This window comes from Papaver somniferum, unplaced genomic scaffold (genome assembly GCF_003573695.1).
Source record: "Papaver somniferum cultivar HN1 unplaced genomic scaffold, ASM357369v1 unplaced-scaffold_132, whole genome shotgun sequence".
Classification (NCBI taxonomy): Eukaryota; Viridiplantae; Streptophyta; class Magnoliopsida; order Ranunculales; family Papaveraceae; genus Papaver; species Papaver somniferum.
In genome coordinates, this window is record NW_020622381.1 from 16,566,381 (window position 1) to 16,638,469 (window position 72,089).

Below are 72,089 nucleotides of genomic sequence, written 5' to 3' on the forward strand. Positions count from 1 at the left end.
TTTATAGCCACGGTTTGTAAACTTGCATTCCTTAGTTAATATAAATATAAGTTCACGAATAATCGTTTTTAGAATATAACCAACCTAAGTATGCGGACCAGGTATGCGGACTTAAGTACCCAGAATGAGTTTGTAAATAGTTCACAAACTCCAGCAGATTTTCTCGGGAAGAGAACCTCCGATAGTACGCGGACTGGGTTCGCGGACTCTGTTCCGGTTTCCTGAGCAGCAAAGTATACAGACTTTAGTTCAAGGAATAAGGACTTATACATGTATGTGTTACCACACAATGCTTATATCCAACATTGGTTATATAATCTAAACTCTCATTTCAAATATTGAAACATTCTTAGAGGACGTTATATAATTGTTATTCACAAACTATTTTTCGTCAAAGCCATTTTCAAATGATTGAAACATAACATGACTTTCGTCACTAGGTAAAGATGAACTTGGCCAAAGCGAAAGCTTACCAACACATATTTCGAGAAATAGATAAGCGAGATAAACTCCGCTCGAAATAGCAAATGTGTATAATCAAAGTCTATATAGCAAAACGACTTTTGTCTCAAGATAGGAGATAGATTAAATCGACTTTTGAGTGATAGATAAGTTCAAGTCTCCACATACCTTTTAGTCGATGAAGTTCCACCAGTTTGTTGAGTAGTTCTTCGTCTTGTATGATGATCGCCATGGAGTTCTTGAGCTCAACTACACTTTCTATCCTAGTCCGAGACTTAGCTATAATAGACTAGAAATCAAGACTAATAGTTTTGATCACTAAAATCGACAAACATGCTTGAGATAGCAACGCATGCGAGTTCGACCGAACAATGCTCTAACAGTTCTTATATACCTTTAACTAAAAAAGCAAGTGTGGGACTAATACTTAGAAATTTTGCAGGTACGTGCCTAGGAGCAAAAGGTTTATGCTGTAATGCGGAGGTGGATGAAGAATATGCGGCTGAGTATTTTGAATGCAAAGCATTAGAGGTAGTTGTTGGATGGATGGAGGATCTTGGAATAACAAAGGAAATCTTTGAGATGGACTGTGAAGCTGTAGTCAAATCAATAACTGGAATTGAATTGCAGGTTCATTGGTTAAATCAAAACTTAGTTCAATCTGTTAAAAGCAAATTCAGTAGTAGTACTTTTTGGTTCTGTAAGTCTATAAATAGACTTTGGTAATAATGTAGCTCATGTGCTAGCCCAAAAAGCTAGATTACAAGAAGCAAACTTTCAATTTCTAGACAACTTTCCAGATGACATAATAAATCTGGTAAAGCATGACTATTGTAAGAATTAAAATTTATTAATGAATTTCTATTAGTATCAAAAAAAAGAAAATCACCAGCCATATTGAACTATCTCAATCTTTACTAAACCACTTATATTAGAATAACATGGGCAGTGGTTTGGTTATTTGAATTTTAGGTTTTCTTGTGAAGGTGTAATTTATGGCTTATCAATTACTGAACCTTTTTGTTGTTTGTTAATGGAGTAAATCCAAGCTGTTATAAGCTTTGGTTGAATGCTTGATTGGTAATACTATAAATATTAATTAAAATTTTCAGTTTCTTGGTGTTATCTTGATTTTGTTACAATCACGTGATCATTGTCATATTTTTCCAATGTTCGTTTTTCTTAGGTGGTTACTTAATAGATTTGATGGGATTAATATCTGAGAATCATAATGTTGTTTCAAAGAAAACGTCATAAACTACGGACCCATTTGCCAAATAAATGTATGTGTCTAACATTCCATGGCATCCAATAATTGAATGCACACTGATAGGTTATTTAATTTTGACCATTTTTTTCTGTTAACCAAACTGAGTACAACAAATACTGTATTTTAACATGGAAACGGTGTAATGCAGAAACCCACGTATCATCCAAGCACTCCCTTACAAAAGTACAATTCTATCAAATAATTAAAAGAAAATACAAAAAGGAAAGTATTTGGCCAAAAACATAAAACTTAATCTACTTGAGGGTAATATGGTCATTTTCACTGTTTGTGTGATATTTATTGCACTTATTTCTAGTAAGGGTAATATGGTCATTTTTATTATCTGTAATATTTATTTCACTTATTTCCGATAAGGGTAATATGGTCATTTTCACTATCTCCATGATATTTATTGCACTAATTTCTAGTAAGGGTAATATGGTCATTTTCACTGTTTGTACTATTTACTTTACTTATTTCCGATAAGGGTAATATGGTCATTTTCTTAATATGTAATATTTACTTTACTTATTTCCGATAAGGGTAATCTGGTCATTTTCACTCAAGTAATCTTTGAACCTGTGATGTTCAATTCTGATGTTACAGGTTACTAGAGTTTGAAACTCAGGTTTAACTCTAGTAACTGATGTTCATCCGAATCATAAAACTCAGTTCTAACTCTGGTAATCTTTGAACTCGGGATGTTCAAATATGATAAATTTCATCTTCAGTTCACCCTAATGAGAAACTCAAGTCCAACTCTAGTAATCTCTGAACCTGTGATGTTCGAATCTGATATAGTTGGTCTTCAGTTCATCCGAACGAGAAACTCAGGTCTAACTCTAGCAATCTTTGAACCTATGATGTTCGAATCTGATATATTTCGTCTTCAGTTCATCCGAACGAGAAACTCAGGTCTAACTCTAGTAATCTTTGAACCTGTGATGTTGGAATATGATATATTTCGTCTCCAGTTCATCTGAACGAGGAAGTCAGGTATAACTCTGGTAATCTTCGAACCTGGGATGTTGGAATATGATATATTTCGTCTCTAATTCATCTGAACGAGGAAGTTGAGTGTAACTCTGGTAATTTTCGAACCTGAGATGTTGGAATATGATATATTTCGTCTCCAGTTCATCAAGATGAGAAACTTAGGTCTAACTCTAGTAATCTTTGAACCTGTGATGTTCAAATCTTATATACTTCATATTCAGTTCATCTGAACGAGAAACTCAGGTCTAACTCTAGTAATCTGATATATTTCGTCTTCAGTTCATCCGAACAAGAAACTCAGGTCTAACTCTGGTAATCTTCGAACCTGTGATGTTGGAATATGATATATTTCGTCTCCAGTTCATCCGAACGAGGAAGTCAGGTATAACTCTGGTAATCTTCGAACCTGGGATGTTGGAATATGATAGATTTCGTCTCTAATTCATCTGAACGAGGAAGTTGAGTGTAACTCTGGTAATCTTCGAACCTGAGATGTTGGAATATGATATATTTCGTCTCCAGTTCATCCAGATGAGAAGCTTAGGTCTAACTCTAGTAATCTTTGAACCTGGGATGTTCAAATCTTATATATTTCATATTCAGTTCATCCGAACGAGAAACTCAGGTCTAACTCTAGTAATCTGATATATTTCGTCTTCAGTTCATCCAAACGAGAAACTCAGGTCTAACTCTGGTAATCTTCGAACCTGGGATGTTGGAATATGATATATTTCGTCTCCAGTTCATCCGAACGAGGAAGTCAGGTATAACTCTGGTAATCTTCGAACCTGGGATGTTGGAATATGATATATTTTGTCTCTAGTTCATCCGAACGAGGAAGCCAGGTGTAACTCTGGTAATCTTCGAACCTGAGATGTTGGAATATGATATATTTCGTCTCCAGTTCATCCGAATGAGAAACTCAGGTCTAACTCTAGTAATCTTTGAATCTGAGATGTTCAAATCTTATATATTTCATATTCAGTTCATCCGAATGAGAAACTCAGGTATATCTCTAATAATCCCTGACTCGAGATGTTAAAATCGAGATTACAATTCCTCATTCTTCTGATTCGTTTTCATCATTCAGATTCATATTCATTCTTATATATTATTTGGATTTGGTGTGATATACGCATCAAAATAAACGTAAACTACTAGATATTTCTTCTCAAAATTATGGACCCCTCTTACGATATCACATGGTTCCGTAAGTGTCAATGAATTTACAAAAAAAAAAAAAAAAAATTACAACAAGAAGAGCCGTCCAATGAAGTTGTTTGTGACACGTGGCAAGAAGTTAAGCATTTGATATTCTGAAACCAATCAAACGGGCGTCCAAGACATTAATCGTCCAGCTCTACTACACTATAACAAGTTTAAAAAAAACCTAAACCTAAACCTAAATTTCTCTCCTTCTCCGCCTCTCCCTCACACCATCTTCTTCCCTTTCTACTGAAACCCTATCACCCTCACCCTATCTTCTTTTCGATTGAAACCCTAAATCGACTAAATCGAAGTAGAGTTATCAGTCTCGATCTGCTTTTCTTCAAATCTCTTTATAATTTCATGGAATAATTTCATGAAATTGTTTGAAGATGAAAACCCATCAAAATCAAAGTGGAAGCCCGAACTTCAGAATCAACAGCAAATCAACAAAACCCATCAACCCACATATTCAGATAAGTGAATCTAATAACTTAGATTTATGTTTCAGTGTCTTTTTTAAATCGATTATGAGTTGTTTTTTGAGAGAATAATTATAATTTTCTTTTTTGTTTAATTTCGTCAGGTCATTTTGAGAAGAATGGGAAGAGGAAAACCCTGAATTCATCAGCAAGAACAGATGCTAAAAGAAAAAACGAGTTTTTACTTTATTTTTCTTGTTTCCATTCTTGCCAAGTGGGTTTGTTCATAATCTATAAATCGATTCAGTTTGTTCAACTTTGTCTGTTAAATTCTGGTATTCTTTTTAAGGTTTGCATTTTGTTTTACAATACCCAAATCTAAGTCTTTTAGTAGCAGCAGCAGATAAAAAATGGATGTGGGTCAGATGCAAAAAAGATTAATTGATTAAGCTGCTACTATATTTCAAGAAGTTAGTTCTTAAAGATGGGTTTGTATATTCTTCGTTTTTGTTTTTTAATTTTGTGTTTTAGGGTTTTAATGATGGGGCTGGTGTTGTTGTTTTAGGATTTCTGGATGATCAGTTTAGTCAGCTGCAACAGCTACAAGATGTGAGTAACCCATGAAAAGATGGATCTTTTGTTGATTAATAAGAGTCTTCTGGCTGGAAAGTGATGCATCGTTGTAAATTGAGTTGGTCTGTTTTAATTAGATTGAAAATGGACTTTATTCTGCTACAGATTTTGTTGGAAAGCTCGCCTCTGATATTGTTACTCCCTGGAATCTCATTTGTTTGGGATGTGGTATTCACTGCCGAAAAATATAACTTGTAGAATGTATTCCAGCTGAATTTTTTCCAAACTCGAGAGAAATCTTCCAAATTTACTTATTTGCTAAGACGATAATAGTCTTGCTGTTATTGGTTGGTACTTAACATATTTAGATAGATGTTCAAATATAAAAAAACATTATGTACTTATATGTGCAGTATCTAGCTTGACATTTACCTTGTTCATGAATCTTGCTTAGATTTATGTTCATACCAACTATTATTTTCGGAAGAGAGCTTTTTGATTTTATCTGTATTAGTTAAAGAAAAGTTTGTTTTATCTATGAAGGTCATTTTCTTCTGTGCAATATGTTTGTTGATGCTTTGATGATCTTTACAGAAAGAGGGCACATACACTGGAAAGAAGTTCAATGCCATCTGCCACTTCTTCGGTTATCAGGTTCGAGGATCTTTGCCATCAAAATTCGATTGTGACTACGCATATGTATGTTTTCAAATGTTACTCATTTCAGTGTAGAGCGTTTAGTTGTGATAGTTCATGTGTGGACAGTAGGTATTAACGATGTCATGTCCCTGCAGGTTCTTGGACACATCTGCTATCACATCTTAGCAGCTGGCTTGAATGGTTACATGGCAACCGTTACCAACCTGAAAAGCCCGTCAAACAAGTGGCATTGTGGTGCTGCTCCAATCTCGGTATGGGCTTTTTCCTTATCATACATATATTTTTCTTGGTTGTTTTGATCTTGCTAGTAAAGAGGCATCTCTTTCTGCATACTGTAGCTGGAACTCTATGTGGTGTGGACTGTAAAATTTTCTCTGAACTTTTTTAGGCAATGATGACTGTAAAGAGTTGGGCACGTGGTCCCGGACCCTCAAATATTGGAAAACCTGCTGTTCATCCTGCTACTGTCGATCTGAAAGGCAAAGCTTATGGGTATGTATCTTTATCTATTGACATGATTATGACCAACTTTAATCGCGTACTTGTTGAATTGTGAGGAGAAAAGATGTTTTTTGTAAAAGAAAAACCTAAAGGACTGTCGAAAGTTAACGTCTTGCCTATTTAGTTAATTTTATGGATATCGCTGATATCCATATTTTAAATGTAAAGGAATCCATATTTTACCATCAATTTGGGCGTTCTAAAACAAATTTCATGTTGAATTGGTTGCTTGACTATTTTCTAAATACATTATAAAAAAGATAGACCCTAACATTTTACTGTTTGCATGCCCATGATTTCAGGTTGCTGAGAGAAAATGCATCAGCATTTTTGCTGGACGACATGTACAGAAACCCTGGCCCACTACAATATGATGGTCCTGGTGCTGATAGTAAGACAAGGTAATCAACTACTCTATGTGTAGAAGACCAAGACTACATGGGTAGGATCAAGGAGTTGCAGGAATATCTTGACAAGGTAATCAACTGCTCCCACCTTTTCACTTATAAATATCTTATTGCTCTGCATACGAGCAAAGAAACTATTTGCTTCTGTTTTTGCTTCAGAAACACAAAAAATGTCAGCTCTAAGTCACTATTTTCCGTAGTACGTTTTTTAACTCCCAATTTTTTTCTTTGGTTTCCTTGTATATTTGGTTTGGTATGGTAGCTGGAATTAGTTACTACTCCAAATAGAAGTGACTTTCAGACTTTATTATCCGAGTAGTTCGTTATGTACGTATTGTTTTCAAATTCTTATTCTTTTGCCCATTATAACTTTTTTTCTTTCTCTTCTTAGGTGAGGAACATGGTGAAACCAGGATGCTCCCAGGATGTTCTGAAAGCAGCTTTGTGTTCCATGTCATCAGTGACTGATGTTCTCTCCGTCAAGGATACTTACATTTTGTATTAAAATGATAAAAAGGAAATGTCATTGTCCATGGTTTAATATTATTAGTAATATTACTTTCACGTAAGAAGGATACTTCATGTTGTAATTATTCTGTAACACAACTCACAAAGAATTTATTTTGCATTGAGTAGAAGTGGCTTATATGAGTGAAGTATGGCATGTTATGTTCCTGATATTCCTTTTTTATAAGTGGCTTATATGTGCTTCACATCAAGTAGTAGTGAAGTAGCATCTAAGATGCACTTCTGTCTGTTTTTTGTGTCATTCACTAATATTTATGCTCAATTTTTATTGTTGTACAGGTCAGGCGTATTAGATGCCAATGCTGAAACTGGTGCAGCTAAAGAAAAAACTAGGTGCTTCTGTTCTTGATCTTGGTTGTGCTCTTCAGGTATATCTAGTAACCGACCTTCCCCCTTCTTAATTTGACTTCCTTAAATTTCTTGTCAGATCTCATGTGTTTGAGCTTTGGAGTTGAGCATCCAGCTGCTTAAGTTGATGGACACATTTGCCATACCTGCAACCTTCATTCTTGTACCAACAAAGTAGCTGGAGAGGATCTTTTTTATCCGAGAGTACTTGAATAAGATTGAATTGTTCTTGGGTAGATTTCATAATGAATAAAAGTATTCCTTTGTATGTGTGTTTCTGTAATGAATGTATGGCTGGTAAAATATGGATAGTTGCAGGTTTATTTGTGCTTCAGACCTGTAAACTGAAAGTGCAGGTTCATGATTACAGGGCTGTAAACAAACTGGAAGCCCAGGTCCATGAAAATGGTTTGGGCTATCCATTTTTTTTAAATTGTAATTTAAAAAATTGTCACTGTTTAAACTGTGACAACAAATGTAAAAAAAAACCACGTGTCATCGTTTAAGAGTTTAAGAGTAAGCACTTAAAAGGATGACACGTGTTCTCAAACAAATTGTTGCAAAATAATAGGCAACACCTAAAAGTGTTACTGTAATCGTGACAAAAGCAACACGTGTCGGGCACTCAATCGTGGTAAATATAGACTACAGATAAAACTGTTAAGATAAATGTGACAAAAGAGCCACGTGTCGCAACCATAAAATTAGATCGACTGTGGCTATTAAATATTGTAACGCTTTTCATATGTGACTGTATCCGGATATTGTCACAAATAAAACCGTTACAAAACACCATCACAATTATTAACGGCCTGTTTAGCACAGTTATAACTGTGACAAACTCAATCAGCCTGTGACAAAATCCTGGAAATGGTGTAGTATATTGCAAGCGCACTAGACGATGTGTTCATATGTTGTAGCAAAACCGTTACATGATTCATATATATAGCATTTACGATGATTGGGTTATGTTCAACTGAGGACAGTGCCTTGAACAGGTTCATTGTGAATATGGTCATTTATTTGAGCTAGCTTCTCTTGTATAGCTTCTCGTTCGGATGAAATCTTCGCTTTCCCATTCCTTATCCTAGATAAAGGACGAATTTTTTGTCCCATTATTCGTCACGTGAGCAGGTAGAAACCAAGGCCAGAGTCCCAGACACCCTGCATTCAGGGTGAAATGGACAGAAATACACGGTCGTGGAAGAAATTTCGCTCCCGCACTGCTGGATCAACTATGATCTAGCAGAACCGTGTCCACTCATTTTGGGGTTTGTGACGTCACCAAACCAAGGAAATAACCATGATTAGTTTCCGATTTTGTAGTAGCTTTTTAACCCGACTTTTTTAGCATCTGTATCATAAAGAAAATCCGATATGTTCTATGTTCACATTAGGATTGGATCAGTATTATAATTTTGGCGCGAATATATGTTTTTCCAGACAGAATAATTAGAGAACTCTCTATATTCGTCAAATTCTTAAGATTGATCATACTGTTAGTGTATTATGTTTGATCTTAGATCCGAAAAATTCTTCTCTTACTTGTGAAACATCCAAGATACTAGAGTGATTGCAAACTCTATATTCGATATCCAACTGAAATTAATCGGAGAAAACATAAAGCTTCACATAAGCCACGACCCTGACAAGGTAATTTTCTCATAATGATATCTGATTTGATAAAACTTTTTCATACTGTTAATTATTTGGTGATGGCCTGTATACATATGTCATACCGAAAATAATTTTCTTGTAAAATTTCTATTGTATTCTCGAACCAGGTTATGGTGATTTTTGAAGAACATGATAACTTGTCTGCAAGAAATGATTTTCAATGAATGAAGGCCAGATACACAATATTAACAAAGAACTGCCAGAAATTGGTATGAAATTGGATGCGGAAGAATTGGCATATGATTACTATTATCGTTATGTTACTCACTGCACCAAGGAACCAAAAAATGTTTCCATCAACCTCAAGTTAGCAGAGCTCAGACCTGAAAAAAAAGAAAGAACAGAACGGCCAATAAACAATTAACTTGTGTGCTTCCCCTATTTCATTATTTCCCCAATGTTCCTTCAGTATCAAGCTTACTATATATCTCGTCAAAAACATAGACCAAGCACTGTAACTCCTGATAAGCAGAATACACCAGTCATTTTACAAGACGATGAAACACACAAGTCTGTAGAATTCAGCTAGCTAGTAGAAGCTATCTTTGTTCTATCGATAACAGCGTGTTGAACGTTTCAATTGTTGCACAAAAAAACGGTTTCTAAAAGGAGAAAATATCGGATTTTTAGAAAATAACATTAGCTAAAAAACGGTCGTGGCAAAAGTCACTACTAAATTAGGGTGAAGTTAGCTGTGGTTGGGTGACGTAGCAAGCCCAAAAATTAGTGGATACAGTTCTGCTAGATCAACTATGATCCAGCAGTGCGGGAGCCAAATTTCTTCCGTCAAAATAATAGTTTTGCTAGGTACCACCACAAAAAGAAAAAAAAAGTGAATGTGAGCTAATTTAATTACGGCAGTGTAGTAATAGAGACACACTAACAAAGCATGAGAGGTCAGTTGATATAAACCGAAAAGCATGAATGTGATTACTGATTAATAATAACTCGGAGTAGTTGTTAGAGATTTCTATGAATTTCCTCCTAGGATCAGGCTTTATATGATCATAAATTCCTCCATTGGTTCCTGTATTTTCATATCCACAAAGCAATTATAATCTATTCAACACTTTCCAATCTTTTTTCAGGCACATCATCATAACACGAAACACATTTATCATCAGTAAGTTTGTGGTGAAACAACCAGTTTCAGTATCAAACTATCATGAACAGCTTTAGAAAGGGTAACTTTGTGGTGAAACAACCAGTTTCAGTATCAAACTATCATGAACAACTTTTAGAAAGGATTTTATAAAAAGTCTTTGACAATTTTGAAATCTAGAGGGAGAGAGAGACGACAGTTTAGCTGAACTGCTCTGAAAGAGAGGCAGCAGCTATGGAGAGCACTAGTGTCACCACTTTGATTTGTTGTTAGTGATGAGACTTGAGAGGGTGGGAACTGGGAATATTCTCAAACAAAAATAATTCAAAAAAAAAAAAAAAAGCATGGCTCATATGATGGTTAAAGGAGCTGGGAAGGACTGGCAGAAAAATAATTCAGAACACACAAACGAAACCAGAAACACCTATAGATTGAGGCATCTAGTCGTATAGACTGGCCTTTACTTAGACAAGAATGAATAAAAAGGCAACGTAGTTCCAAAGCATGCAACTGCATTCATGACCATTCAGCCATACATCCATGTAAGAAACTAAGTCTCTAAAAAATTGACAACCAAAACAACTATAAAATACCATTAAAAGCTCAGAAAAAGGCAGCAACTTGATCCTCCTACAACCGACCTACATACTTCTTCACCTTTGACATTGCTCGACTCAAAAAAGCATCCCTCAGCAATCAACAACGAAGCTCATCAAACAAATATAATCAAGCGCAAAAAAAGAGTAATACTAAGCTTTACATGATAGCGAACAAGATAATGCCAAAGTTGTTTATGATCCCATATAATAAGCATAAGAGACAGTGAGAAACTCAAGATTGCTATATCATGCATACACGAAGCCATATAATAAGACAGCATTTCTATCAGCAAGTACGTATATGCTACAAAAGATTGCAGAGAACCTAGACGATCGAAGAAACTCAAAATTTCAACACTATACTAAAGAGTCAAGTCATTCGGTGTTGCAATAACAAGCATAAGAGACGGTGAGAAACTCGAGATAATGTCAAATTTGTTTACAAATTAACAGGTGTGTCCAGGGGCCTCACCTTGCTTGCAGCTTGTCGTCGAGTGACAGCATCGGTCTTGCATTTTTTTCTCCTATATCTTCCAGTGTTAGTAAGGAGTTCATATGTGGGATAACACTTCTTAAACCAAAGACTGTCGCAAGCTCTGTGCAGACCGTTGAGCCAGTTGTACCATCCATGAGACAGGCTAGAGCACTTCGATCATACATGAGGACAGCCCAACGACTGATACATAAAGCATTCCCACTCTGAGTAATGGCAAACAGCTTAGATTCCCAGAGACGTAATTTAACAGTCCAATTCAATGTAACATTTCCACCCTGGGCATCAAGATAGTTTTCATTGCCTATTACACATATCTGATATATGGAGCTATGTATTTTTTTCTCGGAGAGCATAGTGTATGTTCCCATTGGAAACCCCTATTGAGTGATCGTTTAGTGGAACCCCTTCTGGAAAATCAGGTAGCTCAAGACCAAAAATAAGTGTCTCCTTGGTCAAATCAAAGATTATGATACCTCCATCTACAGTGTTCCTCCAATGGAGAGCACCCCTAGCAAAAACAGGCGGAACTTGTTCGAAACCCCAAGGAGGATCCTCTAAAGCATACGTCCCATTACTTGTCCACCCCAAGCCACTGCCAAGAGTGTAGACAAGAGTTTCTATAGAACCACCATTAACATGTGCCTGATATAATGAAACGATCTTGTACTGTTTTGTCGACGAAATGTAACCAAATCCGCACGACAGATGGGTATAGGTCATGTACTTGTCTCGAATTCGTGGTAGGAATTTGCATTCTCTTAGGAATGGATTGAGATTTGAGAATACAAGTGGTATCATTCTGCCAGCAATGAATACATACAATCCCATTAAATGAACCAAGTATATTTGTATGCTTGTAGGATAAGTGATCTAAAGAAGAAAAACCTTCGATTTCTCTAAGATTGATAGTTCTCTCGCTATCTCTATAATCAAAATAATGAAAGTTTAGCTCAATATTGAAGACGAGAAAGCTTAACTTACGGGATTGAAGCTTGATAAGATGAGGTAAATTCACTTTACCGAAGGTTGGTTCAGAAATCGTGTTCCTCCATTCTTTGCAAACCAGCCGACACTCCTTTAATGTCTCTAATGGCAACCTACTTAAAATGCTTCTAATCTCGTCTAATGGAAGCTTGCTGAAGTTCCCCCTCACTGAAGAAAACAGGTTCCCCCTCACTGAAGAAAACAGGTTCCCCCTCACTGGAGAAATCAGGTTCCCCATCGAAGAAGAAAGAAATACGCAGTAGAAGTTAGGGTTGTAGGTGGTGGAGACAAAGAGAGTAAAGTTAGGAAGAGGGAAACGAAACACTAATGAGTGAGGGAACACGGGACCTAAAAGAAAGAGAGAACACCGATCCTTGCCCTATAACTAATCAGAGGCATACACGCGTCACTGAAACACCTCCTCTCTGCTAATGCTTGCTGAGTTTGTTCAGTGTTTTTTAAAATAATAAAAAAAACGACCAACTTGATTAAGAAACTCGCAACTACATTTCTTAGTTGATCATCTGCAATGACTTGCAACTACAGTCTGAACGCTTCAGCTGCTTGAGTTCGTCACGGTGAATTAGTCCGAAGGTAAATTTAAGAACTAATTGATAGAAACAAACCAACGTTTTTTGTTACAAGCACTATGAAAGTAGTGGACTTATGACATGTGATGATCCATTTATTTCTTACTCTACATTCTCATTTAAGATATGTAAAACTGAATCACTACGGCAGACTTGCAACTCTACTTCTTATCGTGTTGCAGCAAGGCATAACTTAAAGATCAAGAGGCCTCTGCTTGCTTGTAGGCTGCTGGAGGTAGATTTCTCTTCATTGCAGTATGCCAGATTAGGGACGGAATCAACTGTTGCGGGGAGGATGACGGCTGGTTGCACTCGACCTACATTTGCTTCTATACTTGCCTATTCGGAGAACAAATCCATGAATCTTTCATTTAGTAACCGCTTTAACTTTTTATAGCGGGAAGTATATCTTCACTTAAAGAGTCTGTGCTTCCTCATTCCCTATAATAAGAAACCCAAATACAAGAATCTTTCAAATCAAAGAGATGGAAAAAAAATTGTTTTACTAAAACTGAATACTTTTGTCAGGAAAGCTGATATCTGAAATATATAGCAATGGGCGATGCGTAAAATGGTCTTACAAGAATGGTTGGATCTCATGCTGGGTTCTTGGGATCCGTTGACTCGGCCATCCCTATTGCTGGAGTCCCTATAACAAAATAAAAGGTGCAAAATCGAAATTGATGAATGAGCGGCCTTTATCTTGTCACAAACTTTATGTTAAGATAGGAGGCACTGATGGTATCCATTAGGAGACTTCAAAGCCAGCGAATATGCAATTTGAGTCTCCAAACGGGCACGCACGCGTTTGCACCCGCATCATCAGTAACCCCACAGCCAAATGTTAGCAAATCAGATACAAACACAGTAAAAAAGCATTAAAAAAAACAAAAAACAATTCAATGGTTACAAGTAGAAAATGCAGTAACGACATATGCCTGCTCCAACTTGGCTTTCGGGCTAAAAACTTCCCGACCTCAACTTGAAACACAGCCAATTCACCACTTCGAATTGAACCTAGATTCCAGGAGCTTGCAAAATTTGAAGCTAGGAAGGAATCATCAGCAATCCTCAACCAGCACATCAAAGCTCATATCGAAAAGAAATGCATGGCGTGTTGCCAGAACAACAAGACCGGGGCCAGATTTTGATAGTCTTACAGTTGTAACTTTTAACTGTGACTAAAGATAAAATTGTTTGAAAGACAATAAGCTTCTAATGTCGATGCCAGCTAAAATTTCACTAGACAAATATAACCATAAGGAAAAAATTAACGAATTGAGCTGACAGTAAAATCATTACTTGTACCTGAATCTTAAGAACCGGAACTAATCAGAGAAGTGAGTGAGTTATTTAGAAGACAGGTCCTATTGAATAGATCCCATATGTACAATGATCCTTTCATCATGACATGGAGTAACTTCCAGCACTCGTCAGAGTCTAAAAAAATTGCTGCTGATCCCATCATCATGGTTGGCATGGCTTGCTTTCCACACCTTGTATAAACCTTATCAAGGACAAAATAGAGTACTTAAAAAATGCTTCCACGCAAGATCATTGTAGGAATAAATTTTTTTAAAAAAACTGCAATTGCTGTACAATTTTGAAACATTACCTGTAAACAGCCATCTTCGCATCCAACAGCCCAAAAATTGACATTTCCGTCCAAAGCAGTGACTCTCCAAGATATACCAGACCAAAGAGTCTCTTCCCCTTTTCTGCACGTAACTTCTGTTTCTTTCCAGACAAATATATTTCCTACCCCCAACAACCACCCCACTCACAGTCTGATCTACATGGCGAGCTTCTAAGCTGACAGGAGTGCTATCTTCCCCTATTTTGTTACTAAAAACTCTAATTGAAAGAATAGAACTTGCTGACGACCGCAAACCAGCAGCAGTCACAGCCCTGTCTGTACTTGCAGAAGCAAGAACCTTATCAATAACCAGGCTGTCACTAATGGCTGCTCCTTATCCCCGCCATGGCCTAATCCTCCAGCTTGATCATTGGCCTTGTAATTTCCAGTAAAATGCCTTTTCATAGAACCTTCTCTAACACCATCATCACCAAGTACCACCCGATCATCGTCCTTTTGGTTATTCAGACAAGCAAAATCAAATGCTTGAGCCTGGGCCCCATCTGTTACACTTTCTTGACCACCAGAGACACCAAATGCTTCAGGAATAATCCTCTTTCTACCTGGTCGTCTATATTCCTTTTGCTTAACAAGACTAGTAACCCGAACAAAACTTACCCGATTACCCCTTTATTTGTCCCCTCATTTTCTTCTGGAAACCTTAGGAAGTGATTGACCTACATTAGACAAGCCCGATTCTTCAGAAGATTATCGAAGTACCTGTTTCTCCTGAACAACTGAGGACACATTTTTGCTTGAGGATTGCTTCGCTGGTGACAATAGTGCTCGGCTTTCTGCCTCCTTCCTCTTCCATCACCATAACGACTTCTCTTCAACTCGTCCAACTCAGTAAGCCTCAAAATGAAACATCGCTACCGTTCCATCCAAAGAACAAGCAAAAAGAGTGTGTCCATCAGGACTCCTGTTTCAGGTACATGTAAGAAGTCAATTCAAATTAGTTGTTAGTATGAGCTAATGTGGCGGATACAGGAGTCCTTACCAAGATAGATCATCTACACTTCGAGAGAAAAAATGTTTGGCCACCAACAGAGAACGAGTGCTTGCAGCTGTTGATGCAGTTATAGTTCGATCCTGACTTCCAACGGCAATTACATTGTACGTCTGCGAGTCTTTCGCTGTATTCTTGGAGGAGCCGTTGGCCCATCCAACAGGCACAGCTTTTACATCCTGGCGGTTTGAGAAATTTTTCCTGAACATCAAAAGGTTGAAGTTTACCACAATAATGGGGGCATTTTGTCCTAATTCAAAAGTAGCAGTCCATTCCCCTCTTTCTAATACAGGTGCAGAGGGGCCAGGCTTCTGAAAACCATGATGACCAATGACCACAGGCGACCAACTAAGCCACCTAAAGAAGGTCGATCCCAGATGAAAAAATAGGCACTCATTAGTAAATACACAGGGAAAAGAAGATAGAAATCCAAATACACACACACAGAAAACAAGACAGAAGTCCAAATACACACACAGAGAGCAAAGGAGTTCAAGCATACTGATTTTGGCCAGTAGCCATCTGTTTTGTGGGGTAGACTCCAGTCACTTGTTCTCCAAACAATAACAGTCATGTCATCTGACTGACTTGCTATGAATGACCCTGTGGGATCCCAAGCAACCCCTTTAACCAGGCTAGAGTGGCCTCTCAGGACAGCAGTACAGATAGCATTACTCATACTCCAAATGTGGATTAGTCTTGTCCAATCTACCACTGGCTAATATTGTGTATAAAACATTAATTACCACATTGGCAGTGTGTCCTCTCAAAGTCATTATAACATTCTAATTCTAATTATATCTGGGGGCTTTCCACTAACCAAACTCCATTGTACCCGACCCAGGATTTCTTTCATGAACAAGAATTGCCTGATCATCATACACAGGTGCATCAAACCACCATCTAACGCAATTAACTGATATAAAATGATCACGAAGTATGGTCAACATTTTCTGCATGGACTGAATATTTTCTGAATCCTTGCTCACACATTTCATGTTTCATATCCTAACCTACACAGAAAAAAGAAAAAAGGCATCATAGATTTTCAAGTACATGAAAAGAATGTGTATTCAGTTTGCCACCTAAATATAATGTGGTGGACTAATGGTGTCATCTCATTACAATCATCAACATGAAACACCAAAATTATTCGCAGCAACACAAGGAAACAGCATTATACATCCCACTCATAATTCAGACGAAATATAAATCAGACAGTATTGAGCAAAATAAGCTAAAATCAAGATGAAAACGCCCAAGTTAAACTAAAACAAATAGTACCCAAATGAAAAAGATGATGATACCTTGTGATCTCTCTCCACCACAAGTAACAAACGTAAGACCACCTAGTTGTATATCGACTGAGAAAATTTGCATTCCTTCACGTTTAGTCCGATTAGGTTTTTCTGGAATCATGTTTTTACTCTTTTTAACTGCACTTTCTCACATATCTCTCACATACCTAAGCTTTACCATGTCTGCAATAATTCGGAGGTTTTACCTATTTCCTATCCTCCGTTTACCTAATTCCCATCCCAACCGTACAATGAAGATTTTCTAAAACTCTTTTTAAAGGAGGTAAACAGAATTCACTCTAATATTATAATGACTAATTGAACTGTTACCACCACGGCCATCACCTTGATTAGGTTAGAAACTTACTCTTTGGCCTATTCCTATGTACATGTAAAAAAAAATGCTATTTAGCATACCAGGTGGCACGGTAAACCAGTTGTGCTACTATGGGAAAACCACGGAGTAACCGAGTTTCTAGCAAGCGTTATTAATAATATCGCCAGTGATAAAGCTATCGCCAACGTTCGACTTTCTAACGCCTATAAATACCGCACTTTGTTCTCTTTTGTTCTCAACTCTTCTCAAATCTTTTGCTCAAACCTTTTGTTCTTAAACTTAACCAATCATCTTTCGCTTTACTTCTTAAACACATATGGAGAGAAGAAAAAGAAATAGAAAAGCCAAAGGATGTACTAGTATCCCAGCCAGTGGAATAAGTTTTGTTGTGGATACAAATTATGAGTTTAATAATGTCAGACAAGTAGCCGGTGAAGGTATGTTCTCTAATCACCTATCTGACCATGAGGAGCGAGTTAATTCGGTAAATCTAAGAGGTGGATAGTCTGAGTTACATACGATTTTTCAATTACTTCCCCTGTTGTTCAAGGGAGAGTTAGAAGATATCCTTGGCGGCATCTATATCATATACAACCTAGAAACCACGTGATTCAAGGAGTTCAAGTTATATTAGAACGATGGGGAAGACTATAAACACGTTCTTTTTCAAGGAGTTTGAATCCGGTAAGTCAGTTTTTTCTAGTAATTTAATTTTTAGATTATGTGTTTTGTTTTATAAAAATCAACAAATTCTAATTATGAATAATTATTGTTAATAGAAGTTACACCGATAGATTTGTACATGTTAACGGGAATTCCGTGTGCTGGAAAATTACTTCCGTTTAACAAACTAAATTGGTTATCAAAAGATAAATGGAAACAAAGTCTTCTCTTATATTCAAGTCATGTAGAAGGAAATGTTTCATATAGACAATTAAAAGCGCATGGGTTAAAAGTGGCTGGGTTGAAAGCATTTTTCATACGTTATGCTAGGAAAATGAATGAAATCAGGGTAGCTGGTAATGAATATTTGTTCCCCGACCATTATGAGGAGCTCGAACGTCTGTTTGTATTGTGGACACTAAGCCAATGAATATTTCCAAATGTTATCTCAGTGGTGTTAATTGGGTTTCTCGAAGCATTAGAAGATTTATAGCAAGCACCAACATATGATTGAGGGTCTCCGATTTTATCATAGATTTACATGGCCCTCGGTGATTTCTCGACGTGTGTCAAAGGTAGTTTTAATGCAGATTGGGGAGTTCTGGAGGTAAGAACCAATATTTTTCACAATATTTGTTTGTTATTTTCACTTGGAAAATTTAATAACCAATAACGTTATTCAGTATTGGTGGTATACATGGTTCCGCGTTTCAGAACCTTCTCTTAAGAATCATACCAATGTATTTCTGATCATATGGAAGTACGATTCCAAGAATTGGGAACCTATACAGATTGAAGATGGTCAACATACTGTTATTGTTCATAAGATTCAACAGTTGTGTAGAACAAGCCTTAACCTTATCTCCCAGCCGTATGAAGCAATACCTGAGTTCGAAGAAGAACAAGCTCAGAGAATGGTACAACTAAGCCTTACAAGGATGGTGTTATACAACCTTATTTCTGAAAAGGGTGTTTGGTATTATGGTGAAAGACAACTTCTTCAGTTGCAAAGAAGATCGGTGATAACCGTCAACCCTTATCCAAGTTCAGAGGTTTCAGAAGAAGATTACTTCAAATTGATAAGGGAAGGTCATCATTGGCAAGAAGCTGATCAATTGATCCAGGAGCCAATGGACAAAAATGAGAACCTAGTTTGGTTTAACACTATTTTCAAGCCCAATATTGTTATGCAACCGCAAAGTTTGGGTCGGACAGATTTCCCAGCTTTAGGTAGGATGCCACTTGCCGATGAATTTCTTCCTTCCCAACCTCCACCAGAGACGGGTGACGCATTTTCATATCCTTCTCAAAGTTCATCGTCAACCATGCCACTATTTTCTTAGTAAGTACAAACTATATTCAACACATCTTGAGAGATTGTTAATTATCCAATTGCTTCTAGTGCACTTGATCGGACTTATCCATACTTGGGGATCAATGCTACATAGTTGTAGCATCAGAACCAGTTGAACGATTATCATGCTTTAGTTCAGGGATTTCAGAGTTTGCACTTGGATGAGTTGCAAAAACCGAGGGAATGCATGTTGTTTGACATGATTCAAGGATTTGACGGTAATGATGGTTCAGGTAGTAGTAGGGGAATGAGTCCCAGTGTTAGAGGAATGAGTCCCAGTGGTAGAGGAATGAGTCCCAGTGGTAGAGATGGTGGAGGAATGACTCTTTTGAGTCCAAGTGGTAGAGGAATGAGTCATTTGAGTCCCATTGGTGGAGGAATGAGTCCAACTGGAAGTCAGCAAAGTCGTGGAAGTGAAAGAAGATTGAGACGTCGTCCTATGCAGAGGTACCATAAAGTTCTACTCCAAACCTAGTGTTACATAGTCAAGTAGTACGTGGTGGTGAAGAAAATATTGGCCTGGATACAACTCCTACACGTATGTTTAGTCATTTTCCAACTGACATAATGACTCCAGGTGGTGGTGTGAACATGGAAGTAATTAGGCAATCGACTCTGTATACCGCAATTGGCTCAAGCTCATCAGTATTTCAACCATTCCAGCAGACATTGCAGCAAACTCCTCAAGAATATCAACAACACGTATTTCAAGATTTGTATCGTGTTCCCATGTGCCCTGAACCATTGCTTATCAGGGTTATGGTGATTCTGATGTCACTCAAGCACCAAGTGAGTCTCAAAACGGCTCGCTAACTGATATGTTGAACAACACTCTTAATCCAGAAAACGCGGCAATTGGATCTTTGGTCAGGGAGGAAATGGACAAGGTAATGAGTAGTTTAAATGTGAGCAATTCAATTATGTAAGCAATTTAGTTGAAATGTATTTATTTATTTTTAATTAATGGAAAAAAAATTAGATCAGTATTATTAAAAAAAATTGGATTAATATTCATATACAAACTAGTTTTACATTTCATTAAAAATTAACCTTGATTGCATAACACAATACTTATAATTTGAATCCCTGCACATGAACATTGTAGAGTTCATAACATTCGTCGTGACCATCTTTCGTTGTCTTTGGAGAATTTGGTACGAGATCTAATTTTTAGTTCTTCATTTGACAACCCAGGATTATCCCCTTTTATCAACCACATAATTTGCTGATACTTTCTAACATTGTTATTGGGGTAGAAATTATGTATTTATAAAGGGAGAAAATGGTAGCTGTTGGATTAAGATCTGATAAGCGTTGATCAGACCAGCGATCGAGCGACAACTTGACTAACGCTAGCGCTGGAATGACCAGCGAGCGCTGACTTGACCATCGAGCGATGAAAACTCTATCGCTCGCTGGAAACTCTGTCGTGTCTTATATGTTATTCCTGGCATATAGGCATATGAGTTTGGCAGTTTGGCATACCCATAGTGGGTGCATATATGCCAAATATCAGTGTTTGACATGTGTATAGGAATAATCCTTAGATCACAAATTTATTCAGGTTCGGAAACTGAATTGTTAAACTTACTCTTATTGAATTTCATGAAAAATATGACACTGTGGACAATTAAATAAAAACAGTTCATGAAATACCATTGGAGGTTAAGGAATACTACGATGAAAACCTAATTGAAACAAAAAATATCTATGAAAATTATGGGTATGTTCATCTCAATTTTAATTCGTTTCCGCTATTTCCATCGCATCAGTTCACAAGTTCATTAACGAAAAGTAAAATTGGTTACTGTGTATGCGGTTTAATTACAACATTCCTCCTTCTAGGTTTGGTACAAAATTGTTGTAAGATCATTATATCATCATGAACATGGACAACATGTAACACTGATAATGGTAATATATAATTAAGGTGACGATGGTGCTGGCATCAATTAACAAAATTTTATTAAAGGATCATATTCGAGAGAGAGAGAGGGGGAAAAAAATAAGACGGTGGGGGATGAAGATGAAGGTTACCCATAAAATATAAAATGACGAGTTTCGTTCACCCTACCTCGAAGGAGTTAAAAAAATGACTTACATGGTTTGGATGGGATTTAGGGAAAGTTGGGATATGAAATAGGTAAAACATAATTCAATGACCTAAACCAAAACCATACATTTTGTTGTAAGACCACAAATTTTGTGTGTGGACCACCATTTATAGTGTCGAGAACTTAGTTTAAATAGCATAATGTGGCCAATTTGAGGCCTAATTTAGCGGATTACATAGGATAATTTAGTGTGCGTATTCTTGAATCTCGATTGGTGAAATTCTAAGCACGCTTGTACTACATTTCATGATTGAACATTTTTTTTCCATTTCTTATATGTTATAGGCTGTTGAATCGTTCGAGCTGAAATTAAATGAATTACACGTTAGGGTGCAAACATTAGTAGTAGAATTTTTTTTCTATTAATCTTTTATGAATGAATCTACTGTTGAAATTGATCTCAGCAATCATTTTTTCTCAACACTTATTTTACAGGTACATGTATTAGTTATATTTATATAGACGGGTCTGACTCCGATAGCTGTCCAATCAATGACAACATAAATAAACCAATACTAGACTGACACGTAAATACTGATAGTTACAGTTAGAGTGTAACAGAAGTGTTAGCCAGAACAATGCAACTGTTATTAGCCCCCCTCAAGATGAAGTTGTTTTGTAGAAAAAACTTTCATCTTGTCACGGAGAAAACTAAACCTGGGACCTGCCAATCCTTTGGTAAAGATATCACCCACCTGATCCACTATGGAGATGTAATGAACATCAAGAACTTTGGATTAAACAAGCTCTCTGATAAAATTGTTGTCCACTGCTAGATGTTTCATGCGGCTATGAAAGACTAGATTTGAAGATAGAGATATAACACTTACATTATCATACTGAATAATAAGAGGTATGGGTAAAAAGATATGAAGATCTTTCAGCAACTGACACAACCAGACTACTTCAGCTGAAGTTTGAGCCAGACTTATGTGGAGCTTCTAGAAACTCTATTTTGCTTTTTGCTAGACCTGAAAATTGGATTAGGTCCAAAAAAATATAATATCCTCATGTACTTCTTCTGGTGTTTGGATCTCCAGCCCATGTACTGCCAAAGGCCTTTTGTAAAAAATAATCCATAATCAATTGTGGCTTTAATGTATCTGAGAATTCTTTTTGTTGCTACGAAATATACATCTATTGGATTTTACATATGCTGACACACTTGGTCAACTGCATAGCATATTAATGGTCTTGTCCGTGTCAGATATTGGAGTGCACCTACTAGTTATCTTTACTCAGTTTGATTAGTAAGAGGTTGACCATCTGAAGCACTGAGTTTGTAGTTGACAACTACTGGTGAAGAACAAGGTTTATCTCATGTCATATATGTCTTATCCAATAAGTCAAGTGCATATTTAGTCTGAGATAAGAAAAGACCTGAAGAATTTCTCTTAACTTCAAACCCCGATAAGAAGTGTAGTGCACCCAAATCTTTCACATGAAATTGTGTACCAAGCTAAGCAATTACTTCGCTGTAATAGGCTTTGTCATTCCCTGTAATGAGTATGTCATCCATATATACTAACACAATAGTGATCATATAACCATGTTTCTGAACGAATAATGAAGTATCAACTTTTGAAAACACAAAACCAAAGGATAACAAAATATTATGTAAGTTCTCATACCAGGATATGATACCATACTAGCACTTGGGCTTCCAAATCAAAACCAATTGGCAATGAGTATAGGATCTAGTCTAGGAAGGTAAGATATGTGGGACTAATCCTCAACATGCCCCCTCCGCGTGTAGGGGCGTACCCGACACGTGGACCACTGCATGAGTGCATGCCCCATTCGTGGGTCGGGTCTTACGGTCTTACTCACATACATGGCCTATGCCTATCTCTGATACCATAGTAGAATATTTTTCTATTAATCTTTGATGAATGAATCTACAATTGCAATTGATCTCATCAATTGTCTTTTATCAACAGTTACTTTACAGGTACATGTATTAGTTATATTTATATAAACATGATTGACTCAGACAGCTCATGTCCAATCAATGACAATACAGATAAACCAATACTAGACTGACACGTAAATACTGACAGTTACAGTTGGAGTGTAAACAGAAGTGTTAGCCAGAGTAGTGCAACTGTTATTAATTAGATGAGGGGATAGGTATAAATATGTCGAACTACTCACTTTTTCACTAAGAGGAGCTTAGGGATGATGGTCCTTCACCATTTTTCTAATTATACATAGCTCTCAGATATCCATTCAAATGACGAGGGTATCAAGTACACCACAATCTTTTCAATATTCACATATTCAAGACGTATATTGTGTAATTGACAAGAACATCCAAGAAGATGACAACCACAAGATGTATACTTGGTATATAGTCAAAGTCCGGAGCTGAACCAACTTGGGACCAAACCAAGTGTTTGATTAACGTATTTGTGTATATACTTCATTTAATTATAAAGACAAACCAATATAATGCATAAATAAAGTAAATTATACAGCACAACATATTTTCTTAACGAGAAAACAACAAATGCCAAAAAAATATCGGGAGCTAGTCCGGTTTTAAATACTCTCATAATTAAAGCCGCTATACAAAGACTACCTACAACTTCGTGTACTTTAGACAAAGTAAACTAAATCCAAGTTATTCGCTTCGTTCAGTATCCCTACGTCTACGCCTATCTTTTCTAAGCACGTGAATCATAAGATAGAGTCAATTATTTAAAGTCGAGTCCACCTGTTGTGATGACTTCTATCACTCAACACCTTTGGATCATATTTAGAAATAGTGAAGGACTAATCTATTTCAGTAACCGTTCTATCAGTTTCCTAGATCAACAAGTTAATCAGAGATATGCCGAGTTACAAAGGTTCTTTCGTTTAATCAATATAAACTCATTTGTATCGGTTTAGATCAACTAAGATGTAAAGACTATCAACGATAATTAATCTTATTTATCAATTCAGATTCTAAAGAAAAACGCAAAGTGATAGATTGTCGATCTATACAACAAGTTATGAAAGGTTAATCAAGACAAACGATATTATTGGATCCCAGTCAATCAAGTGTGCATGTGTTAGAGCACTGCTCGGTTGAACCCACCAAGCGTTGGTATGTCAAGTTTGGTTGTCATATTTAGTTCCAATACTCGAGTCGCTTAATAAGTGAACTAGAGTCAACTTTGTTAGGTTAGGATAGAAACTATAAAAATATTTTTCTCCAGTTACTCACGAAGATCTGAATATGGACTGAAGACAACAAAGACATTATCCTTCAACTTGAGGTTAGTAACTACATACTTGAGTTGTTCCATTTCTATCTTGTTTCTTTCAAGTCTTTTAGATTGAAAACATAACATGCGAAGTTGTATATAAAACTGTAGTATTAGACTTAGGCATATTATTATGATCAAAGTATCAAAGAATTATATTGAATTACGAAGTATAACGCTTATCTTTTGAATTTCATAAATACGACACCAACATAATCTATGTATTTAGTTACTTGACTATGTGTAGGATATATGTGTCATTTCTAACTAGGAAACTATGTACTATTGAAAAAATGTGGGTCTAACAACCACACCTAATATTTTGTTTAGGAAATCTGTTTGGACAAACTCCAATATAATTCCAAGAGAATCAACTAGACGGTCAGACTTAATCAATGAAAATATATCCAAGAGTTATATCTCTGTTTCTCAATGTAATCATCAAATCAAACAGATAGAATCCGTAAGCCTGATTAATATGAGAAATAACTTGAACGGTACCAAAGACCAATGTTCAAGTGTCAATCAATTTATATCAACAACCAAAGGTTGGATTATCTAATTGAATGGACTACTGTTGATGTTGGTTTTTAGCTTAGGGTTAAAATCGTAAAACCTTGCATCTGATGTGATGTCACTCTGCAAGGAAACAGTGCCGTGAGTGCTAACCTCTCCACCGACATATTTATTGAGCCATTCAATGTATTTACATGAAATTTATCCAGACTGGCGAATGTAGCAACCATCCCAGATGTTCTGTAAATTTAGGCCCCTCGCGCATATTCACTTAATATAAGTTCCTCTGAATGCCTTATATTCTATGTTCTCCAGCTGGACTCTTAATGTTGATATGGCATGAAGATTTGTGTTCACTGGCAGCAGAGTAGCACGAATCTCCAAGTATCAAGGATAAGGTCTTTGCATAAGGTATTCAAATCAGAAAATCATGCTGCTCTCTGGCAATGAAATTAAAAGAATTCTGTGTCAACACATAGAATTCAATCAATTGTCCTAGTTAACTTGTATAAGTTAGGGTTTCGCGCCTCGTGCATTATACCAGATCTTACTAACTTGCAGAAGTTAGGGTTTCGCGCCTCGCGCAATATACCAGGCCTTGCTTGTCTAAATTAAGCTTAGGAAAACTAGGTAATTAATCCTCCATGGATTAGCAGGTGCAAAAACCTCTCCCAGAATAAGAAAAACAGGGAGCCGCAACAACAAAGAGAGGCGTGGCCATGCCTTAGGCCATCTAGCGCCATTGGCCACGCCCCGACCCTATTTCCCTCGACAAATCAGGTCGCTTTAAATCCGCCACAGCGCACTAGAAGTGTGGCCACGCCCTAGCTTGTCGGCCCCACTTCCCATCGACCAATCAGGTCGCTTTAAATCCGCCACAGCGCACTGGAAGTGTGGCCACACCCTACCTTGTCGGCCCCACTTTCCATCGACCAATCAGGTCGCTCTAAAACCGCCACACTCTTACCAGAAGTGTGGTCGTGCCTCATGTTTGGATGGCTCCTTTTTCGTGGCCAATCAAGTTGCTCTAAACTTGCCACCGTACATTAAAGGCCAAACACACCCTACCGTGCCCACATGCTAATGGCTTGCCAAACCTACCAAAACATGTCAGACGCGCATACCAGGTGCACATGCCAAACGCGCATGCCAAAACATGCCAGAAGCGCATAAAAGGCGCACATGCAAAACACGCATGCCAGGCACACATGCCAAATTCGCATGCCAAACATGCATGCCAAACGCGCCACTTACCGCGACAGCATGCCAAAACTTGCCAGACCACTCTCCGTGCGTGACCAGCTTCACAACGGACTTCAATTTGGCTAGCCTGAACCCTAGGAACGACCATGCTCTAGCGGTGGTGGATAAAACCCTAATTCCTAATTGTGCACAAAACTATGCCACCTCAGGACCGCAACATCCCTCCTGAATTCTTCCTGTGTTTTACTATCGGGCTGTTTTCACCTCCTAAACGAGCTTAAACCCTAAATATTCCGTCGTTGGGAGATAGGAAATCCTTTTCCGATCAGAATGGAGTGGCGTACCGTCAAAATCCGAGTTCGTATGAGAATTCTACAACGATTTTAATAAGGGGCGTTAATTAGGGTTTCAACATGCCCAAACCCTAATTTAGACAAAGTTGCCGGGCGCCGGCAGAAGGTAGCCATAATCAACGGCTACCCTTCCTCCTGAGATGCAATCTTAGTCGGCGAAGTTGGCCACAAAATTGACAGACTTGTGGCAACTTTTAGGCGACCAGCCGCCTAAATCCAGTGGCCATGGCCACGCCAGGCGCTACTTACATCACCTAGCACGTCGCTATGCCACGGCCACTGGCATGCCACTGTACCACAACTACTAGCACGTCGCTATGCCACGGCCACTAGCATGCCACAGCTACTAGCACGTCGTTATGCCACGGCCACTGGCATGCCACATATACTAGCACGTCGCTATGCCACGACCACTGGCATGCCACAGCTACTAGCACGTCTCTATGCCACGTCTACTGGCATGCCATCATGCCACAACTACTAGCACATCGCTATGCCACGGCCACTAGCATGCCACCATGCCACAACTACTAGCAGATCACTATGCCACGGCCACTGGCATGCCACCATGCCACAACTACTAGCACGTCGCTACGCCACGACCACTGACATGCCACCATGCCACAACTACTAGCACGTCGCTACGCCATGGCCACTGGCATGACACCATGCCACAACTACTAGCACGTAGCTACGCCAAGGCCACTGGCATGCCACTATGCCACGGCCACTGACATGCCACCATGCCACGGCCACTAGCACGTCGCTGTGCCAATGGCGCCACTCCGTTATACAACAGGATGCGGCCATAATCAATGGTCGTACTTATTCAAAAGATGCGATCTCATCCATCGAAATTCACCACCGAGTCGTTCAGCTCGTGACAAGTTTTAGGCGACTAGCCAAAACGAGCCTAGCTTCACATATGCTATTTACCTACGGCAAGCCTCTCAATTTTAACTTTCCACACGTAGCAAAGTACTACATGTTTTCCACGAAAACACTCGAGAGATCAAAATATGTCACAAACTGGGGGATGCTCATCAGGGTATTGGTCTGGCGGTTTATAGCGTGTGGCGTGCAATACGCCCGTTACAAGAAAGTGTCATAAAGTAGGGCGGTTAGTAATGGCAAGGAGTAATGGCGTGAACGGATCCATCTCCCTCATTATGGAAACATAAATCCCAACGTTACATGTTACTCTTCAACCGCTCAATCGCTTCCACTTCCTACGAGACCAGAGTACGTTTTATTGCGACTTGTATAAATAGGTCTCACCTATTTCCGCCAGACAACAATTTTTGGTCAGGAGAACAATACAACATCCATAAATCATCTGATAGCTTTTCATCCATCTAGCCATTTCAACTTTATGATACAAGTCACGAAACGCCCACACTTCCAGAATCAACTACTCTGGTCTCAACACTTTCTTCGCTTCCCTCCCTAAGACCAACCCTTCTTCTTCACTTTGTGACCGAAGCAAGCCTGGAACGACCATTTCTTGGTTTAGGCCAGGATTGTACAGATTTATCTCTCGAATCAAAAGTACTCCCGTGCAGTACATTGTTTTGGGTTTAGACTCGTTTCTCATCCACACACACGAAATTACCGAAAACAGCAGAAACCGTTTTCACCCACAAACAACTACGCATAACCTGTGATATTTCAATTATATAAAAAATATAGTGCGGAAAAAAAATAACACAGATACCAGAAATTTTGTTAACGAGGAAACCGCAAACGCAGAAAAACCCCTGGATCTAGTCTAGATTGAACACCACATTGTATTAAGCCGCTACAGACACTAGCCTACTACAAGTTAACTTCGGACTGGAATGTAGTTGAGCCCTAACCAATCTCACACTGATCAAGGTACAGTCGCGTTTCTTATGCCTCTAGAACCACGTCAGATTCTGCGCACTTGATTCCCTTAGATGATCTCACCCACAACTAAGAGTTCCTACCACCAAAGTAGAAGACTTGATAAACAAATCTGTCTCACACATAAAAGTATATTGAATAGATAAATCTGTCTTCCACAGAAATACCTACGATATTTGTTCCATCTTTTGATAAAGTCAAGGTGAACAGGAACCAATTGATACACCAGACTTATATTCTCGAAGAACAACCAAGTAATATCAATCGCCTCACAACAATCTTAACTGTATGGTAGCGGAACAAGATATTGTGGAATCACAAACGATGATACAAAGATGTTTGTGACTACTTTTTATCTTACCCGTCAGAAATTAAATCTCGAGCAAATCTTAGAGAAGATAGTACTCAATACGATAGAAAAAAGTAAGAACAGAACACGCAACTACTGAGAAAATAGTTGGGTTTGGCTTCACAATCCCAGTGAAGTCTTTAAGTCGTTAACCTATAATGGTTTTTTAAGAAAAACCTAGGTTAAAGGAGAAACGACTCAAGTCGCAACTAGTATCACACAAGAAGTGTGGGGATTAGGTTTTCTAGTTGCTAGAGTTCTCCCTTGTATAGTTTTCAAATCAGGGTTTGATACTTTAGGACAAAGCAATCAATATTCACCGTTAGATGAAAACCTGATTAGATTCAAGCCAATATCTTTCAACCGTTAGATTGTCTTGGCTTGTTACACAAAAATGAAATGTACATTCATTTAGATATGGGTAACCGTACCTAAACGTGTACACTTAGTTGGGTCAATAATAGTTAACTGAAGTTATCCATATGAACACTTTCATATCAACCTTCAGGCCCATCCTTGGGGCAAAGTATCCGAAGTACTGCTTTGGGCAGCATTCCAAGGGGGCATCAAAAATAATAATGTTTCTTACTGCAGTTGTGAACACGTAAATCACGAAGGCATCTATATGTTCACAAACAATGTTCGCATTCTATACACATGCTCGCACTGATGAGACGATTGTGTTGATTCCTTGGCTCAAAACCTTCGGGTTTATCATTGCCTCGTCTAATATCATCACCAGAGGCGTTCACATAGAGGAAGATAAAGAAAACGAAGTGTAAAAGTAATACTCGTGAAGTATGAAATGGATGTAAAGTGCTGAAATGTAAATAAGACTGGGATTTACGTGGTTCAGCACTAAGGCCTACATCCACAGGGTTGTCATTTTCACTATGCATTTGATGATTACAGAGGTAGGCGAATGACTTTGGAGTTTACATAGGTCTGCGAATTTTAAAAGGTAAACTTACACTAACAATTCTTCTCTCTCGACTTCTCTCTAAACCTCTATCTCCTTTTCGATCCCCTCTCTCTTGGTGGAAAGGGGGTATTTATAGGGTTAGAGTGTGGGACCTGTTTCTGAGAGCCGTTGGAACCTTATCTTCTTGTGCTTTGTGTCCATCACGCAGAGGTCTTCGTTCATTGCTTGATCACGCAGAGTCATCCTCGTTCGTTCCACGGGTTGATCGACACGTACACTTCTCAGAGTGTTTAATGCGGGTAGTTGAGACGCATGCTCGTGTCAGACAAGTGTCTTCTGCCCCTGTCACGTCCATGTCAGTCAACCTTCTCTTCACCGTTGATCTTGGCTTCTTTTGGGGATGAGATAAATCAACTATTCGGGAGTTATTTGGTGCTCCGCAGTACACCGTGCTTTTGGTACATCCTTTAACTTCTGCCCTTGGATTTGTTCGGGCGAAGATCCGACGTCGACGGGATGGGCTTCTTGGCTGTGGGCGTGTGTCATCATGTTTTGATGACTTGGTCCGCATGCTCTCCACGTGTCTTCTCACATACACGTGTTTGATGATGAAATATGTACACACAATTTGCCCATTTTCTTCGGGCTTGAGTGTTTAGTGGGAGCATTGAAGAAAACAGACGTTACATATTCCTCCTCTCTCCTAATAACTTCTCCTAGATACTTGGGTACGTTTCTCACTCGTGCATTAACTGCTCATTTAATGGGCACGTATCCCATTCCTCCATTAACTTCCTTCTCTTTCTTTCGAGTATATAAAGGAGAGGAGAAAAAAATAATTTCATTCTCCTTGAAAATTAATTTCATTCTCCCTGTTAGACTTCATCCTTTGTTCTTCAACCATTAAATTCTCTCTGCCCTAGCATTAATCACGCTCGTTTCTTCTTTGTTTCTGGTTTGTTCTCTCATTTGTCTTCTTTTGGGATTTTGTTTGTGGTGGTAAGGTTTCTTTTCTTCGTTTCTGTTGTTTTAAAATTTGTGTTGATTGTGTTGATTGTAAATTTCCTGCTGATGTTGTACCTTGTTTGTGATGAAGAACATCTTTCGATGCATGTATGCTAGTTTGCCCATGTTCTTCTTCTCAAGTCGAGGAGGCCAGTGTTCCAATTGTATTGACTGATTTTTATTTTTTTTTAGCTTTAGGGGTTCTGGGCTATGCTGAGATGAACTGTTAATTTTGTGGCTTTTTGATCTTTGGTGATGACCTCGTGTTTGCTTCTAACTTGTTTTTTGTACCTCCTCGCAGCCATGTCTGACCGTCCGCGGCTTCCTTATCAAACTCCGCCTTCCAGTCTGCCGAGATCCCCTCCGCGTAGAGAATCTGATACATCTCCACATGGGGGAGATCTCTCTAAATTTTCGCAGATGGATCCCCGCGGTAATAGAGTTTCGTCTTCTTCTGGGACGAAGGCTTCACCTCCTAGGAAGGGGGATCCATCGAAGGGCCCTTCCGGGTCTCGATACGCTGCCAGCCGTGCTCCTTCTCGTCCTCGTGATGACTCCAGGTGTACGCAGACACCTCCTCGCAGTGACACCTTCGATATTCCCCCTCTTAGTTCTATAGTGCCCGTGCAGAACCCTCTGCCGCCGCCTCCAGTACTTTCTTTCAAAGGGAAGAGCTCCAAAGGTGCTGTGCCGAGAGCTGAATCATCTAAAAATTCTCCTTTCAAAAGAAAAACTTCCGAAGCTTTTGTTGGTTCGTCCGATCCCGCGAAAGAAGAGGAGGATGTCCCGGTGATACGCAGCGTTTCTGTTAGCAAGAAGAAAGTCACGTTTAAGCACATTGACCTTGAAGTTTTCAAGGAAAAGCGTGAGTTCCAAGCCTTCGAGGTTCGTTTCTATGCCCCTGAGGATGATATTACTTACGAGCTCATCTCGAAGTATCAGTTTGATGAGTTTCATATGTTGACTACGGTTGGAGCCTTCAAGGCGGGTCTTATGCTGCCGTTGTATAAGTCTGGTGATTCCTTTTATTATGATGTGCTGGCTGGTCGCGAAGGCTCTTCCACCAATACTCATAGTCGTTCCGTGTCGCAATTATCGGGGAACTATCTCCGTGCACTGAGGGAATGTTATCTGCGGAGTAAGGGGGAGACGACGATGACATGTTACGTTCCAAATCCCGCTGAGAGGGAGTGGTATACTCCTGAAAACTTCAACAACTCCTTTGGGGATTATGTCAATAGTAGGAACCGTAAACCGTGGAGTGTTAGTCTTCGTAACCTCGCTGCTCCTCGGGGCGAAATTCGTCTCTTAAGTGAGGTGAGCGATGCCAAACTGAAATACGTTCCAGGCACCGAGGGGTCGGCTCAGCGGAAACTTTTTCCTGCTCGTGAAAGGATCAAGCGTGACCATGATTATGAGTGGCATGCCACTGTTATTGAAATTGTTGGTCCTTGGGCGTATGGTTGGATTCCCGGTCCGCGCGGTTGGCGTCCTTCTGAGAGTAGCAGGCCTCGTGAATCTCCTCCTGCTCGTTATGGAGATTTCTGTCCCTGACGTTTAAATTTCGAGGGCATGAACTTTCCTTATGCTCTCGACGTTGTTAATGGAGACGAGGAAGAGGGTTCTGGTGCTATACTTCCACCGAAGAGTGCCACTACTACCAAGGTATGGTTATTGCAGATTCTGGCCGCGCCCCTCCTTTTTTGAAAATCAAACTTTGTGTATGAGGAAATAACTCTTTTTTTGGAACGTGTATTGGTTTGCAGGTGTCGAAAAAGAAAAAGATTGGGCCCAAGCAGTCTTCAACCATTGTGACGGGTGAGGCTGAGGTTCATGAAGAAGTTACCAGTCCAGTGAACGAAGAGTTTGCCGAGGATGAGGAAATGTCTGATGGGGAAGAACGCACTGATACTTCCCCTCCTGATGTCGAGGAAGAGGTTGGTGCGGGTTGTGATGGTGTTGATGGGGGAAATAATACCGCGGTGGCCGAGGAGAGTGTTACCGCGAAAATGTCTGCTCCTGCTGGTGATAACCCTGGTGGTCCGGAATTTATCGGAGGGGGTGAGGCTGCGGAAACTCTCCCCACCATTTCTCAATAGTTCTCCTTTGACAGGATATATTCCGCAAGGGAACTCTTTGATGATGCCCTCGGTTTTCCCGAAGACTTTTCTTTGCTTTCCCCCAATGATGATTGGGATGTGCTCGGGGATTTTGGTAAGGAAAATGCTGATGTTCTGAATGAGGGCGCGGATGATCACATTGCGCGTGGTGATGTCGAGACTTGTGCTGATGGGGAAATGACAGCAAAGGGGAAGTCTGTGGTTGACTCACCTTCTGAGGATTTCCCTCACTCGCTGATGTTTGAGGGTGAGGATGCCATAATGGATTGGCTCAAGAAAAAGAGTCTGCTGTTTGTTCCCCATCATGCCCCCGTGGTTGCTGGCGAGAAAGATTCTGATGCTTATACTCGTCGGATGATGGAACTATCTTCCGAGGCGCGTGTTGCCGAGATGTGGGGGAAAAGCTTGAGTGTTCCAGAGGCTGCCCTCGTAGCGGACCCTCCATCTTCTGTTGCTGAAATGATGGCCATAGCCGATGGGTACCAATATGGATTTCCCCAGCAGCGTGTCTTGGAGGTAAGTCCTCGTACATATCTCTTCGTGACACTCGAATCCTTCGGTGTAATAATGTTTGCCGTTTGATGTGTAGATGATGAGGAGTGAGCATTGTAACCATGTGCTGTATCAATTCTTTAAAGCGAAATCTTTGAAGCTGGAGGATAAGCTTCGTCATAGGGAAAAGGCATTATCTGCGGCTGAGGTGGAGATAGAAGAACTGAAGAATAGCCTTAAAGAGAAAAAAAGGCTGGGTGAAGCGGAGGCTGGTCTTCGTTCAGAGCTTTCCACCGTTCGCGCTGAGTTAGAGCAAACTCGCGGCAAAGTTTCAGCTTTCACAGGTTTAGTTCTTCTCCATCTTTTGTCTCTCGTAATTCCTTTCTACTACTTTGTTGTTCTGTCTGAGTCTCCCCACCCTATCTTCAGTGGGTGGAGTCCCCGAGATGATATGGCTTCGGAATGAAAGGGCACGAAAAAAATCTCGTATCAAAGAGTTGGTCGAAAAAATTAAGAGTGAAGCCAAAAAGTGGGACGCTCGGGCTGAGGGATGGCGCGCAAGGCATGTTCAGATGGTTGATATGCAGAATCTGTATAACCATGACCGTATTTTGTTCAATGGTACGCTGCTGTGGACACGTGAGAATCTGCGGGAATCCCGTGAGCGTACTTCGTTATTAGAGACTAGAATACATCTTCTGGAAGAGGAATTACGAAAGGCTCGCTCCCTTCCGTTTCCGGGAATTAGGGAGAGTATGCTGTGTCTTACCAGAGAAAGGGACGATGCCAGAGCCGAGGTTGGGGCTCTCAGTAAAGCCCTTGCTGCGTCTCGCGCTGAAATAGCCCGCCAGGCTGAGTCTGAGAGAAATCTCGAAGTATGCATGTACAGACTTAACAAAGGGGTAACAGAGATAAACAACGAAGTCAACCATCTTCGTCACATGGATTCGATGAAGCAGGTAGAATTAGATGCAAGTCAATTTGCTCTCACCAACCTTCAACTAGATTATAAGAAACTATCCGAGGAATATGACTATCTTGACGAAGCGCGAGACGCGGTTGTTAATGAGTATGAAGAGGCTTCGGCTTGTGTCGAAGGTATAACCTCATTTCATCGAGTGTGATTATGTCTTTTCTGTGCTAACTCCCTTGTGTTATCTTTTTCAGAGCTCGAGGGACAACTCCGCGCTGCAAATGAAAAATTTGAAAAGGCTCAATCTTCCTTAATGCAGCAGGAAGGACAGGCTAATTATTTAAGAGTCTGGTGGCATCCCGCGAGGAGGCCGTTGGTGCTGCTTCTAAAGAAGTGAATCGTATGTCCTCGTTGTTATCTCAAGCCCACAAGCGAACGACAGTTATTATGCATAAGGCTCGGTGTCAATTGGCGGAGGAGACAAAGAAGATGCTGGAGAAGATTGAGCTCGGCCTTAAGACCGATCATGGCTTCGTCAAGAGCTATCCGCGTCGTCCTGTACCTGCCTCCTTGCCTGGCTACTCGGGACCCTCTTCTGGTGGGAGCGTCCCTTCAACTCTTCGGAACAACCCTGCTGATGGGGCGGCATCTTCCAAGTAGAAACCACGACATTAGCCTTCAGTTAGATTTTGCTAGTATTTTGTAAAGAAAATGTTTTTGATGTGTTTTTTTTCTTTGAATTGGCCTTGCCGCTCTTTGTAACCAACCCTTATGAAATGTATCATTCTTTTGGTATACCTGCAGTATCAGTTTGTTTTTTATTTTAAGCATTGTGAGGAAGGACATTAAAAACAAAAGAAGAATGTTTTAAGTGTTTGGGTGCGATACCGAAGGGAGGTACCTTCGTGATCGTCTTGAGACCTGTCACCCCGCTGGCGAACCCTGGGCCAGAGGATTCCCAGACGGTGGGGGCCGAGGCAACGTTCTAGGATATTGGGTTAAAATATTTACATACACCCATTCTGTCAACCCGTTGCCTTAAGATTGGTTGGGTATCTCTTTCTGCTGGGTGCCTTCCCCCTGGTCTTACACTCACAGACACTGATGGGGGAGCCCTGAGAGATTGTAGATTAACTACTTTCCCCAATATTGTTAATAAATGTTGTTTACTTGAAGGTTTCAAAAAGCTTGTTTGATTGATAGGTTGAGACCTGCTACTCCTCGTCCAGAGATAGAAACATGTAAAGCGGTTACGCTGCCTTCTTCTTCTGGTATTCTTCACGCAGATGCAAAGCTGCGTTGCTCATATGGGTAGTACGGTTTGAGCCACTTAGCATTCCAAGGATGCCGGAGGACCTCGCCTTTCAGATTGCGAAGATAGTAGGAACCATTTCCCGCAATGTCTTGTATTGTAAAAGGTCCTCCCCATGTAGGTGCTAACTTTCCCCATTTCTTCTCTCGTTGATACTGTGGGATTGTTCTTAGCACATACTGCCCCTCTACAAAATTTCGAAGATTTACCTTTTTTTTGTACTCCCTCGCTAGTCTTCGTTGATAATTTTCCATCTTCTGCAATGTTGCTTCCCTCCTTCCTTCCAGGTCGTCCAATCTCTCTAACATCATGTCTGTTGTGACATTTTTCTCCCATGCTTCGGTCTTTGTGGTTGGCATGAGGATCTCTGTTGGGATGACTGCTTCATCTCCATAAGTGAGGAGAAATGGGGATTCCCAAGTGGCAGATCTTCGTGTTGTCCTGTATGCCCATAACACATTGTGCAGCTGTTCACACCATCGCCCCTTATGTTCGTCTAATTGCTTTTTGAGGATAAGGGCGAGGGTCTTGTTAGTGGCTTCCGCTTGTCCGTTTCTTTGAGGGTATATGGGGGTGGATTTGTTCTTCCTTATTTTGAAAGTATCGAAGAGCATGTCTATATTTTTCCCCTGTAATTGCTTACCATTGTCGGACACGATTTCCGCTGGTATGCCGAACCTGCAAATGATGTTTTGGAATATGAAAGTAAACACATCCACATCTCTGATCCTGGATAAGGCTTTAGCTTCCACCCATTTACTGAAGTAGTCCGTGTCTACTATCAAAAATCGTCTTTTACCTGATCCTTCGATGAAAGGCCCGACGATATCTATGCCCCATTTTGCAAATGGCCACAGGCTATCTACAAAATTTAACGTTGTTGCTGGCGCGTGTATCTTTTTGGCGAAACGCTGACATTCTTCACATCGTCGGGACATTCTTGCGGCATCCTGTATCATTGTGGGCCATTAATATCCTTGCATTTTTGCTTTGTCGGCTAGTGATCTCATGCCGCTATGATTCCCTGCGTCACCATAATGGATGTCGTTTAGAATTCGATGCCCCTCTTTTCTGGAAAAGCAACGTAGTAACGGTCCGAGGAAGGATTTCTTGTACAGGACCCCATCCCGAAGATCATATCTTCCTACTTTGGAGAGTATTTTCCTGGCTTGTTTATGATCCGCGGGTAAGGTTCCATCTTCGAGAAACGCATGGATCACCATTCTCCAATCATCTTCGTTGCTGAAATCTTCGTCTTGATTTGCTCTTGACAGGATATCTTCTTCGTCAAAATCGTTATGGATGTCTTCTCCCACCTGATCTTCGATATTTTCTTCCACTGTATCTTGATTGGTAGCAAAGGAGAATTGCGATGCAATTGAAGGCTCGTATACCCTTGTTATTTTAATAGTTTTGATGCTTTTGTCCTTCAGCATGGATGATATATATGCTAGGGCATCCGCGTGCCTGAGATCCCTTCTGCATAAGTGCCGGAACTTGATGTTCGGAATTTGTGATGCCAATGTTTGGACCAAGGCCATGTAAGCTGAGAGGGTGTCGTCATACACCTTGTACTCGAGCTTTATTTGCCGTATGACAAGCTGCGAATCACTTGTCAGTCTTACATCGGTTACCCCCATCTCTATTATTAAGCGGAGGGCATGTACGACTGCCTCGTATTCGACGATGTTTCTTTGAATTCTAACCTGAGTGCCTGTACGATCCTTTCTCCAGTTGGGGTGGTGATGACAATGCCTATTCCTGCCCCTTCCTTATTTTTGGAACCATCGACGAAGACTTCCCATTGTTTTTGACTCGCGGGTTCGAGGACATCAATTGGATCCTTGCTTTCTTCATCGGCTTCTGGTATTCCCTTAATCTCTTCGTCGTTGTCCAGGGGGAGGTCTTCTAAGAAATCCGCCAAAACTTGGGATTTTTGGGAATGTTGAATTTCATGAATGATGTTGAATTGGTCCAGGTGGGTGTTCCACTTGGTTATTCTGCCTACTTTTCCCGCGCTTTTGTGGACTGCTTCCACTGGTGCTTTGCATGGGACGCGAAAGTGCATTTTTCTGGATTTACTTTCATGTGATGTTTCCTCATTGCTTCGAAGATATCTCTCATATCCTGGTGGTGATCTTTGCGCATCTTACTTTTGAAGAGCATGTCATCAACGTAGACTTCTAAGGTACTACCAATCCATGGCCTGAAGATGGCATCGACCATTCTTTGGTACATTGCCCCTGCGTTTCGAAGTCCAAAGGGCATTCTAGTGTAGCAATAAAGGCCATGTGGGGTGTAGAATGCTGTGTGTAGTTGATCTTCTTCTGCCAGGGATACTTGGTTGTAGCCAGAATATCCATCCATGAATGACAACTCTTCGTATCCTTCTACTGCTTCAACCAGCTGATCTATGCTTGGCAGGGGATAGTTGTCCTTTGGACATGCCTTATTGAGGTTAGTAAAATTGATGCATATCCTAACCCCTCCATTTTTCTTAGGAACGACGACCATGTTGGATATCCATGTAGGGTACTTGACTTCCTTGATGAACCCTGCTTCTAATAGTTTCCGAAGTTCTTTTTCCACTGCCTTATGATACTCCGGTGCAACTTTTCTTATTTTCTGCCTGAAAGGTGGCGTGCCTGGTTTGATGCACAGCTCGTGTTGGATTATTTTCGGGTCAATCCCCGGCATATCTCCTAGCTTCCAGGCGAATGCATCCGCGTATTCTTTAATTAATTTGGTTAAGGAATCTTCTCTTCTTTCGTCCATTATGGTCCCTACTTTGATCATCTTCGGGTTTTCTTCCGTTCCTATGTTGATTTCTTTTACGGGCTCTACTGGTGTGATCACCGGCTTCGGATCCCCGAGGACTGGGACGTTCTTTGATTGTTATTTGGTATGTTTCTGTCCTTCGTTGGCTGCTGAAGTACCTGTTTATGTGTTTAGGACATTATCATCTTTTGTCAAACCCCTCCCTGTGGTTTCCTTGAGGAACAGGTCTATGGCCTTTTCTTTCGCGGCTTCTTTATTTTTAATTCTTCGGGTTTTTCGCTGCTCTTCTTGTTTGCTATTGATACGATCCTGAGTGGTTTGGCACTCTTTTGCAGAGACCCGATCTCCCTTGATTTCCATCACTCCCTCAGGTGTAGGGAATCTGAAATATTGGTAGTAAGTTTCCGCCACTCCTTTGAGTTTATGTAACCACTTTCATCCAATAATGGCGTTATAGGGGGATGGGGCGTCAACCACGCTGAATCGTGTTTCTACTTTCATGGGTCCGGCGTTAACCTGCAACACGATGTCTCCCAATGGCTTCGTGGGTGCTCCATTGAATCCGTAGATGGTGTAATAAGAGGTCATTAGTTGTTCATCATGGAGCTTCATTCGTTTGAATGCGTCGTAGAATAGAACGTTTACTGAGCTTCCCCCGTCTATGAGGATATTTTTGAGGTTACATCCAGCCACTGGTAGTGTTAGGACCAAGGGATCTTATGATCTTCCATATCTTCTTCGATATCTTCAGCATCGAAGATAATAGGTGCGTCCATCCACTCTTCGTGCTCGTCCACCTCTACACCATCAATCTTATATAATTCGCAGTGGTCCTCGAACTGCTGCCGTAGCCTCTTTCCTATCTGCGCTGTGAGGGAGGGCCCCGCGGCTTCGGAACACGAGATGGTGTTGATTGTGCGGTTTCCCTCTGGAAGTTGGACTGGCTTGGTCCGTTTGGATCTATCCTCGACGACCTCCTTTCGTATGTAATGTTGGAGTTCGCCAGCATCAATCAGTTTTTGGATCATTATTTTGAGGTTTTTGCATTTCTCGGTCTGGTGTCCATTGAAGCAGTGATATTCACAGTAATCTTTAGACTTCTCGGTTCTTGGGGGCTGTTTTCCCTTAGACCACGACCACTCCAAATTTTCCCTTCCTTTGATCTCTCGCAAGATCCGAGCATAGCTAGCATTGAGCTTCGTGTAAACTTGATCTTCGAATTTTCGATCGTCTTTTCGTCGTTCATCTCTTCGTTCCTTTCTATCTTCGTGAGGCCGTTCCACTGAGCTATTTCTTTTGGCCCCATTGGTTTGTTCTGCGGAATTGGTACGGTGAGACCTCTGCGGGTATGCCCTCGGGTTCTCACGCTGGATTTCTTCAAGACGAGCGTACTTTTCAATAATTATTCGAAGATCTCCTTCTGTCTTAGGCACGCTTCCATGAATCTCAAAAAATAGTGGACTCATTCGGTCTAATCCCCACTTGTAGCAGTTGATACTTACTACAGGGTCAACACTCCTTATGGCTTGGCAGATCTTGTGCCATCTGTTAGTGTATTCCCTCGTGTTTTCCTTGTAGCCAATTGCCAGCGAAAAGAGCTTATCCATTCTGGTGTTAACAGCCTTGTTATACATGTAAGTTCTTAAGAACTTTTCTGCGAGTTGATCGTAGGAGTGGATGGAGTCAGGCGGCAAATTATCAAACCAAGACAAAGCCGATCCCTTCAGGCTTGATGGGAAGTAACTACAGAGTACGGCGTCGTTCTGACTCCATCTGGCTAAGACACGGTTATAATACCGAATATGTGCAGCGGGATCACTGGATCCGTCATAGCATTCGAAGGTCGGGACAGGGCACTTCATCGGAATAGGGGTGTTGGACAGGCGATGAGTTAGGGGCGTGGAGTTAGCCTCTCTCATGACCTCTTCTAACCTTCCCCCGCCTTGTCTAGTTTTTAACTGCCTGATCTCAGCCATCATTTCATCACGCAGCTCTTCCATCGCGCGGTGGTGCCCTACGCTCTCCTGCCCGTGATAGTATGACTCTTCGTCATTATAATTCGGGTCGGATGCGCTACTTCCCCTAGCCGCGTCTGCTACGATGACTCTTCGGTCTCGATTAGGTTCTGGTGCCTTTGAATTTGCTTCATCAAGTTGTTGGCTGGTCTTCGTGCTTAGGGCAATCCGGTCTTTTAAATCTTGATTTTCTCTGGCCAGCAAAGCTACGGTATCTGCGTAAACCTGCTGGATCTTCTTCAATTCTTCAAGTTCAGCCATCAGTCGATGTGATTGGTTTGACCCCTGATTAGGAGTCACAGCTCGTGCTACTACGGCCATGGTGCCGCCTTCTTCTACGGTTTGCACTAAAGGTGGTAGAGGATAAGCTTCGATTGTTGGCATTTCCAAATTTGTTCTTTCAGGCTGAGTGCCCATCTGCGGTGTTAGAACCTCCGGCACAGTTTGATTCTGATCGTTTGTTGATGGCATTCCGAAGGTTGGCGGATGCACGGGTTGATGTGTTCTGGATTCAGCCACCCTTTCTTTTGGTTGATGGAATTGATTCGTAGTAAAAGTTTTGCTAGTTTCTGCAGCCTTCGGGGCTGCCGCAGCCGTACTGCACTTTGTCGCCGCTGCTCTGAGAGCCGCGGATGCAACAGAGTTAGCGTTCATAGGCGAAGTGATTTCCACAGTATCCTGCCTCTGACTAGTCATTTTGGCTTTGTCTCCTTTCTGCTTGCTTCGGGTGATGACCGGGGTTGTCCTTGGTGCTTCCTTTGACGAGGCTTTGGATTTTCCTGCCTCCTGCGTCTTTTCCATCTTGGGTCCTTTTGTTGATTTCTTTCTGCACAAGGGAATTTCAAACAGCGAGAAACAGAAATGTCCGTGCGGATCGGGTTAGTTTGCGAAATACCGTATTCCAAGATGGGGAGAAACTGCCCGAGGGCCACAGAGAACTTTAGGGAGGCTCATTTGATTAAAACATATGATTTAAAATACATGGGTTAAGGTATATTAAAAGTGCGGACTCATTGAAAATACATGAAAACGCGTGAAGATTCCTTGGAAGATGCACGTAGATCCTTTGAAAATGTACAAAAACCCACCGAAGAAACAGGTCCGTACGAGATCTAAAATATGTAAATCCGTGGATCTAAGCAATAAATCTTTTAACCAGTTTAAACTGCATCGATAGATACTGCTAGAGCTAATGAAGATAATGGGTGTGTTTTTGAAGATAATAAAGTTAACAAAAGATAAATACTGCTAGAGCTAATGAAGCAAGACAATCATATGCTAGTTTAAGGTGAAATCACAGGATAAGATAAATCTTTTACCGGGACGAAGTCCCTGTTTCTAGCGCCAGATTGTGAACACGTAAATCACGAAGGCATCTATATGTTCACAAACAAAGTTCGCATTCTATACACATGCTCGCACTGATGAGACGATTGTGTTGATTCCTTATCTCAAAACCTTCGGGTTTATCATTGCCTCGTCTAATATCATCACCAGAGGCGTTCACATAGAGGAAGATAAAGAAAACGAAGTGTAAAAGTAATACTCGTGGAGTATGAAATGGATGTAAAGTGCTGAAATGTAAATAAGACTGGGATTTACGTGGTTCAGCACTAAGGCCTACATCCACGGGGTTGTCGTTTTCACTATGCATTTGATGATTACAGAGGTAGTCGAATGAGTTTGGAGTTTACATAGGTCTGCGAATTTTAAAAGGTAAACTTACACTAACAATTCTTCTCTCTCGACTTCTCTCTAAACCTCTATCTCCTTTTCGATCCCCTCTCTCTTGGTGGAGAGGGGGTATTTATAGGGTTAGAGTGTGGAGCCCGTTTCCGAGAGCCGTTGGAACCTTATCTTCTTGTGCTTTGTGTCCATCACGCAGAGGTCTTCGTTCATTGCTTGATCACGCAGAGTCATCCTCGTTCGTTCCACGGGTTGATCGACACGTACACTGCTCAGAGTGTTTAATGCGGGTAGTTGAGACGCATGCTCGTGTCAGACAAGTGTCTTCTGCCCCTGTCACGTCCATGTCAGTCAACCTTCTCTTCACCGTTGATCTTGGATTCTTTTGGGGATGAGATAAAGCAACTCTTCGGGAGTTATTTGGTGCTCCGCAGTACACCGTGCTTTTGGTACATCCTTTAACTTCTGCCCTTGGATTTGTTCGGGCGAAGATCCGACGTCGACGGGGTGGACTTCTTGGCTGTGAGCGTTTGTCATCATGTTTTCATGACTTGGTCCGCATGCTCTCCACGTGTCTTCTCACATACACGTGTTTGATGATGAAATATGTACACACAGCAGTCTAAGCTTTGATCGGGAAATTAAATAAATATCAATCAGCTTGTTAGGCAAACACGGTGTTGTGATATGGGCCCATTTTTTGGTTAATTAAAGGTGAAAACGAACTTCCCCATTAGATTTGTATTAAAACTCCACTCCACTACCATTACATACCTCGTAATATATATATGTTGTGGGCGATCAGTACTATTATTATCAGTACTAATGACTAATATTCGCAGTATCTTATTACATATATAGCAATCAAAGTTGTTTTATTTAAATAAAAAATCCATAGTTTAGTTAATGCAGTTACGATTCACTGTGTAAGATAGCTCCACACTTGAGATAACAGTATTAACATTTCTTCACTCATGGTCAAAATTTGTTGACCCGGTCAAACGGCGAGTGGAGCAATATTTTTTGCATCTAGTTTGGGCATTTCAATGCAGGGCCGGCCCTGTCAACCTTGTTCATCTTAACACAACTAGTTCAAATGATTCAAATGAAACTAGTTATAAAGTTGTTCAATTGTTTATATTCTCATAGAAGTATAAAAGACATAATTGAAGCAGAATCGGTTTTGATTCACTCGAATCAATTCATGAACATTATATCCATGGATTGCAAAAGATTGCATTCCTTATTATATAAATATGTTTGTTCATGACTTAGCCGATTTTAGAACTTAACCAACTCAGGTATGCAAACGGGTACGCATACTTAGAGTTCCAGACTTGGCCTGTGTTCGCCAGTATGCAAACGGGTACGCATATTGTCGTACACTACCAAAACTCAGTTGAAGTTAGTATGCAAACGGGTACGCATACTATAGTTCTCGGACTTCAACTTTTGAATTCAGTACGTATACGGGTATGCGCACTAGATTCCCGGACTTGGAGTAACTTGCAATAGTTAGCATACAAGTACGAATATTATGCTATATCCAATTATTGGTTAATTGTTCTAAACTCTTGATCGTTGTCGTAGGCGTCAAAAATAATTACACTTTCTTACTACTCAAAATATATTATGAAGCAATGGCAAGAAAGGATCGTTCCCACATAGAGGTCTAGGTTGTCGTTTGTTTCGATTTCTTATATAAACAAAGGTAACAAGGGGGTTTTTCTGATTTTTATAAACTAAGTTATATTAAAAACAAATAAAATAAATCAAACACGCAAATCAAGATATAAAGTATTGGTTAAGGATATCGTTTTCATTCGCTAACATGTTCTTGTCTCAATAAATAGAATTGATATTTAATCTCTCATTATCAAAGGCCCTAGGATACCTTGATCGCAAGTATATCCCGCAAATCTCCTCTTGTCATCAATAAACACATTAAAAGATGCAAATATGAATTCTATCTAAGAGAACAACCTAACGTGTAAAAGCACTAATCAAGTTTAATTCCCTAGATACATTAAGTTCTATGAAATCATGCCAATCAAAGCAATCGAACGTGTAAAAGCACTAATCCGATTTAACAAAGGTCACAATTCACTTGTGACTACTAGGATGTATCACTACAAGCAATACTCACAATTATGCTACTTGCAATCAGAAATTTGTCACTTTCGCGTATAATAAACTCTAATCTAGTAATAAAGATGAAAGCAAACTCAATCGATTCGTGACTCGACCAAACATGCATCCAAATCATATAACAATATTAATGGTGAATCATAAACGATAAAGTATGGAGACAAAATTAATTTATTGAACACAACGCATGTTTGGAAATCCAACTTATTCCTTAACCAAAAAAGAACTAGGTAAACATAATGGAGTTCATCACAAGAATAAAGAGAAAACCTATCATGTTTCTAAACCCTAGAATAAAAAGTAGAAGAATAGATAAGATTAGAATAAAACTCTTCCTTTATATACTTTCTCTGCCTTCATAAGTGTAGATGGTGGATTTTCTATAAAGGCTAAAATCGTAAACCCATAATTATACATACTCCTGATCCAGCAATTAGATGAGTATTGAGGCTCATGTCTCTTATCGAAAGCGTGAAAGCTCATGCCACAAAGATCTCTGACTGGGAATACTGTCTCTCAGAGTATATGTAGATGTGTAGTCTCTCGGCTGAGGCAACGCCATATCTCATGAATACTGAGCAATTTCAGTAATTATTTATATATAGAATCGAAAGATTGGACGGCTCCTAGACAGCTTGCCTGGTAGAATAGAGCAATAACGTCTTCAGGATGTAACAATTGTTTTCTCTGACTATATAAAAGAAGTATGACGCTTCAACAAGCTCAGATCACTCAATTCATGAATAATTAATGCTCCTAGACGATCGTACTAGTATAGAGCCATCGATTAATTATTTCTAAACCATTAAATTCATTAAATGAATCCCCGAAAAATATTCTATATTTTCCATAATATTTCATTACTTCAGTTCATGGTTTTTCCCAGCAGAATTCCATGAGTTAGTAATAAATATTCAACATACGGGCATATGAGCACTATCGAATAAGCCCCGACCAAAATGGTGCAAGTGTACTCAGCAACAATGCACTAACGAGCACTTGAATGCACGAACGAGCATTCCAAAACACGAAGGAACGATGAACCTATGCAAAATAGGAAGAAAATAATAAACAATAAAATATTAATCATGGCATTGAGAGACTGGGCCCACCGGCCGGCCGGTCGTGCCGTGGCCAGTCCCACGCCTAACTTTATATTTTATCATATTTTAATTGTTTTCCCCGATCTCATGAAAATCTCTTCATTTAAGAAAATATCCTTCGTTTCATGAAAACTCCTTAAATTCATGAAATTTCCTTCAACCCATGAAAAATAATATAAAATTAAGAAAACTCGTGGGACCGGTCCCTAGCCGGCCGGTCATGCCCTAAGCCAGTCCCACACGTCCTTATTTTATTATTATTATTTTTTATGTTTCCTTCATCTCATGGAAACTCCTTCAATTCAAGGAAACTCCTTGATTTCAACAAAACTTTTTAATTTCATGATATTTCCTTCAATTCATGAAAAATAATATAAAATTAGGGAAACTCGTGGGACCGGGCCTAGCCGGCCGGTCATGCCTTAGCCGGTCCCACACACCCTTTATTTTATTATTATTTTTTTTTATGTTTTCCTCATCTCGTGAAAACTCCTTGATTTCAACAAACTCCTTGATTTTATGATATTTCCCCAAAATCATGAAAAATTATAAATTAGGAAAAGTGTCTTGGGACTGGGCTCTTTGGCCGGACGGTCATGCCTCAGCCATAGCCGGTCCCACACTTCATGATTCCATCATTTTATAATTATTTTCCTTCATCTCATGAAGTTTCTGCAGTTTCAGCAAAATCCCTGATTTCTTCATATTTTCTCAAATGATTGCTCAAACGCACATCAGAAAATATCAAAATTCTCAGGACTGAGACGCGAACACTTTGATGACATGAGCATATTACCTTGACTGACCAAGGTCGGCTCCTTGGCTTGCAAGAGGCCGGTCCCATATATTTTCATCACTTGACCTAATTTTTTCATATTAGGTTCAAACTCTTCCAAACAACTTGGAATTCCATGAAATGATCATCAGTCGATCCCATGACCACCCATGGCCGGATTCATGACCCCTTGGTCGGTCCCTCATCTCTTCATAATAATCAGGTTTTATCACCTAAGGCTCAGACGAGCATTATTTTAACAACTGATTAAACCAACATTTAATCATCCTTTCACCAACTGGTCTTCAAGAGACTTTGGTATGTTGCTCACTTGAGCATCTGGGCGCTACATGGTCGATTCATCATCCCATGTATCCGGTCCCTCCTTCATTTCATAAATGATTTTCAATAAATCGTCAGTTAATCATCAATTCAGCAATTGATCAAAATTAGGGTTTTGAGTCCAAGGTTCATAATTCCATATTCAAACACTAAATTTTATGTTGATCCCATGATCTTCACTCTAATTAATTATACTTGGTTCGGTCGCCAGTATTTTAAATCAGTATTTATTTGGTCCTACTACCAATACTTCATCAAATGACCAACATTTGCTCAGATGAGTAATATTTGCTCAGACTAAGGAATATTGGTTCAACTATCAATATTCAACAATTCACCAAGTGAGCAACATTCGTTTAGATGAACAATAGAATATTGGTTCAACTATCAATATTCAATAATTCATCAAACGAGCAGCATTTGCTCAGAACAAGGAATATTGACTCAATTATCAATATTCAACGACTCATCAAATGAACAATATTTGTTCACTTTAGCCATCAATATTTATTCGAGAATTATATCCCTGTCTCAACAGACACGTTCAATTCGTGAGTTTCAGAACATTTGCAAATCATGTTCAACTCAGTAATACATGGACTCATCGTCCCACGAAGTCAGCAGCTGACTAACTAAAACCACGAGACATCAATCGTGTCACATTGGGTAACTAGGGTTTTGGTCTGGCGGTCTACGACACGTGTGTTCATACACACGATGAGAATGTGAGCAAGTCGTGCAATCAGTTGGAGGAGTTAGCAAAGTAGTGGATGGAAAATAAACCAAGTCTCCGCACGATGAGTAACTGGTTTTGAAACGATTTCCCACTTCCCCACTCTTTGACTCTAGCAACTGTCACACTTCATGGGATCAAGGTGTTCATAATTCTAGCAATATAAATAAGTCTCTGAATCATGATTGAAAACAAGACAATCTCACGTCGAACAGACAACAAGAGATTAACAACTCATCGTCTGAGAAAATTCAATCATTCAGAGCTTTCTTACGCGGAATACACAACACACCTACAATCTCTATCACCATTGATCTCACACATTTCTCAGCTTCCCTCCTACAGATCGACCCATCCTCTCTTGCGACCGAATTTACTCTGGAACGGTCATTGTCTTGGTTTAGGCCGGAGTACTAAAGATTGATCTCTCGAATTCAAAACACTCCCTTCTTGCAGTGCATCTGTGTGAGGTTTGATAGTTCACTCGGTTCAAGGAGTTTCCTCCGCACGGTCATCTCCCCAATTCCGTAAAAACCAGCAACTCGTTTTGCCCCATCTACAAATTGGCGACCACAGTGGGAGATCATTATCTCGGTATTCTTAGGTCTGGTTCAGTTCCCAATACGGGCTCAACACCTAACCCCAATATTGCAAGCTCTAGTGGTACTGCCAACACCACTCCTCCGGCGTAACCTGCCACCACCACTCCTCTGGCGCAACCTTCCACTACCATTCTTCCGGCGCAACCTGCCACCACTACTCCTCCAAGTGCTCCGGTGATCACCCCTGCAAGTGACGACACTGGCGTCATCAAAAATCCACTCTTTGGTCGATCTCCTGAAGAAATCAGAGAAAATCCACCTACCATTGGTGATCTCATGAAGGTGCATGAGACTCTTTCCAAAAATCAGACTGACATGGCTGCTATTCAGAAGGAACTATGCAATTATCTCAAGACTCTTACAGACAAGATGTCAGAAAAAACTCAGGAGAAAGGAAAAGCTAAGGAAACGTCTTCAGACGCTGATCCCGAGGTCACTCCGATCCATGTAGTAGATGATGAAGAAATCCCTAAGGCTGCAGAGAGTCCACCAGCGAAAGAACCATCCAGTTTTATCACTCGTGAAGACCTGGAATACCTTTTGGAGGATCGTGGAAAAGACAGGACGTCTTTTGTCCACCGTCACCAACATCCATACCCTGCTGCTACGCGAAGGATCCCTCTGGCAAAAGGTTACACCTCTCCGACATTAGCCCTTTATGATGGAACGGGCAACACTCGAGAACATGTCTCTCGATTCTTGGAAACATTGGGTGAACATGAGCACAACCATATTGTCTGACTGAAGGAATTTTCAAAGCCTCTGAAAGGCAGAGCATATATCTGGTACAACAACATTGCACCAGGAAGTATCAAGAGTTGGGGAGAAATGGTTAACGCTTTCTACAGAAAGTATTTCTTCGTTTCAAAGCAAATCACCCTCTCTGATCTCGGAAGGATGTTTCAAAGGAGCAACGAACATCCTAACGATTATGTAAAAAGGTTTAGAGTTCAAGCTCTGGACTGTCATGATCCATATGTCACAGAACAACAACTCGTGGAATTGTGCATCAATGGAATGATCCCGGTCTACAGAGCTTTATTGTAAAATCTCAGGTTCCAGACTTTCTCAGAACTTCATGAAGCGGCTAAGAGATCTGCAACTACTGCACCTTCTTTACTGGAAAGAGCAAAGTTACTTCTCCAACATCCCAGGATCATCTGAATGCGCAAAGAAAAGCTAACCAATCCTGAAATGCACAAACCTCGACCCGACATCAACGAACAGGGAAATGATCATACAGACTCAAACTTCCCTCTTCTCATGAAGGAGTGAACGAGTTACTGGAAGTCTGGGTTCAAGATAGTGCAATCAAATTGTCGTTCATCAGGAGAGAGCCAACTAAAGAAGAAATGGAGAATCCTAGATATTGTCGCCTTCATGGGTTCTTCAATCATCCAACAAGTGACTGCAATATTTTGAAGCGCATCTTCAAAGAGAAGGTCGGTCCAGGAGAGCTTCAACTAGGGACTCAAGAAGCGCACAAAGATCCTCTCTTAATCAAAACTTCAATCTCTCCGAGCAATTATTCAACGAAGCAGTTCAATCCTTGGTCGAACATATACGTGAATTGCTTTATCTGTCTAAAACACAAAGGAAAGACATGTTCACAGCACTGAATCACAGCGTGTCAAACATCTGTACATCTCGGAAATATTCCATGAACCTTCAGCCAAAGATGCACGACTTGGGACTGCTTACCACATTCTATCTCAGAGGAAATGAATTCGTAAGAATGATCGATACTGACAACGCCATCAACGTCATTCCACTGAAAACCCCAGAGCCGCAGGAATCACTTGACAAGAAGCTACTCGTGATCCCATCTCAATAAGAGACCTTGAATGAACGCTCGGAAATACTTATGGCTACATCACTCTCAAAGTGAACATAAGTTCAACCTGGATAGAAACCAAGTTTCACATAATCAGGAAGATCCAGGATATGACATGTTCTTCAGACGAGCGTGGATCTACGCTAAAAATATGGGTACTGACAAAGCGCTTTTGGTAGCACATCTCTTCAATAAAGAAAGTTCTGATCCAGAAGATTTGACGGACATTCCATCATCAGACCACTTGGGGGAATATTGAACTTTGACGAGGTTAACGCAAGAACCTGCAAAAGATGCATAGACATTCATCAAGAGGTTCCGCACTCAGGCAAGTGTCATTCCTTCCATGTCTATGTCTTTTATTTCCTCACATGCTATCCTAGCATGGGGACTTAATATGCTGGCAACTCTACTATTGCAAGACGAATGGTAGATTTACCGCATTAGTATTTTACCAAGTGGTTGAATCTAACATTTATCTGAATCGAACACTGATACATTCATTACCGAGATGATGTCCAAGCCTGGCAAAGAACACTTTGGACGTAGCCTTGCAGGAGTGTTCATGTGTGCCACAAAATCAGAAAGCTCTGATGTCTGCACATGTAATACCCCGATATTTGGCAGCGGTTGGCCGAATGGAATATAAGTAATGGTTTGTCCTTTCCTAACACCGAGGCCTTTTCAGCACAATTGGCTCCAGAGTTGGCAGAAAACTCTGCAGTTAAGCGTGCTCGGGCGGGAGTAATCCAGGGATGGGTGACTATCCGGGAAGTTTCTGCTGGATTACCGCAGCGATGCCCGTTGAAAACCCTACACTGCCGGATAACCGCAGTGGCTAAGTTGGGAAAATATCGGTGGAGGGACGGGTCATTACAAATGGTATCAGAGTCGACGACGGTTCACCTGCCGAGGGTGGGAAGGTACGCTGGACGGGGTTGGTCCAGGTGCTTCTCATGAGGGGCAGGGAACGTCGGAGATTTGGGCTTGTGTATATATTCCGGAGCCGAGGACGACTCCAATTTAAGGTGGTGGTATTGTAATACCCCGATATTTGGCAGTGGTTGGCCGAATGGAATATAAGTAATGGTTTGTCCTTTCCTAACACCGAGGCCTTTTCAGCATAATTGGCTCCAGAGTTGGCAGAAAACTCTGCAGTTAAGCGTGCTCGGGCGGGAGTAATCCAGGGATGGGTGACTATCCGGGAAGTTTCTGCTGGATTACCGCAGCGATGCCCGTTGAAAACCCCACACTGCTGGTGTGGTTGGAAAACACACAAAAAACTCTTGCAAGTATACAAGGCCAAGTTTTAGTATAGAAAGTAAGCAAGGGATCATTCCACAGGGACTTGGGGTGTATTGAAGTTTCCTAGATAGTCTGAGCTAGTGACAGGCAGTGAAGTTAAGAGACAAAGAAACAAAGAAAATTCAGTGGCAGTGAGCCAAAGGCAGTGGCAAAGAATAAGAAAAACTAAGAACAACTTAACCAAAACAGAACATGGAAAATAAATTGTGGATGGGAAGTGTAAGGAGATGGATGAGAATTCCCTTCACCTAGCTAGTTCATCTAGGTTAAGTTTTTGTCATATGTCTAGTTAACTAACCTTACAGCCTTAGCTAACCCCTAGTATTGGCTGTCTGTTTAAGGCACAACCAATCACAGACTAACTAGGCAGTGGCTTACTAACTAATGTAGCTGATTAACTCCTTAGAGCCACCACTGACCCCTAGCATTAGTGGTCTTCTTACAGCACCACTAATCACAAATCAGTTGGGCTTTTAGGAATCTAACTAGCCTAAGCTATTTTGAGTTCAACAAAACCATCCTAATAGCTAACCATCATGGTTCAAAGGTCTTCTCTGAGGTTTAAACAGGGAAAATACATGATCATGTGAAGAGACATTACAAACATGCTAATTAACACAAACATAACATGACAGATGGATACAAAACATCACAGGAACAAACATCACACACAGAACACAACAGGATATTACACTAAACATGAACACAACATGAACAACACAAAAATGATCATTAACAGAACTTGGTTCTGGACACACTGGCTAATCCAGGCATAAAGTTTTCAACAACACCCACAAGGCTATTTGTACCCACAGACCCCATTTCCCCAAAATACAAAATTAGGGTTCTTCACCCAAATAATCCCCAAATTGAAAACATTAAAATAATTGGGATTTCTCACCTAATTCACCTAATTCGGCCATACCCATATCATCTCTGTTCTTCTCCATGCTTTTTCAATTGAAAATTGGGGGCAATTTCCCAAATACCTAATTTGGCAGAGAAATTAGGGTTTGAAATTAAACTCACCTAACATGTGATTTGACGAGTCTTCTTTCGACCCATTCTTCCCCTTGCTGTTCTGCTCCTCTCCATGCTTTCTAATTGAATTTCCAACTCGTCCTATTTTATTGATTTCTTCCCTAGGTTTTTAGAGAGAAATTAGGGGAGAAAACTATATAATAGGAGGCTAGAACAAGGGGGTAATGATGGAGAAAGATAGGGGTGATGATGGTGGAGGTGTGGTGGTGGCAGTGGAGTTGAAGAAGGTGGTGGCGTACATGGTGGTTGCAGAGCTCTCTGCACATGGTAAGGTGGAGAGGAAGAAGTCGATGGTTTGGGAGAAGGGTGCGTTTGGGTAGCTGGTATAGGGTTTGGTGTTCCAGTGTGTGGCGGGTTCATCGATTTTTGCTGTTCAGCAAGACTAAGCCGTGAGATGTGGAGCTGGTAGGTAGATCGGACGGTGATGCGGAGGCAAGCGAGGAGCGACCGTCGGATGAAGTGATACAACGAAACGAACGGTGCTAGATTAGGTTAGGTGCTGTAGTGTAAGGCGGAGATATCAAACTTTGATGAACAGCAAGGGAGCAACCGTTGGATTCAACTACCATCTAATCTGAAGGCTTGGAATTTCAGCGCTGTGGTGCTTGGCAGAGACTTCAGATTTTGATGCTCTATGAAGGAGCGACCATCGGATGCTTCTGAGAACTGATCTGATGGCTGAGAACGGAGGCGTTTTTGTGTGTAGAAAATGAGGTTGTGCGCACCATTCTTCGCGGCTTCCTTGCGTGATTTCTCCCGGCTTTTCACTACTTTTCTGCTCTTTTTGCTCCGCAAGTCATCCAGACTTTATTTATTACCTAAAAATGCAAAATTAAGTAAGAAAAATATTTATTCTTGAAAACAATGAAAATACAGAATGTGGGATAAAATGTAGAATTAATGCACAAAAGATGAGTTAAATGCCAACAAAAAGGGATAAATATATACATTATTTGGCACTCATCAAATACCCCCAAACCTGAATTTTACTTGTCCTCAAGTAAAACAAAACTAAGGAAATCCTAACTATACCACTGTCGCTGGTCTCTCGAATGCATTTAGCGTATGCACTAAGCCTTTTAAACCACTAAGTGTCCCTAGTGGACGAGTTGAAGTCTCGTGAAGGTTTGCTTAGAACGTACCTACAAAGTTCTAGGTCAAAATATAAGCTCAGATTCCATCAAACGTGACATGTGCAAAACAGTTTAAGCTCACAGCAAAATGGAGATGTCAATCTAGCTATCGAAGGCACAATCCTAGCACTGATAACAAAAAAAAGACATGTGATAAGAGTGTAAAGTGTATCTACACATGTGTAAAGAAAGATCTGAAGTTATGACTACTAATCACCAAGAGATAGTTTCTCAGGCTAAGAACTGAGGTCGAAATCTAGCTAGCTGTCCGGACTTTACGAGAATTGTGAATGAGTTGGAGGTATTTCACAATTACTCGCGTTGTACATCAATGGCATACACCCTCCTTGCTTATTACAATGAAACAACAAAATGACTCTTTACATGACTCTTATTTACATTGACTATTCTCTTTTTATTTTTGGAACAAGAGATGATGGAATTGATAAATACTTGATTTTTTTGTATTTTTTTTTTTTTTTTTTTTTTTTTTTTCACAAGGAAACACTTTTGATACATATACAAAAGGAAACAAAAATTACATGACACTTTGCAAGAGGTAGCCCTTTTTGATGCACCCAGTTAAATTCGATGGTTGTCTTCTTAATGTAACCTCCACCTTCTATCCCAACCAACCAAAGAACAAGCTAGTCAAGTTTCGTTCAGTATTCTAAAGTGATTGGCAATCGTAACTTCCTATCAAACACCTTGAAGATCGAGGCCATACATGTATTGGTAGATCGTGCGCGTGCAAATTTCTTATCACTATGTGAATTGTGCTAGAATCAGGGTGCCTAAATATCTAGACTAAGACTCCTAATAAAAATACATTTGCACAAGAGTCAACATTTCAAGGTAAATGAGCTCCATTTTTATGATTTTTTTCAATTTTTTAATTTTTTTGAATTTTGAATTTTGATTTTAATTTTTTTGGAATTTTTCAATTTTTTCAAAAAGAAGAAGGAGTTTTGTTTTCAATTATGGCATATTATCGAAGTATCTACTTTTCACCCCCAAACCTAAACTAAACATTGTCCTCAATGTTTCAAAATATGGAAAGAATTATAAAACAATATATGAAGAGGATCATGTTGAGTAGAGAAAAAGGAAAGAAAATACCCGATTTCGGCGAAAGCAATATTAGAACTCCGTTATTCAAGGAAAAAAAAATCCAACATATTTCAGCCGAGATCATATTGGATTAGCAAAATATATACAAAATGAACAAAAGGTTTTTAAGAAATTTTATCTACTGGATTATATACAAAAATTCACCATACACTAACAATCTAAAGAGTTGAGGATCAACCCAAAAGACAAAGTGTAGCGGTTTCAACAGCTTCACACAATAATAATATGGTAGGCATGCAAGTGAAGCTGTGAAACAAAATGAGCTACCCCCAAACCTGGATTTTACAGAAGATATAATTTTGAAAACAAAATCGCGCAGTTTCGGGGGTTCATCATGCAAAAGGTCTAGCTCAAAGTGAACTGTGCTAGGGACGGGCAAACATGCAATTTCCAACTGTGGTTCCTCAAATGTATTATACTTAGAAGCAAAATAGTCCAAGAGGACTTGGGAAGCACACAGTTCCAAACCTAGATTAGGCATTCTCAGAAAAATTGGTTTTACAATATTGGTACAAACCAAATCTAGGTTGGGTGGAAGGCCATCAGATTGTGACTCATGTAGGAGAATAGGCACGTCATTATCAATCAAATCAAAATCTCCTAAATCATCTACACATGTCACATCATGCTCACAATCATCAATCAAATTAGCAAGTCCACAATCAGAATCATCAACATCATCAACAGATTTGTCCTCATGCATCGGCAATTCAATGGAAACATCATATGGAATACTAGAAGAGATATCATTCATTAAGGTCTGGGCAGAGAAGCCTAATGTATTTGAACCCAAAGGTTCCATAACATCATCAGTATAGACATGTTCTTCTAATATAATATCATAATTATTATCATCCTCAACAAAACAAGAGTGTCCTTCCCTAAAAACTATAGTGTTTCTATTCCACTCATTTACCTCTAGATTAGGTTCATGTTCAATATGACTATCATGAGTAGGGTTAAAAACACTATTTTGATAATTAATTTCATTAGGGATAAAAATGCTGCTATGATCATTCAATGTATGCATTTCTAAACTAGCAGTGTTTTGTTTGAGGAGATTGATGTTTTCCATTATAGATTGCATACAAGGGCTCATGTGAAATTGTTCGTCCTCCCCTTGTGGTGATTGATACATGGGTGCATGGTCGTTAGGGTCTATAAATGGTTGATCGCAACCTTGAAAAGGTTGATTATGGTCCCAATAACCACCATCATAATAATCTGTAGGTTCTACAAACCTTGGAATTTCTCCAGTCCGCCTAAATTCATGGAAAATATAGCAATTCGCAATAGTGTGGTCTAAGCCATCACATGCGGGACATGCATAGATTTCAGGTTGCCTAAGAAATTATTAATGTGACAGATTTCCTCATGTGATGCATTTCTAAAGCTGCGATTCGAGCTTCTAATTGATCGATCGAGATGATTGTGTGGGTGAGGCACTAGCAAAAGTTCATTTTCACGTTGTGGCGAATGATGCATGTGTGAATAGTCATTAGGGTTCAATATTGAGGCGCGGGACTTTGAAAATGTCCATAATAATTCCTATGACTATTGACATCATGGTCTATGGGAGGTTCATAACGTGAAGTATGTCCACACGCAAGTTCTCTAAGGGATTTGTTGTATTCCCCAACTGTAGACCAAGATCTAGACATGATTGGGCTCAAAACTAAGTAACTATATTACAAAGCCCAAAATTTGGTTTTTAATGGGTTTGGATTTTTGGGAAAAATTTGGTTTTTATGGGAATGAAAAACATTTGGTTTTTGATGGGAAACATTTGGTTTTTATGGGGATAAGCCCACTGTTTTGGTTGTGCTTTGGTGAGGCAATGGGTTTGGAGAACTGTTGTGAAACAGAGCCCAACTTTCGGCCTAGAGTTTGGGTACACGGCCCACTAACGACTTTAGTAAGCCCAGAAACTAATGAAGCCCAGCTGAGTTGGTAGGTTCAGTTAACCTTGTTTAGGTTGTTTGTTGGGTTTTTGAAACCCAAAATTTTGATAGGGACAATCCCACAGTTAAGCTCAAATACAAACCCAAAAGTTAACTTAAATTACAAGCCCAACAAAAAAAAAGGAAAAAATTATTACAAGCCCACAAATTAAAAATGGAAGCCCACAGGTTGGGTTCTCTTAATGGGTTTAGGCTTACCTTTGAAGCACAGCCCAGCTGCTCAGTTTGGTTGCAAAAGCCCAGTTGGGCTTTAGATCATCCTAAGCTTTGGCTTTTCTGAGGCCCAGTTGGGTATTTCAGTTGCAAAGCCCAGTTGGGCTTTGTTCTTTTTCAGCTGCTTGGAATCAGCCCAGTTGGGCTTTGGATCATAGCAAGCAGGGGACCGCAGGGGGTAGCAGCAGCTTGCCTTTGCACAGCAGCAACAGCTGAGGCACAGCAGCAGGATCAGGAGCAGCAGCAGGAGAAGCAGCTCAGCTCTATTTGGGCTTCACAGCAGCACATCAGCACCAGAGGTTTGTTCTCAGCCTCACAGCAAGGTCACAGCAACAACAGCAGGGGCAACAGCTTCAGCAACAGGAGCAATTCAGCAGCAACAGGCTGCAACAGCAGCACCACAAGCACCTGGCAACTCAGAGAAGAGGTTCAGTTCCCAGAATGATGCAGTTGAAGCAAAGGAGAAGAGATTATGCAAATGATGCAGATGCACTAGAGGTGGTACTAAGTTACAGCTACAGATGCAATATGCAAGATGAGTACACTAAGATGCTTATCAGAACTACACAGCAGGTATGAGCATGCAAAGAACAGCAAGAAAAACTTCAAAAACACGGCAGCCAAGTCCCCGGCAGCGGCGCCAAAAACTTGGTGTGGTTGGAAAACACAAAAAACTCTTGCAAGTATACAAGGCCAAGTTTTAGTATAGAAAGTAAGCAAGGGATCATTCCACAGGACTTGGGGTGTATTGAAGTTTCCTAGATAGTCTGAGCTAGTGACAGGCAGTGAATTAAGACAAAGAAACAAAGAAAAATTCAGTGGCAGTGAGCCAAAGGCAGTGGCAAAGAAAAGAAAAACTAAGAAAACTTAACCAAAACAGAACATGGAAAGAAATTGTGGATGGGAAGTGTAAGGAGATGGATGAGAATTCCCTTCACCTAGCTAGTTCATCTAGGTTAAGTTTTTGTCATATGTCTAGTTAACTAACCTTACATCCTTAGCTAACCCCTAGTATTGGCTGTCTGTTTAAGGCACAACCAATCACAGACTAACTAGGCAGTGGCTTACTAACTAATGTAGCTGATTAACTCCTTAGAGCCACCACTGACCCCTAGCATTAGTGGTCTTCTTACAGCACCACTAATCACAAATCAGTTGGGCTTTTAGGAATCTAACTAGCCTAAGCTATTTTGAGTTCAACAAAAACCATCCTAATAGCTAACCATCATGGTTCAAAGGTCTTCTCTGAGGTTTAAACAGGGAAAATACATGATCATGTGAAGAGACATTACAAACATGCTAATTAACACAAACATAACATGACAGATGGATACAAAACATCACAGGAACAAACATCACACACAGAACACAACAGGATATTACACTAAACATGAACACAACATGAACAACACAAAAATGATCATTAACAGAACTTGGTTCTGGACACACTGGCTAATCCAGGCATAAAGTTTTCAACAACACCCACAAGGCTATTTATACCCACAGACCCCATTTCCCCAAAATACAAAATTAGGGTTCTTCACCCAAATAATCCCCAAATTGAAAACATTAAAATAATTGGGATTTCTCACCTAATTCACCTAATTCGGCCATACCCATATCATCTCTGTTCTTCTCCATGCTTTTTCAATTGAAAATTGGGGGCAATTTCCCAAATACCTAATTTGGCAGAGAAATTAGGGTTTGAAATTAAACTCACCTAACATGTGATTTGACGAGTCTTCTTTCGACCCATTCTTCCCCTTGCTGTTCTGCTCCTCTCCATGCTTTCTAATTGAATTTCCAACTCGTCCTATTTTATTGATTTCTTCCCTAGGTTTTTAGAGAGAAATTAGGGGAGAAAACTATATAATAGGAGGCTAGAACAAGGGGGTAATGATGGAGAAAGATAGGGGTGATGATGGTGGAGGTGTGGTGGTGGCAGTGGAGTTGAAGAAGGTGGTGGCGTACATGGTGGTTGCAGAGCTCTCTGCACATGGTAAGGTGGAGAGGAAGAAGTCGATGGTTTGGGAGAAGGGTGTGTTTGGGTAGCTGGTATAGGGTTTGGTGTTCCAGTGTGTGGCGGGTTCATCGATTTTTGATGTTCAGCAAGACTAAGCCGTGAGATGTGGAGCTGGTAGGTAGATCGGACGGTGATGCGGAGGCAAGCGAGGAGCGACCGTCGGATGAAGTGATACAACGAAACGAACGGTGCTAGATTAGGTTAGGTGCTGTAGTGTAAGGCGGAGATATCAAACTTTGATGAACAGCAAGGGAGCAACCGTTGGATTCAACTACCATCTAATCTGAAGGCTTGGAATTTCAGCGCTGTGGTGCTTGGCAGAGACTTCAGATTTTGATGCTCTATGAAGGAGCGACCATCGGATGCTTCTGAGAACTGATCTGATGGCTGAGAACGGAGGCGTTTTTGTGTGTAGAAAATGAGGTTGTGCGCACCATTCTTCGCGACTTCCTTGCGTGATTTCTCCCGGCTTTTCACTACCTTTTCTGCTCTTTTTGCTCCGCAAGTCATCCAGACTTTATTTATTACCTAAAAATGCAAAATTAAGTAAGAAAAATATTTATTCTTGAAAACAATGAAAATACAGAATGTGGGATAAAATGTAGAATTAATGCACAAAAGATGAGTTAAATGCCAACATAAAGGGATAAATATATACATTATTTGGCACTCATCAACTGCCGGATAACCGCAGTGGCTAAGTGGGGACAATATCAGTGGAGGGACGGGTCATTACAGCACAAGTGTTGAATTCCATTACTGCAACGAAAGGAGTGTTGAATCAACAGAAGATATTCAGGGCCGAGATGATCAAACCTAAGATCTCAAGTGATATGACGCTTAAATGCTCAAGCCATCTAAGAAGCCTTCAAATTGTATTCCCAATCAAAGAGTACACCTTCTATAATGGCGCCTCTAGCTTCAGCACAAATATCTCGACGATGACACACTGATTCAACACCATTACAATCAAAGTGTAACTGAATTTATCCCATGATAAGACTTCTGAAGCAGATGCAACATCATTCATCCATGGATGGCATAAACTCCTTCAACATACATCGGGGACTTGATCTTATTGGAGAAATCAATTCTATTTCAATAAATGTTATCCACATAACAAGTTATTGCAACCCGATGTGATTCCATGAAACTTCATCAACGGGTCTCTCTACATCACAAGCCCCTGCACGACTGAGGAACTTCCTCTCTTCACCGATCACATCCAGAATGGAAACTGCCGCTGCTATCTATCGCAACAACATCGATTCACTGACAAGGCATTTCACAGTAAAGGCTCACTGGATGAGGGAGTAAAGACTATGTCGCTAATCATGGATCCATCCTTTTCGGTCTCTGGAGCAACTCCGACCATAGTATCGGCATCAACAAGCATTTTTGGATAAAATTCTATCGTGATCCAGCATCAACGACGGTCTCAGGGGCAACATCCTCATGACCAGCTTCATCAACTATCCGTTCTCTGAAGTGTTACTCGATGGATCAGATTTCTCCAAGCACTAATGATTCATATTAAGGTGTGTAGACATGAAATATGTTCACATGAAAGTCTTTCTGAAGCTTGCACAACAGGCGGGCACAATCTCAAGTCTTCTTCAAGATCTTCTCATCGCCTCTACAAATGAGATACAACATACTTCATCCCATGGTTTTACAAAAACGTACCAATAAGTGAGGAATGGGACAATACTTCTTCAACAAAAGATGTTCGTCTATGTCTTCTAAAACATACCAAAAGGGCGCATCAATCGGACATACGAGCTGAAAGATATGGCATTTACCGTGAGGTCTATGAAATCTGTAAAATTTGTACGGGATTACAAATTACAAATGTGCACGCTTCATTGTCTGACCTCTAGAACTCCAAATTGAGCGATTCTTTTCTCATGTGATAACTCAGTCTCTTAGATTCAAAAATTGGGGTCAAGTATCGAATTCTGACGTCGTATGGGGTCCCTACAGCTTCCACATCATACAACATGCAAGCATCAATTCTTAGACGGGATTCATAACTTCCACAGTCAATAGATGTCCACCAGGTCTTTACACTAAGTACTTTATCAAGGTAGCTCCAATTTCGACCACCTAGGTATTTACATCAGTTTTTATACCTGGGTCCTCTATCCAAGTCTTGCCAGAAGAAGAGAAAACGAAAATGAGAGATTTAACAAAATATTGGGGACTGACGGTCCACTAATCATGACGATCAGTTTCACAGTCCAAGACCCGTGGTGTAATATCTGTCTGAATGCCAAAGGGTATTTGTGTCATTTTACTTGTGAGGGTAAAATGGTCATTTTACTTAAGAGGGTATTTTGGTAACTTACTGATTTTATTTAATAATTGGCGGGAATGGAAATAGTACGAGGTGGACATACACAAAGCAAAGGGAATAAAGATAGGATACATGGCTATCATTTTTTTCTTAATTTAATATTGTTCTTATACGTAGCGTTCGTTAGTGCCTTAGAGCAACTACAGTGGTGCGATCATAACTAAAGACCAAAGACAAAAAAAAAATGACCACATTTAAGTTTAGTCCGTGGTGTTATATTAGGGTGGAAGAGTAAATTTGGTCGCTAGAAAAAAGTATACACCAGGATCACATTATATGCCCGCCCCATCACCAAGATCACATTATATGCCCGCCTCATCACCAGGATCACATTATATGCCCGCCACATCAGCCATCAGGCGAACTTTATAAGTACGCCTCATGAGGATCATATTATATGCCCGCCCCATCACCAGGATCACATTATATGCACGCCCCATCAACAGGATCACATTATATACCCGTCCGGTGACAAACGGACATTATACGTTTGCTCGACTATATATAGTTTTGGTCTTGGTCCCAGACCAAATATAATCTGGAATTTGATTTTGGTTCGGCTTTTAGTCTTTACTCCGTCCCGCTGTGTCTCGTCTCTGGACCATAGTTATGGGTTTGATCGTCTGTTGTGGACGCTATTAGTAGGTTATATTCTGTTGACTTTATAAAATTTTTGGTCAAGGGAGTTATGGGGAGGACCAGGGGACACTGCATTCAAGTTTTGGGAAGACCTTGATTGGCCTTATGACACGTGAAATTCTTATGGATTTTAGCCAAACAGTAGTGGGATTTAATTTTGTATAGGGCTTCCAGAGATTAGTGAATTTTCTTGCTGGTCAACTATTAAAATTTTGTAAAATAGAATTGCTATAGAAATTAGTGTCCACGTATCATCACATCTTAACTAGTAAGCTACTAAGTTTGCCAGGATCGAGTAGAAAAATAATTTCTAGATTTGATCGGTTCTGCCACCTGCCCATAGTTGTTACGTCACCTGCTTTGACCATGCCAGCCCTTGAATGATGCGAAACCTAGGATGAATAGGGGGTTTGGGAATGTACGCATATATAGAGAATGAGATGCCGTCTTTTGAAACACAGAAACGTAGAGACTATATTTTTGGAGGAGAGAAAGAAAAAGAGGAATAAAAAGGAAGAAAACAGAGAAAAAATGGAGGTATTCGGCGGCTGCCGATACTTTAGAAGTTGAGACGCCTTAGCAGTATGGTGAAGAGATTTAATCGCACAATTTTTATTATTCTTCTACATGATCGTTTGTGTGCGTTCGAGGGGAAAAAACTAGAGATGTTTAGCTTGGCGATCTCGGTAGAGATAAGGCTATAATTACTGGATTTAGCGTTTGAGAGGAGTAACATTTTATTCGTGAATCGGAGGGCTACATTTCTTTTATTAAAGATTTTATTCATTACATCAGGTCTTGGTATTCATTATTCCTTGATTATTGAATTTAGCCTTTGAGGTACGCCAAACACCAAATTCTTAAAATTATTTTGGTTAAATGTTTTTAAAATTATTTATTTCATCATTTTGGTGTAATTGACGATGTTGTGAGAATGATTATAAATGTTTGTGATTCTTAAATTTTTTTGACGGGATACGTGATATTTTTGGGAACGGATTTGATTCCCTAAATCCACGTGGGGCTCCCTGGGCGAGCGGTTGATTGGTTTACATCATGTTTGACGGGATACGAGATATCCTTGGGATGGTTATTCCCTAAACCCACGTGGGACTCCCTGGGGCGAGCAGTTTATTAATTTTGTTCTTTTTTTATATTGGCTCCCTGGGGCGAGCAGATTTTTCTTGTTTGTTGTTAAACAGGCTCCAAGATGGCGAGCAGTATTTTAAAATGGGTCGAACAAACGTCTTTGGTAAGTTTAACCTTAATGATTTGACCATACTCAGATCTTTGATTGTGTAATATGATGAACTACGGTCGTGCTTGATTTCTTTGGGTACGTAGGCAGCCGCATGACGGTTCAGCACGTGGAACCACAAAAATTATGGGATTGTTGTTTTACGAGTTCCTTATAAATTAACCATGACTATGATTGCTTAACAATTTTAATGATTTTTTATTAATATTTGTTAATCTCAAGTTAGATTAATTGTGGTGAAGGTAGATAATGATTTTTTGAAGCTTTAATTAGTCATTCATGCTTAATCCTCTTTTAAAGATGTAAAAACTCATAGTTCCAATTGTTGTAAAATCTTGTATGACGTTGAGTTGAGCATTAATATCTTCTAAAACTTATTAGACATCGACATAATTCTTTTTATGATAAATGTAAAACTTCTTAAGGGATATTGGGCAAAAATTGTAGAATTTTATGAGTTGTATACATATTTTTAAAACAATTCTTTGTGCCCTTGTTAAATCCAGAAATTATTTGACAATTTTAAATGTCTCATAAACATCCTATTTTAATACTAAGATATATTGATTTTTAGATCTTGATGTCTTCTATGAAAATCTTTAATTATCTTTTATCTTTCTAAAATTTCAAGCCTCACGTAATTTTGAGTTGTGTGTGGTTTTATATAATTTTTATAAAACAAAATGACACAGTTTTGTTTTTCTGCAGTGCTGGTCAACTGTGTGTTTGACCGTGGTCATAGGATACTCTACTCATTTAAAAATCCTGAAGAATCTACACCCGATAGTATTTACAGTATATAATTTATCTATATAATTATCATGAATTTTGGAACTCGTACGAATCCTGTGAAATTCTAGGAATCTACCTTGACTTGTTTTCAGTTTTACAATTTGGTGTTGAAATCATTACTTATTAATTAAATCTTAAAACTTGAACGGTGTTATTTTTATTTGAGAACCAAGATGTGTTTTATTTCTCGAGGCTTAAAAATTAGGTTAAATCAACGGTGAGATTTTCCTAAATAATTTTCTAAGTATTCCGATGCTATAAAATATCAATTTGAACATAAATAATCTTGCTCAAATAAATTACTTAACAAGCTTGGACTTAGTAGACGGGCTTTGACTATGGTATTGATGTAGCACTTCGGGTTTTCAGGCATGATATCCGGACAGGATCCTGGCTCGAAATCGGGGTGTTACAATTTGGTATCAGAGCAGCAATTAGATCCTCTCGGAGCTAGTTGTTGCGCAAACAACATTAATTGTGTTTCGATAAAATCAGTTGGGTGTTTTTCTTTTTAACTTGAATTTTTTTTGTTACTACCGTACTTGAATTTAGGGGCTAAATTTCTTGAAGCGTGTGAGGTTGTAATATCCGTCTGAATGCCAAAGGGTATTTGTGTCATTTTACTTGTAAGGGTAAAAAGGTCATTTTGCTTAAGAGGGTATTTTGGTAACTTACTGATTTTATTTAAAAATTGACGGGAATGGAAATAGTACGAAGTGGACATACACAAAGCAAAGGGAATAAAGATAGGATACCTGGCTATCATTTTTTTCTTAATTTAATATTGTTCTTATACGTAGCCTTGATTAGTGCCTTAGTAGGTTATATTCTGTTGACTTTATAAAAGTTTTGATCAAGGGAGTTATGGGGAGGACCAGGGGACACTGCATTCAAATTTTGGGAAGATCTTGATTGGCCTTATGACACGTGAAATTCTTATGGATTTTAGCTAAACAGTAGTGGGATTTAATTTTGTATAGGGCTGCCAGAGATTAGTGAATTTTCTTGCTGGTCAACTATTAAAATTTTGTAAAATAGAATTGATATAGAAATTAGTGTCCACGTATATCACATCTTAACTAGTAAGCTACTAAGTTTGCCAGGATCGAATAGAAAAAGAATTTCTAGATTTGATCGGTTCTGCCACCTGCCCATAGTTGTTACGTCACCTGCTTTGACCATGTCAACCCTTGAATGATGCGAAACCTAGGATGAATAGGGGGTTTGGGAATGTACGCATATATATAGAGAATGAGATGCCGTCTTTTGAAACACACAAACCTAGAGAGTATATTTTTGGAGGAGAGAAAGAAAAAGAGGAATAAAAAGGAAGAAAACAGAGAAAAAATGGAGGTATTCGCCGGCTGTCGATGCTTTAGAAGTTGATACGCCTTAGCAGTATGGTGAAGAGATTTAATCGCACAATTTTTATTATTCTTCTGCATGATCGTTTGTGTGCGTTCGAGGGGAAAAAACTAGAGATATGTAGGATCAGAATCTCGCAATAATTATGTCTCAGCGAAATTATCAATGGTATTGCACAATAGCGTCGCAGAACAATTTTAGAAACGACGTCAGCAAGGATCATGAGAAAGATATGATAGTCTTGCGAAAATTAGAGAGCTTGCGAAGTGAACATTTGTAAGGTTGCGAGAATGTCGCAAACCATATCCGAAAATAAAGGACAGATTAGCTATCATCCACTATGTATTTCCTTATAAATAGTCATTCGAGTTGCAAAGGGAGAGAGAGATCTTTTTTGAGTAAGAAACAAGTAAATAGGAGAGAGAAAGTTCAGAGCAAAGTTCATTCTTGATTTCTTTATCTTTCTTGTAAGAACATTCAAAAATTAATCAATAAAATTAAGAGTGTAAATCTAAAATGAGTTGATCATCAATGAAATCATATGAGGGGTGTAGTGTAGGATTTCCTGCAACTACATAATGGCGCTAGAAACAGGGAGATCGAATTGAAGATGAGTTGAAGATTTCAAATCAAGAAAGTGATTAAATAAATCAGTGAATCAGTTAAAAGAAAGATGAGCAGAATTAATGAAAATGGCAAAAGATTGGAGTGTAATATGATAACAAAAAGCTTGATCAATGAATTCATGAAAACATCAAAGGAAGAATACATAAACGAAATTTTGAAGGAAAGAAAATTATGCGGTAGAAAAAATCACCCTTGAAAGATGGGAAAAGCAAAAATTGCATTCATGGCGGAAGAAATACCAAAAGAAAATTTGAAATACATCTCCTTGGTCATCACAGTGCCTATTACACGAAAAGAGAAGGATACAAACAAAATCCACAGGAGAATGGATGTTGAACAGAACTTTAATCGATACAGGAAGTTCAGTTGATATAATATTTTATCATGCATTCCGGGGAATGGGATTTAAAGATGAAGAAATGTCCAGTTCAACATATTTTGTTCACGGCTTTGGAAAATCCACAACAAAACCTAAAGGAGAAATAGTGGTGAATTCCACTTGGAGAAATCGAAACATATGTAACATTGTGTGTGGTGGATATGGAATCGCCATATAATATGTTATTAGGAAGATCATGGATACATGCGATAAAAGTTGTGGTATCAACGTTGCATCAATGTATTAAATTCCCCACTCCAAATGGAATAGGTGAAATTAGAGGAGATGTTGACAATGCGAAATTATGTCATCAAATTGAAGTAAAGCATTATGAAGAACAAGCAAAAAGAAACAATTTCGCAGAAAATTGGCAAAGGAAGCAAAGAAGGAAGAAGAATTTAGAGTTTATGATAAGGGCAAAAGAAGGAAAGGAATACCCAGCGAAATTTCGGAAGAAGGGGAAACCCATAAAAGCAATAAAAGAACCAACACCAATGGGAGAACCTAAACCCAGTTACACTGCCGCAGAACCAACAAAAGAAATAAATGTTGGGACTGTAGAGGAGCCTCTAATGTTGAGAATTGGAACCAAAATGGATATAGAAGAAGAAAAAGAACTGTCAACTTGTTGCGAGAATATAAAGATATTTTCGCAGGAAACATGGATGAGATACCAGGAATAGATCCATCAATTGCTTGCCACAAATTGGAGATTAACAAAAATGTGAGACCATTTAAACAGAGAATAAGAAAAAGCAACAACTTACCATTCCCAAATAGAAGAAGAATTACAGAAAATGCTTGAGGCAGGAATTATAAGAGAAGCTAAATACCCAGAATGGATAGCGAATATGGTCATTGTCCCAAAGAAAAACAAGGGAATCAGGATTTGCATAGATTTCACTGATTTGAACAAAGCTTGCCCCAAAGATAGTTTTCCGTTACCCGATATTCCTCAAATGGTGGAATCTGCAGCGGGAAATGATAGGGTATCATCTTTAGATGGGTACAAAGGGTATAACCAAATTCCTCTCGCTGAAGAAGATCAAGAACATACTGCTTTCTTTGCCCCTAGAGGTTTATATTGTTACACGAAAATGCCATTTGGTTTGCGAAATGCGGGAGCGACATATCAAAGAATGGTAGAGAAGGTGTTCGCAAAATGGATACATAAAACATTAGAAGTATACGTGGACGACATGTTAGTAAAGAGTAAAGAAGCTAAAGACCATGTACAAGACTTGAGGGAGATTTTGAACAAATGCGGCAGTATAACATTAAATTGAATCCTGAGAAGTGTACTATTGGAGTTGCATCGGGAAAATTTTAGGCTACATTGTATCAAAGGAAGGAATACAGGTTGATCCAGAAAAAGTGCAAGCAGTTCGTGACATGCCAACACCAGCAACAATAAAAGATGTACAGAAGTTGAATGGGCTTCTAGCTTCGCTGGGGAGATTCATTTCGCGATCATCAGACAAATGCAAATATTTTTTCGATATACTCAAGAAGGGTGCAAAATTTAAATGGAGTGATGAATGTGAAAAGGCTTTTCAAGGAATCAAAGAACATCTTATGAATACAACTATTTTACAAAAGGCAGAACCAGGAGAAGAATTATTGATTTACCTTGCGACAACGTCGCATGCATTAAGTGTTGTGTTATTGCGAGTAGACGCAGGAGTGGAGAAACCCATTTATTACATTAGCAAAACTTTTAATACCGCTGAGAAGAATTACTCAAAGATTGAAAATTAATCTTAGCATTGTTATGCATCATTTAAGCTCCGCATATACTTTCAAGCACACAAGATAAAGGTATTAACAAAAGTACCAATTGAATCAGTGATGAAGAATTCTAAAAGATCAGGAAGGGTAGAGATGGAATGCACAAGTAGGCCACTTTGATATTAAATATGAAATTTTGTCTTCACCAAAATCACAAGTTGTTGCGGATTTCTTGGCAGAATTTCCTTTAGAAGAAGATGAAGCAGTAGAAGAAATGATGGATGTAGAAGAAGAACATGGAGATCCAAAAGATTTATTAACAGAACCAAATAGATGGGAAATATTGGTAGATGGATCATCAAATGGAGAAGGAAATGGAGTTGGAATTGTTTTAATTTCGCCAGAAGGAATAAAGATGGCTTTTTCATTCAGATTGGAATTTGCATCCACTAATAATGAAACAGAATATGAAGCTGTGATACATGCTTTAAAATTCGCAATAGAAATGAAACTAGAAAATGCCAGGATCACTAGTGATTCGCAGCTAGTTATTCGCCAAATAAAAGGAGAGTAACTACAAATGAACCATCCTTGAAGAAATACAAGAAGCTGGTTGAAGAATTATCAGCGAAAATCCCAAAGATAAAATGGAGGCACATTTCAAGAAAGGATAATAGACTCGCAGACGCTTTTGCTTTCATCTCAAGCATGATGACAGATCCAACTGCGAGATGCATAAAAATACAAACACTTCTGTCACCATCAATAAATAAAGAAGAGGAAGATGTGGATGTGATGATGATAGATAATGAAAAAGAAGAACAAATAACAATGTCGCAGACTGGAGAATGGAACTTCACGCATATTTGGCGAAAGGAGAAACACCAAGAAATAGATTGGAAACACACAAGTTAAAAAGCCGAGCAACGAATTATGAATTAAGAGATGGGTTGCTATACCGAAAATCCTTTAGTGGACCATCACTCAGATGTTTGACACGAGAGGAAGGAGAAAAGGTGCTGAAAATGTTACATAGTGGAGATGCTGGCAATCATAGTGGAGGAAGATCTTTGGCACATAGAGCAAAAATGCAAGGTTATTATTGGCCATACATGCATGAAGATGCAAAACAAATATCAAGACGTGCGAAGATTGTCAGCGACATGGAAAGAAAATACATGCACCAGGAGCACCATTGTCATCTTCAACCAGTGTGGCCCTTTGGAAAATGGGGCTTAGACATTGTGGGGCCATTTTTACCAGGAACTGGACAAAGAAGATACTTAATAGTCGCAACAGATTATTTCACAAAATGGACAGAAGTGAAGGCAGTACAACATATTCGCGACAAAGATATCTTTACATTCATATTCGAAAATATCATTTGCAGATTTGGAATTCCTGCACAGTTGGTATCTGATAATGGGAAACAGTTTGAGGGGCAGAATATAAAATGTTACTTAATGCATTCAAGATAAAATGTGGAAAGTCCACTCCTTTGTATCCACAAGCTAATGGGCAAGTAGAAGCAACAAATAAAACAATTGCAGATATATTAAAGAAGAAATTGGAAGGACATCACAGATCATGGTGCGAACAAGTACATAATGCAGTATGGGCTTATAATACAACTAGAAGAGAAGCTACTGGAATGTCACCTTTTTGTTTAACATACGGAGTTGAAGCGGTGTTACCAACAGAAGTTGTTATTCCGACAACAAAAAGAGAAGCTTGGGAGAAAATCTTAGTGCGGGTTTAATTTTAAACAAACTTGATGAATTAGAAGAAAAAAGAGAAAAACTTTACAACATATGGAGAATTATCAGCGAAGATTAGCTCGAGAATATAATAAACGTGTCAAAATACGTGAATTTCAACCAGGAGATTTAGTTCTGCGAGAAACACCAATATATCAGCGAGAAAATGGTGGAAAATTAGCGAAAAAATGGGATGGACCTTACATCATTAAGGAGATAGTTGGAACAGGAGCTTATAGATTAATGGATCCAGAAGGGAGATGTTGGTCATAGATTAGACAGACCATGGAACAGGTTGTATTTGAAAAGATATTATCAGTAAGAAGCTTTGAGAAGTTATGAATTCTGAAAAATAATTGCAGAATTACTCATATCAAAAGAAGATCATGATGTGCGAAATTGTCGCAGAGATAACCACAGAACAATGACATAAAAGAAAGGGGCGAACCTTTATGGCGTACACCCTAGTTCGCGAATAAAATTTCGCAAGAGGCAAATGTAAGACCTAAAGTACGTCATATTAGGGGGTACCTGTTACATGGCTCAGGGAAAGGCTACACCGCCACCGGAACCTGAGTCATGGAGATTTGGGGTCAATAAAGCCCATCCGGGAGAGGCACCTTGGATTCTCAACTTAAGCATATGACTTAGGTTGGGCGACTAAGGTAATAAGGACTCTCCCAAGGAGTGCAGAATCTGATCAAGGCGCCGAGGTACACGGTTGAGTCAAGGGTGCCGGGGGCGTTTGAAGCGTCCTTGCCATTCTTGACAAGTCTTGGCTTATACTGCACTCGGCCTGAAGAAAACCCCACTTAGGGTGCAGTCTCGTAACCATAAGCCCTATAGGTAAAAGGGATAAGAGGCTGCGAAAACAACTGGTTGTTGTTAAGACTGGATGGGAGGAGCTAACCTTGTATGGTAGAAGTACGCCTCCTTGAAGGGGCAACCAGGGGGAGATAAGGGCGGCACCCTCCATTAGGGAGCTGATAAGTGTCTTAAGACGCAAATGTCATGAGGCTTTTTATTCGCAAAGATATTAAGGCTTGTCATATTTGTTCAACAATCCTGAAGAGGCAATAATACAAAAGAAAAAGATAAGACGAGATCAATGGGTTTTCGCATGAAAGTGCGAAGACGTCCTGCGATTTCGTCGCAAGAAGGCAATGTCATGAGTCTTTATTTTCGCAAGAATATTTAGGCCTGTCATATTGTCGCAACATTCCTGAAGAGGCCATAATACAAAACAAAAAGGTTAAGACAAGATCAATGGGTTTTTGTATGAAAATGCAAGGACGTCCTGCGATTTTGTTGCAATGACAAGAGATGGCATAATAAGACCTTTAATTAGGAAGGAAAAATAAGACCATATGATAAAACAAATTGATGATAAGCATTCACAACATATTATTTTGTGCAAAGAAAGATAATGAGAGGCAAGTATGGGAATCGATATACAAGAAGCATTATCTTTCTTATCAACAAAATATTAAAAGGAAAAGTTGACTTCAAAGTTATTGAAAAGTGTAGCTCTCAAAAGTAATAAAAATAAGACAACTCAAGAAAACAAAGCTAAAAAAGAATCTCAAGCTTCAATATTAATATCAGTAGCAGGAGATGACAGAAATTCTTCGCCAACATTCTCGCAAGCTTCTCCTTCATTTCGGCTTTGATCTTCGCCATGACAAGCATTTTGATTATCGCCAAAAATTGCTTCTTCAGGATAAATTTCTTTCTCATTCTGATCAACACCGGCAGATACTTCTTTAGAAGGAACTTCTTCTTCATCTTCAAGGAAATTATCCTCTGCACCGCTTTCGTAATCGTAATCACTATCAGCAGGACGAGGAACTTCATCATCATCTACTTCTAGAGGATCAATTGATTTAAAAGGAAGAGAGTTGGACAGTAAGATGTCATTCACAAGGACTTCAACCCGGAGATGAACTTGGCGAAGAAGTGCTCTTTGATGATTCCTATCTTGAATATCTTTAAAATAAGCAAGATAATTAAGTCTTCTTTCTGCTCGATCGCGAGAACCAGTGAGAGTAGAGACGAGCAAGGCATTCTCTTTGCGAATTTTGGCATATTTAGCCTCCAAGTCAGAAATAGAGGAATGAAGATTCTTCTCAGACTCTGCGAAAAATAGAATACAAAATTTTGTTAAAATAAGGAATTCAGAGAGATACGACAAAGAAAAGATAATTAAGGCAGTCAAACTATTATGACTACCTTCCTTTTGCGAAATAAGGTGTTGAATCAAGGATAGACAACTATTCTCTCAATGGTCCATGGCGTCATCAAATTTATCTCCAACTAAGCCTTTAAGTCGAGACTGAAGATTTTTCTCTTTAGAAACAAGGAAGATATTTTTCTTCGCAAGAGAAGAATAAGATTCTTCTAATTTGGAATATTGTTCTTTAAGCTGATTTGCTTTCACACTTAAAGCTATTCTACCTTGAATGAGTGTATCTCTTTCAGCGATAGATGATTTTGTTACTTCCTTAAGTTCATTTATTAAAGAGTGAAGAGATTTCTCTTGGTCAGCACATACTTTTTGGAGAATATTAAGTTGTTGCGAAGATATCGCCATCTTGTTTAAATAAACTCGCATCTCTTGAGATAAGGTTTTATTCTCATCTGATAAAGTTTCCATCCCTAAATTAGTTTTGGTTAAGGAATAAGAAAGACGAGATACTTCATTACTTAATAGATCTTGTCTTTGAACTAATTGGGTATTTTCATTGGTAAGATTATTTATTTGGTCAAGGGAATATGAATAGAGGTTATCTAATTGGTTATATTGATCCATTAAA

At 39.6% G+C, this 72,089-nt stretch overlaps 1 protein-coding gene and 2 pseudogenes across 1 annotated transcript; 1 reads left to right on the forward strand and 2 right to left on the reverse strand.

The window, feature by feature from the left end:
• The first annotated feature begins 4,158 nt into the window (after positions 1-4,158).
• LOC113333268 lies at positions 4,159-7,636 on the forward strand (annotated as a pseudogene).
• A 1,451-nt stretch (positions 7,637-9,087) lies between these two features.
• On the reverse strand, positions 9,088-12,542 carry LOC113332768. Its single transcript, XM_026579285.1, has 2 exons — positions 11,224-12,542; positions 9,088-9,373 (listed from the first exon to the last, which is right to left on the reverse strand). Exons 1-2 carry the CDS (start codon positions 11,613-11,615, stop codon positions 9,358-9,360), a joined length of 408 nt encoding a protein of 135 aa, XP_026435070.1. The 5' UTR covers positions 11,616-12,542; the 3' UTR covers positions 9,088-9,357.
• Positions 12,543-13,882: 1,340 nt separating this feature from the next.
• Positions 13,883-17,004, reverse strand: LOC113332864 (annotated as a pseudogene).
• Positions 17,005-72,089: the final 55,085 nt, after the last annotated feature.

Excerpts from the sequence above, each read along its gene's own strand:
- LOC113332768 (XM_026579285.1), bottom strand. The coding sequence starts at position 11,615 with ATGGGAACATACACTATGCTCTCCGAGAAAAAAATACATAGCTCCATA.